The sequence below is a fragment of the Oncorhynchus gorbuscha genome, unplaced genomic scaffold (genome assembly GCF_021184085.1).
Source record: "Oncorhynchus gorbuscha isolate QuinsamMale2020 ecotype Even-year unplaced genomic scaffold, OgorEven_v1.0 Un_scaffold_14:::fragment_8:::debris, whole genome shotgun sequence".
Taxonomy (NCBI): domain Eukaryota; kingdom Metazoa; phylum Chordata; class Actinopteri; order Salmoniformes; family Salmonidae; genus Oncorhynchus; species Oncorhynchus gorbuscha.
The window spans coordinates 188404-250000 of record NW_025744673.1 but is presented as its reverse complement, the minus strand read 5'-3'; the positions used below and the strand labels follow the sequence as shown (position 1 = coordinate 250000).

Sequence of the window (61597 nt, the reverse complement as noted above, 5' to 3'; positions counted from 1 at the left end):
TCTCCTACCTTAGGGCATGCCTTTCTTTTAGGGCTGGGACAATGGAGTGATGTGTTGCTTCATGTGGTGAAGTACTTGTGAGGCTTAGGCCCTCATTGCGGAGCACTGGGGAACAATAAGGGCCGTCTAGCCCTCTGGGCAGGTCTAATGAGAAACCGTTAACTTTTAAAACCCACACCTAAACTCTTTCATCCTAGGATTATCTCACTCTGCTCAGTTCTCTTCAGTTGTCGACCATGTTATTGTATTTGTACCTTTATTATCTGTACATGTTATATTTAAGCAATAAGGCACAAGGGGATGTGGTATATGGCCAATATACCACAGCTAAGAGCTGTTCTAAAGCACGACGCAATGCAGAGTGCCTGGATTACAGCCCTTAGCCGTGTTATATTGACCATATACCACACACTCCCGAGGTGCCTTACTGTTATTACAGCAGTAAAAATAAATGTTTTGTCATACCCGTGGTATACGGTCTGATATACCACGGCTGTCAGCCAATCAGCATTCAGGGCTCGAACCACCCAGTTTTTAATAGTGTACATGTAACACTAATATAGTATAATATAGTACATACAGTATTGCCCGTATTGTATACTTTGGTGTGTACAACATCTGACCTGACAGATGGTCATATTCTGTTGTTGATTACAGGACCACTTAACTGAAATAGTAGCTTTCAGACATTGGTAAATGAAAAGTATGTCGCTATGTACTGTCCCTGTATCTTTTGTACTGTACACAATTCCCGCTCCAGTCTAATTTGTATTGCAGCATGCAGTATGTCTCTGTCTCAGTCTGTCACTTATTGATAGAGCAGATGACAGCTCTGGCTCATAATGCTGGAATGCAGGTAACGAGGGTTTCTATTTGAACTTGGTACATGCTGCATGGCGGGAAAGTGGGTCAAGTAGGTTGAAACCTCTCACCAAGCAGCTTTCAGATTAATGTACAGTTATCAGTTGTAAACACAGTCTATATCAGGTAGGATAGGGGACACAAGACAAGCCTGAAGCAAAGTTAAGTTTTGTTGTTGTCATTTTTCACAGTAGGGAATATGCTGTTATGCGGATATTGCTGTTTTGGCTACATGGCGCTACTAGACTATATACAATATCTCTGACTTAGACTCATTGTGTAGATATTTGTTAGTCTGCTTCACACATAGCATACTCACAGACACACAATGGTTGACACACAAAGAGCTGCTCTCAAAGTGCTGTTGTGAGTCACCTGAAGGAATCCCAGAAGCCTTCGTGTCAGTCTGCACCACTCACCCTCAAAGGTCAAGGGTCGCGGGGAGATTTCTGCTCCCCAGATGCCTGACCTCCCAGCCCCCTCACAGACACAATGGGTCTGTGTAGAGGAGTGTGTGGAGTGGAGTGAGGTTTGAAGAGAAAGGTAACATGCTCCATCCACTATGAAAGCCTTCACTGTTCACACACAGTCACACACAGTAACCTGAAACCCTGTTACGTTTACGATTTACAGTTCTGGGGCCTCATTTCTAAACTATGCGTACGAACAAAATATACAGCGAAAGTTGGCATTTATAAAAAATTCTAACTTGACGTGAGAATGTGCCTACCTCCCCACAAACTCTAGAGACCATCTGCTAGTGGTTGAAATATTGTTCTGCAAGCTGGCAAGGAAGAATTTTGTACAAATGATAAAAAGCTTGTTCTTAAAAAAGTAAAAACAGGAAAACATATTAACAAGACTGAAACCATTTGCCATTGGTGAGAAGAGCAAAAATATATGGGTTATATTTTTAGAATCTAAAATAATTAGACAGCAATCTTTTTCCTGTTTTACTTTCATAACCATTGCAGAATACATTCACCCTTTTCTGGCCGTGATGGGTTCATAGTCCTTTAGGAGCCATACAACAAATCACCATGCGCATCTCTCATTTAATTGGACCTCGTAGCCTGCAAATAGATAGGCTAAATGTATTTCATGGTTTGCGATATCATAGGCAGTGCGGTTTATAACTACCGTTATACAGTCAAATTTCACAGCGGATCTTTTTACATGGAAGTGGGCCTATGTATCAGGATGAAAGTGGCACGTTATTATTGTCATGCTCACAAGTACAGTGAAATGCTTTTCCTGCTTGCTCTTTCTCAACAATGCAGATTCGAATATCAGTAGTACCATCAAAAAAAAGTCAAGTAGAACAAAAACACATGTGAAATAAAAGTGTAACTACTGTAATTGCTTGTTTTTTAGTAGCCCGCCCTACAATGTTTCAGAATTTGAGTGGAGTCCATCATATTTAGGTTGGGGGGGGGGGGTCCAATTGAGACATTGTTTGATTTCAAATGTTCTGCTGGCCGGTCCACGACAACTTGCTAATTGTTTTCTCGTTCAAAAACCAAAAGTCCTCTTCCAGATACAGAATAAATTACTGCTAAAGATTAAAAACATTCTGCCAACACAGTAGCTTATGTAAAAAAATATATATTTGACAGCATGGGGAGGCTACAGTATTGCTGTGCGATAAGAACACAACATTGTTGCCTAATTTAGTCTCAGAGCCTATGCCAAGGCTGGACATATAAACACAACAATCTATTGATAAACACAATGTTGAACAGCAATTTGTCTTTTGCATGCCGTGGCCTAATGCTAATAGTTCCAAACGATACATAAATGGTGAATGGAGGTGTTTCCAGGTGGAGTTCACATTTGTACAGGACTGATTAATACCAGGAAACATGGCATGCTCAAAGTTGATGCATCTCAATATTTGTTGTATATGTGTGCAGACTTTTCAGAAATGGCACATGCAGACATTTTGGGTGAAATTTAAGCAATGGTTATAAATGAGGACCCGGGTGTCTAGGTTCAATACCAGATATACCCTACTTAATCACATACTCAAGTTAGGCTTTGGTAGAGCCTGTAATTGGCATATTGCAGTGCTTTAAAGTGCTGTTTATGAGACTACTGTAATTTCGTTGGTCTGACCTTTTCATTTGGTGCCTCTTTTTCATCACATTACAGTGTCCCAGATAGCATAGAGCAGAAACTGAAGAAAAGCTGTATTCATTAGTATTGAGGCAGAAACAGTAGCTACGCCATGACTTAGCCTGCAGGCTCAATGCTAGCTAACACGCTCCCTGTTATAGTAACACAGTAACAGTTCACTGTTTTTCTCTTCGTGAGTTTGCCTAGCATGTCTAACATGAGACTGTTTGTGCTCACTTTTTGGTGACTGCATGATTTCAGCTTTGAATTTGTCAACCTGCTAGCTAACTAGCATTTAGCTGTGTGCCTGTGCTGCAGCCAGAGTGTACATAGTGGAAGGTAAACAGCCACCAGCAGTCTCCATGGAGACACTATCACAAAGGACTCCAGCTGGTGGCGTGGTGTGTAAGCACGGAGCAAACAGCGCGCTGACTGCGACGCGAGGAGGGAGTGTGGGAGGAAGCTATGGAGGCCCACCCTTCACTCCTCTAGTCTCTTCCCCTCTGTCCTCACCCCCTCACCCCTCTATTTTTCGGCTGTCTGGACCTCTTCTGTCGTCCCTCCCCCAAGCGCCATGCGGCTGTACTCAGCTGTCAGTGTTTCCCTGCCCGCCCGCCCGCCCTCCTGTCTTTGTGTTTGCATGGCGGTGGTGCTGGTGCTATGCCCTTGGCCCCCACGTGGGGGAGCTCAACACTGTTAGCCCAATAGCCCAGCGTTAGCATAGTCCCGCTTCAATGCAGCCTCAGACACTTGAAGGAGAGGTAGTTAGTTCTCTGCTTCTGTTACCGCTCACAGCAATCCACTGCAGGCGTTTGCAGGCGTTTGAAAAATCACAAGTTCCTAAGGACACATTGCACACAATACACACACTCAGAAATCGGTTATAGTCCTCTAATGGGGAAGTGTGATCAACGGAACCAGAGATACTCTTGTGTTTTTGTTTTTTTCTCAGGGCATGAAGAAGTGAATGGAGGCTTTTTTTGTGAAGGGGTGTGTGATGGTTGTGTGTGTGGGGGTGGGGGTGGGGTGTCTGGTAGTATCTAGCTCTGGGGGGAGGGGATTCACCCCATGGAGAACAGCTATTCACACAAGCCTGTCGGCATGGGGTTTTGAAGCATTTGTCAAAGAGGGATTTGGGCAAGTGCCAAGAAGAGTTTTGTCATTCACAAACTCCTCTACCCTCTTATTTGGAATGACAATACACACAGCAGGTTTCAGCTCAAGAAAGAAGTGGGAATAAAACGGCAACCAAAGCACCACTTTAATTAAGAACTTATTGCAGGTCTATCTTACACAGCAGAAGAGCTTCATTTGATTCTGAATTACATGCAAATCAAAGATCAAATTGAAATGAAATCCTAGTTTAAAAGCGTAAGACATTTAATTGGAAAGATAAAAGAAAGAAAGGGAAAGAAAGAAAGAAAGAAAGAAAGAAAGAAAGAAAGAAAGAAAGAAAGAAAGAAAGAAGAGAAGGAAAAAGTTTTCCACATCCATTCCCTTCTAATGGAGGTTTGGCAACCAATGTCTCATTCCTCCCTCACTGTTCCTTCAGACAAACACTGCATCCTTGAGACAATCTGTCTGGTGAGTGTGTGTGTGTGTGTGTGTGTGTGTGTGTGTGTGTGTGTGTGTGTGTGTGTGTGTGTGTGTGTGTGTGTGTGTGTGTGTGTGTGTGTGTGTGTGTGTGTGTGTGTGTGTGTGTGTGTGTGTGTGTGTGTGTGTGTGTGTGTGTGTGTGTGTGTGTGTGTGTGTGTGTGTGTGTGTGTGTGTGTGTGTGTGTGTGTGTGTGTGTGTGTGCGCACGTGTGCGAGCGTGCGGGAGGTCCAGGAGCTATCTGACTGTCATGGCTGGCTTAAACATCAAACTACTCAAACTCCTCCATCTCTCTGGAAACTTGGCAGTAGTCTTATCATGGTGTTTGTTCTGTAATCCCCCTTCCCCCCCATATCACTGTAATGGCATTGTGTCATATGGACAGCCAAATTGGACTGGGACTCTTTGATGTGGAATATTTCTGAGGTTTTGTTGTGTTATGCAAGGGATCAAGTGGCGGGATGCTCAGATCTGGAAGAAGTTAACTGTGTTCATGAAGTTGCTAGGCACATATCAATTCACACATGCACAGAAACACACACACACACACACACACATACACACACACATACACACACACACTGCTGCGCAGGATACCGCTGACAACAGATTCAGATGGATGACAAGCATATCAGTCCCAGGCCAGGAAGTCTGCAGTGTGCTTTGATGTGGTCATGAGAGGTTTAACTTTTTGGCTGCACTGTGTCAACAGTCCTGGGTGTGCGTGTGTGCGTATACGCGTGTGCATGCGTTTGTGTGTGTGTGTATGTGTGTCCACGTGCGTGCGTGCATGTGGGTGTGTGTGGGCATGTTCCAGTTTCTTTAGTGTGTTTACCTAACCTGTCTCAACACACACAGCCCAGTCTTCTCCTCCTTTCTGTCTGACCACAGCAGAGCAGAGCAGTGAAAGATATGTGGGGGAAGGACTCATCTCCAGTTTCATATCCCTATTTGTGGAGAAACACGAAAACGCTCTGTTCTCCAAAGCTTTCTCCTCTGTGTGTGTGTGCGTGTGTGCGTGTGTGCGTGTGTGTGTGTGTGTGTGTGTGTGTGTGTGTGTGTGTGTGTGTGTGTGTGTGTGTGTGTGTGTGTGTGTGTGTGTGTGTGTGTGTGTGTGTGTGTGTGTGTGCGTGCGTGCGTGCGTGCGTGCGTGCGTGCGTGCGTGCGTGCGTGCGTGCGTGTGTGTGTGTGAATTCCCTGAACTTCTGCTCCGTGATCGGCTGGTAGGACCAAGACCTAAGCCTCCCTCTCTATCTATCTGTGTCAGTCCGTATCTGTGTCCCAAATAGCACCCTATTCCCTATGTAGTGCACTACATTTGACCAGAGCCCCAATAGCTGGCCCTACGGGCCATGGTCAAAAGTGGTGCACTGTAACGGGAATAGGAGGCCATTTGTGACGCTGCCAGTGTGTGGGTGGGTGTGTGAGAGGGTGTGTTTGTGGTTCCTTGCTCTGTAGATTGCCTAATGGTCTGCACTCAGTGACCTTTGGCGAGATCAGCAGTGTGTGTCAATCATAGTTCCCCATGCAGACATCTGCAAAGCATCAGAACATGGGGCCCATGTTTAGGTCATGTTTAGGATGCTTTCTCACAGGGTGGCCTGAAGTTAATTCACAATCTATTTTCTTCTATCATGATGATATTAAAGAAGTAATATATGGGTGCTTATAGTCAGCGGCATAGCATAGTATAAGTGCACTATAAGGCATGATAAAGGATTATACATGCTTCATAGAAATTGTTAACAAAAAACATATGTACTTGTCTTTTTCATGAAATGTTATTTTTCTTGAACAAGTAGCACACCATTAGCTAACACCTGGTAATATAGTCCTCAGCAACTCTTCCTGTTAGCTACAATGATCTAATCTCAATACTATCTTTTCTATGTAAGCCTCCCTCTCCGAACTTGTCAAAACTTGACCATACAGACTCTGGGTTGCCTTGGAGGATTCAGTCATTCAATCGTGGTCATGACAAGAGGCTTTAAGGCAACCAGCTAGGCAGGCAGCTCTTTCACCTCCACTGTGGTAAGGCTTTGTAACTGTCAAGAGAGATGGGAGGGCCCATATAAGCTTCTGATCTAATGCTTTTCGACACAACACTCACACACACACACACACACACACACACACACACACACACACACACACACACACACACACACACACACACACACACACACACACACACACACACACACACACACACACACACACACACACACACACACACACACACACACACACACACACACACACACACACACACACACACACAGTCTATGCTCCGTACTGAGGGTGTGGAAGAGAACGGGCCGTGGTATGCCGCTGCCACCGTCCCCTTTAGGACGTTTGTCTTTTTCAGGGATTAAAAGGGATTCAGGAAATTAACTCACTGTCCTAGTTTCTGGGACGGGAGTCAACGGGAATCAGCCCGTGACCCAATTCTGATGGGGATGACACAGAGGGAAGAGGGAAATCAAAAGGCATAACGCCATTACGTTCTGTTTTGTTGTGTTATGTTCTGTGTTTGGGGCTTCGGAAAGGTTGCTTTGGGTCTGATGGCGTGGAACCCAATCCCCATGTGATACTTTTGAAACAGGTGCACGATTTGGACCAGGGCCTGGTAGAAAGTATTGCACTTTATAGGGAACAAGGGTGCAATCTGGTGTGCTCTGTTTGGACTCCTTGCACACCAGGGCTTTCTTACCTGCCGACCTGTCGCTGTAATCGGAAATGGCTGAGAGAGAGAGAGAGAGAGAGAGAGAGAGAGAGAGAGAGAGAGAGAGAGAGAGAGAGAGAGAGAGAGAGAGAGATGGAGACAGAATTGATGTGTGTGTTAGCGTGAGTGAATTGGTGGATCTTGTTTGTTTGAGCATTGATCTTTGCGTTAGGGCTTGTTTGCTGTGACATCCTACCTGATTACACAGTACACTACCCTTGTTCATCTACTCTCTCTCTTAACCACACACACACACACACACACACACACACACACACACACACACACACACACACACACACACACACACACACACACACACACACACACACACACACACACACACACACACACACACACACACACACACACACACACACACACACACACACACACACACACACACACACACACTGCTAATCCACACTCCCATACAGTTGATCTGTTATGATTACGTAAAGGAGGCCTAGCAACAGAGGAGATCTGGACAGCAGCTTTCAGCCACGCTAGACTAGATAGTAGGTCAAGTGAAGTGACCAACGGACAAATCCTTTTAGTGGGTTAGCTGAGCTTTGTTAAAGATGCTCCTAACCTAGATTAATTGAAACTCTCACAGCAAACCTGGCTAATCCTCCTGTGAACGACATTAATGCCGTTTTCTCCTCCATTTCGTGTAGTTTTTTTCTAACCCGTTTTTCCACTTCCTGTCCCACTCTGCAGTGTCGTCATGCATTACCACGTACAAGAAGACGCCTCCGCCGGTGCCGCCGCGCACCACCCCACCCAAACCCGTCATCTCCATCACGGCCCAAAGCAGCACCGAGTCGGCCCAGGACGCATACATGGACGAAGGGTCAGGCCTCCGGACCCGGATCAGCACATCCCAGCCCCACCTGTCCAACTCCACCGAGAGCATCGACAGTATGAAGGTACATCATGGAATAACGTTTATCGTATATTATAAAATATTATATAGGTACAATCTGTTTGGAATTTGTCATTTTGTGCTTATGATGTTAACAGTGTTTTTGTAAAAAAATAAATAATAATAATAATATTTTATTTTAATGTTATTATTATGAAGGCCCTGACTGCAGCTATTGAGGCAGCTAACGCCCAGGTCCACGGCCCGGCCAGCCAGCACGTCACCAACAGCACCATCACCGTCACCGCCACCACCACCGCCTCCAGCGACAGCAAGAGGGACTCGCTCCGGAAGTGCCTCTCCATAGGGATACAGGTGCAGACACGCCGACGGTGTTGACAACACATGTTGCAATGTGATCATACACAGATACATGACAGAGTACAAAACATCATCCATAAACTGTAAGCCTTCTCAGGGAAAGATCATGACTCTTTTGGTGTTCCCTGTCCACCTATCCCTGTGGTCTGCTCTTAATTGACTCATCTCGGGTTTTTTATATTTTTATTTGATTTAACCAGGCAAGTCAGTTAAGAACAAATTCTTATTTTCAATGACGGCCTGGGAACAGTGGGTTAACTGCCTGTTTGGGGGCAGAACAACAGATTTGTACCTTGTCAGCTCAGGGGTTTGAACTCACAACCTTCTGGTTACTAGTCCAATGCTCTAACCACTAGGCCACCCTGCGGGTTGACCAAGAATCTTGTGCCATTTGGTCAGATGCAACCATTTATGTTTGCGTAGTCTGTCCACGAGAGATAATTAGTTGACTTGCCTGTGTAAATAACGTTTAATTAAACATCAAATCTGTTTTCTGTTGCAGGTGGATGGACCAGAGGAGGTTAGGGCGACAGAGGAGCACTCCAAGTTCCAGTCAGTGGGTATCCAGGTGGAAGAGGAGAGATGGTGAGCAGAGAGAGAGAGAGATCAGGATGTGAACGATTCATGTTAGTGTTTTTCTTGTGTCATATTGTAGTCCGCTGGTGTCTCTGCTTGCTGACTGTCCACTCATTGTGCATTCAGTTGGCACCTCTTTTTCTAACACTCCCCTCTCTGGCCTGAGATCAGTATGTATACAAATGTGTGCCTTGGAGTTGGGCCCATTGACCGTAGGCTACCGGATCCCCCCCCCCCCCCCCCCCCCCCCCACATCACCCTACAACAGCTGTCCCCAGCTCTGAGGAGTTTTGACATTAGAGCCCCTCAACCAGGGGGCCCATGGATGCAGTGACAGCTGGGGGAGTAGAGGATGTGTTGCAGGGGGTGAAGAAGGGGAAGGGGGAGAGGGAGAGTGGGCAGTTAGTTGACAGCCATCTGTTGCACCAGTCATTGTGATGTAGCCAGGCCACTTTGGGTGGAGAGGGAAGGGGGGGCGGGGAGATTTCTGTCAATGTTCTGTTCTTTTCAGTACGTGGTCAACCCCCCCAACTCTCTCCTTTGCCTGCCCGACACGTAACAGTTCCTATAGCTTCCCTACCTTCCCTAAAGCTCCCCCTAAAGCCTTCCGCATGGTTTGGTTCGTCTGGTGACTAGCCAAACAATGCTAAGCGAACCGAAAAGAACATCGCTTGGAAAACGAGAAGAAAAAGGCAATAGTACTGCTTGTCTATCTTGAGATGCCGTAGCCAGTATAGACTTCCTCAAAATATTCAGAATTCATTTAAGATATCCCAAGAAATCTGTCATTAATTTTGTGGTTTTTGTACAGTAGCACAATTTTACATCGAACTAAGATGAAAATGATTAGTCACTCGTTGAATGAAGAAAACAAAACACTCAATTGAAGGATCCATAATGTTGACCAATCACAGACGAAGAGGTGTAGACTTCAGCCTGCCGAGAGAGAAAATGTTGTGTGCACGAACAGCCGGAAAAACCCTTGCCGAAGACCAAAACAAATAAAAAGATTGTCATAATATATGCACAAACTGTTTCCGAACTGTTTCGGATGAGGAAGCAAGTGGACAACTTAGGGCTGGCCTATAGCATGCCAATTGGCCACTTCATTGGACAACTGCCCTGACTGATTTACACGGAGCATTTGCATGGGCTGGAAGTTATGGGAACATTCCTGGTTCCTGGAGTTGTGTAAAAATATGTCACGCAGCAGGCAGTTGTGTCAGTGTTTCTGCCTGCGTAACATAACTCCCATTCACTCTACACAGTAACCCCTCTGTTAGTCAGAGCTGAGGGGAGATGAACAATTTAGAGACTGCACTGGATGCAGTAATCTGATTTCATAATGTAAACAGAACATGGTCAGGAATCAAAGAGCCCAGGCTCAACCTACCAAGGTCATTTCCAGGACTGCAGTTTCAGAGTCAGAGACAGGAATCTGTGTTTCATCCCAAATAGCCTCCTATTCCCTATATTGCTACTTTTGACCAGAGCCCTATGGCTAGGCCTATGGGCCCTGTGTCAAATGTAGTGCACTACATAGGGAATAGGGTGCCATTTGGGATTGCAGGAATCTGGAATGGTTTTTCCTTAAAGAGCTTTCCTCAGCTGCCTAGCCAAGTATAGAAAAGGAGGCACACCTCCAAGCAGCCAAGGCAAATATTAACTCCGGTAGACACTTCCACTAGTCCAGTGGCGCAGGGGTTTAATGTCACACATGTGCCTCTTCCCTTGGTGTATTTTTGAGTGTGTGTTTTTGCTTGTGCATGTTTGATTTTGTGCATGTTTATGTGTGTGTGTTCTGTGTGCGCGTGGTATAGTGCATCTTTCTATTTGTGTGTGTGTGTGCGTGCGTGTGTGTGTTGCGTGTGTGTGTGCGCGTGCGTGTGTGTGTATGTGTGTGTGCATGTCCCAGCAAGGCAGGGTTGGTCCTGGGAGGTCTGGATCTGGGCTGATTGCCCCTATACACTAGATTCCCAGACGGTGAGAGTGCATTTCTCCTGTGGCCCTGCCCCACTCACAATAAATCTGTGTGTGTGCGCGCGCGCGTGTGTGTGTGGGGTCATAACCTTACCTCAGTGTTTGAACTGGGCTTAAACCTGTCAAACTGAGAGGGAGTGGAGGGGAGCAGTAAAAGATAAGAACACTACAAACAACCTGGCTGCCTTTTAAAGACATCTGTCAACCGCCTGCGCAGACAAGTTTACGTTGTCTAATGTAAGTTATTATCAATAATCTCACTCTATGATTACATCATTAACATATCCTGTATGAACTGAAAAATGTCCTTAAAAATAATTCTGTAATAACATAATATTGTAAGTGTAGACAATGTTCAGGTTCCTTAACTGTACAAGTGTACCAAGTTTCATACTTTTGTGATAAAGTGAATGATTTGTTTTACATACCGCCTGGACGACAAGTATACCGATTCCAATCCTAATTTTAATGACAGATGCTCTGCGAAGGTGTTCCAATGTATGTCCTGGGCCCGTACATTCCATATGGGGAACTCATTCCAAGATGGCGGCATATGGGTTAGGTGAAGGTTGGAGTTTGTTTCCACAGCTGGCTTTGCAGTAACTGGTAACATGGAATGTGGGTGTGTGTATGGTCTATGGTGGTCTTAAACCATCCGGTCCTCAATCCACATTGACCGTCTTGAAAAGTCAGTCAGAGACGATCAGACCTACTGCTTTATGCTCATGTTAAGGAGGACAAAGGGACAAAGACACAGGCTGAATCCCTAATGGCTCCCTATTCCCTACCAGGGACAAAAAGTAGTGCCCTGTAAAGAGAATAGGGTGCCATTTGGAATAGAGCCATGACATGTAAGCTCCATTAAGATGCCTTGTACCCCTAGTCCTACACTCTTATAAAAAAAGGTGCTAAGTAGAACCATACTGGGTTCTTCAGTTCCTAGAACTCTCTATGAAGGATCCTACCAATAACCCTTTAATCTTTGGATGGTTCTTCCTAGAACCCCCTATTATGAGCAGTTCCACCAGCCTTATATATATATATATATATATATATACGTATATATATATACAGTGCTGTGAAAAAGTATTTGCTTTGCCCCCTCTGGATTTCTTATGGTGGTGGTAGTGTGATGCTCTGGTGCTGCCTTGCAGCTTCAGGACCTGGACAGCTTGCTGTGTGTGATTGACGGAACCATGAATTCTGCTCTCTACCAAATAATCCTGAAGGAGAATGTCCGGCCATTAGTTGGGGACCTCAAACTGAAAGCTCACTTGGGTTCTGCATTTGGATGATGATGATCAATGATCAAAAATACACCAGCAAGTCCACCTCTGAATGGATTAAAAAATAATAATAATAAGGTTTTGGAGTGGCCTAGTCTGTGGCGTGACCTTAGAAAGGCGGTTCATGCTCGAAAAACCTCCAATGTGGCTGAATTAAAACAATTCCGCAATGAAGAGTGGGCCAAAATTCTTCCACAGCGATGTGAAAGACTCATTGCCAGTTATCGCAAATGCTTGATTGCAGTTGTTGCTGCTGAGGGTGGCACAACCAGTTATTAGGTTTAGGAGCCAATTACTTTTTCACATAGGGCCATGAAGGTTCGGATAACTTTTTTCCCTTAATAAATAAAATCACCACTTAAAAACTGTGTTTTGTGTTTACTTGGGTTATCTTTGTGTAATATTAACATTGGTTTGATGATCTGAAACATTTAAGTGTGACAAATGTGCAAAGAAATAAGGAAGGGGGGACAAATACCTTTTCACAGAACTGTAAATATTTTACATTTTACATTTTACATTTAAGTCATTTAGCAGACGCTCTTATCCAGAGCGACTTACAAATTGGTGCATTCACCTTATGACATCCAGTGGAACAACCACTTTACAATAGTGCATCTAAATATTTTAAGGGGGGGGGGTGAGAAGGATTACTTTATCCTATCCTAGGTATTCCTTAAAGAGGTGGGGTTTCAGGTGTCTCCGGAAGGTGGTGATTGACTCCGCTGTCCTGGCGTCATGAGGGAGTTTGTTCCACCATTGGGGAGCCAGAGCAGCGAACAGTTTTGACTGAGCTGAGCGGGAACTGTACTTCCTCAGTGGTAGGGAGGCGAGCAGGCCAGAGGTGGATGAACGCAGTGCCCTTATTTGGGTGTAGGGCCTGATCAGAGCCTGGAGGTAAATACTGTATATGGTTCTATGTAGAACCCTTATTGCCTTCCAAAGAACCCTTCTTGCCTTACAAATACTCATAAAACAGCCAGTTCATAGGATGTTAAAGGTAGAACCCTTTGCCTTGTCTTCCCGAAATGGTTCTTCTGAACAAAATGGTTCTGGGTAGAACCCTATCAATCAGCACATTTTTTTTTTTAAATGGAACCTTTAGTTAACTAGGCAATTCAGTTAAGAAGAAATTCATAGTTACAATGACAGCCTACATCAGCCAAACCTGAACGACACTGGGTCAATTGTGCTCTGCCCTATGATACTCCCAATCACAGCTGGTTGTGATACAGCCTGGACTTGAACCAGGGTGTCTGTAGTGATGCCTCTAGCACTGCAATGTAGTGCCTTAGACCACTCCTCCAGTTGAGAGTCCTAAAAACCCCATTTGGTACCCACGTTTTTCTAAGAGTATAGTGATAACTTTTACTAATAGGTTTTAGCTATTAGCATCGTTCTAGACTTAGGCTTTGAGGAAGATTTCCCAAATTGTGTTATTTCAGCTTTTCCATGTTTAGAGAGGTGGTATGCGCACATCCATAAAAACTTTCCCCAGGTTCTGGACCTGAGTGGATAACGTAGAACAAAAAGTAAATCCCCACACTGCTCCCAAAGTGTTTAATAAAACTGGGACAACTTTGTGACCCAAACTGGGATTCAGCTTATCTAGACTTAGTATATCTTATAATTAAGGAGTTCTACTGTGGCCACAATCCAGACTGACAAAGTCATCCGGTCTTGGAGCAGCTTTTCTCCCAGTTGGAGAGCAGAGCAGGCCTCACTTAATCACAGAAGTGATTTACAAGGACCTGTGAAGGACTCTACCAGATTGCACTGTAACAAGGCCCTGTGAAGGACTCCACCAGACTGCACTGTATAACAAGGCCCCGTGAAAGACTCCACCAGACTGTACTGTAACAAGGCCCTGTGAAGGACTCCACCAGACTGCACTGTAACAAGGCCCCATGAAGGACTCCATCAGACTGCACTGTAACAATGGCCCCGTGAAGGACTCCACCAGACTGCACTGTAACAAGGGCCCCGTGAAGGACTCCACCAGACTGCATTGTAACAAGGGCCCCGTGAAGGACTCCACCAGACTGCACTGTAACAAGGGCCCCGTGAAGGACTGCACCAGACTGCATTGTAACAAGGGCCCCGTGAAGGACTCCACCAGACTGCACTGTAACAAGGGCCCCGTGAAGGACTCCACCAGACTGCATTGTAACAAGGGCCCCGTGAAGGACTCCACCAGACTGCACTGTAACAAGGGCCCCGTGAAGGACTCCACCAGACTGCATTGTAACAAGGGCCCCGTGAAGGACTCCACCAGACTGCACTGTAAGAAGACCCTCTTTTGCTTTGGTCTTTTATCTTCTCCCCCCTATCTCTTTCTCCCCTTCTCCATCTCCCTCTCTCTTGCTATTGCTCTCTCTGTCTCTGTCCCTCCCTCTCTTTCCCTCCTTCACACCCCGCCCCATCTCTCTCTCCCTCTCTCCCTCTCTCAATTCAATTCAATTCAAGGGGCTTCATTGGTATGGGAAACATGTGTTAACATTGCCAAAGCAAGTGTGGTAGATATTATACAAAAGTGAAATAAACAATACAAATTAACAGTAAACATCACACATACAGAAGTTTCAAAAGAATAAAGATGTTACAAATGTCATATTATGTATATATACAGTGTTGTAACAATGTACAAATGGTTAAAGTACACAAGGGAAAATAAAAAAGCATAAATATGGGATGTATTTACAATGGCGTTTGTTCTTCACTTGTTGCCCTTTTCTTGTGGCAACAGGTCACAAGTCTTGCTGCTGTGATGGCACACTGTGGTATTTCACCCAGTAGATATGGGAGTTCATCAAAATGATGGTTGTTTTCTAATTATTTGTGGATCTATGTAAACTGAGGGAAATATGTGTCTCTAATATGGTCATACATTGGGCAGGAGGTTAGTTAGTGCAGCTCAGTTTGCACCTAATTTTGTGGGCAGTGTGCATATAGCCTGTCTTCTCTTGTGAGCCATGTCTGCCTACCGCGGCCTTTCATAATAGCAAGGCTATGCTCACTGAGTCTGTACATAGTCAACGCTTTCCTTAAGTTTACTCTCTGTTTAGGGCCAAATAGCATTCTAGTTTGCTCTGTTTTTTTGTTAATTATTTCCAATGTGTCAAGTAATTATCTTTTTGTTTTCTCATGATTTAGTTGGGTCTAATTTTGCTGCTGTCCTGGGGCTCTGTGGGGTGTATTTGTGTTTGTGAACAGAGCCCCAGGACCAGCTTGCTTAGGGGACTCTTCTCCAAGTGATGGCTTTGTTATGGAAGGTTTGGGAATCACTTCCTTTTAGGTGGTTGTAGAATTTAACAGCTCTTTTCTGGATTTGATAATTAGTGGGTATCGGCTTAATTCCGCTCTGCATGCATTATTTGGTGTTCTATGTTGTAAACAGAGGATATTTTAGCAGAATTCTGCACGCAGAGTCTCAATTTGGTGTTTTTCCCATTTTGTGAATTCTTGGTTGGAGAGCAAGCCCCAGAGCTCACAGCCATAAAGGGCAATAGGATCTATGACTGATTCAAGTATTTTTAGCCAGATCCTAATTGGTATGTTGAATTTTATGTTCCTTTTGATGGCATAGAATGCCCTTCTTGCCTTGTCTCTCAGATCGTTCACAGCTCTGTGGAAGTTACCTGTGGAGCTGATGTTTAGGCCAAGGTATGTATAGTTTTTTGTGTGCTCTAGGGTAACGGTGTCAAGATGGAATTTGTATTTGTGGTCCTGGCGACTGGACCTTTTTGGAACACCATTATTTTGGTCTTACTGAGATTTACTGTCAGGGCCCAGGTCTGGCAGAATCTGTGCAGAATATCTTGGTGTTGCTGTAGGCCCTCCTTGGTTGATGACAGAGGCACCAGATCATCAGCAAACAGTAGACATTTGACTTCAGATTCAAGTAGGGTGAGGTCGGGTGCTGCAGACTGTTCTAGTGCCCTCGCCAATTCGTTGATATATATATTGAAGAGGGTGGGCAGCATCCCTGTCTCACCCAACAGCCCTGTGGAAAAAATGTGTGTGGTTTTTGCCAATTTTAACCAGATTTTAAATTTTTTAATTTTAAGCAGACTTGTTGTTTGTGTACGTGGATTTTATAATGTCGTATGTTTTTCCCCCAACACCACTTTCCATCAATTTGCATAACAGACCCTCATGCCAAATTGATTTTTTTTTTTAAATCAACGATGCATGAGAAGACTTTGCCTTTGTTTTGTTTGTTTGTTTGTAAATTAGGGTGTGCAGGGTGTGGTACGATAATTTGGTAAGAAGCCAATTTGACGTTTTCTCAGTACATTGTTTTCATTGAGGAAATGTACAAGTCTGCTGTTAATGATAATGCAAAGGATTTTCCCAAGGTTGCTGTTGACGCATATCTCTCGGTAGTTATTGGGGTCAAATTTGTCTCCAAATGATGCCAGAGCTAATGATGTTAACGAGTTTAAATATAGCCAATTGAAATTTGTTGTCTGTATATTTTATCATTTCATTGAGGATACCATCAACACCACAGGCCTTTTTGGGTTGGAGGGTTTTCATTTGTCCTGTAGTTCATTCAAGGTAATAGGAGAATCCAGTGGTTTCTGGTAGTCTTGAATAGTTGATTCTAAGATGTGTATTTGATCATGTATACGTTTTTGCAGTTTATTCTTTGTGGTCTAAGACACTGCATGTCAGTGCAAGAGACGTCACTGCAGTACCTGGTTCGAATCCAGGCTGCATCACATCCGGCCGTGATTGGGAGTCCCATAGGGTGGCGCACAATTGGCCCAGCGTCGGGGTAAGCCGTCATTGTAAATAAGAATGTGTTCTTAACCTCTCTGGGATATGTGGGACGGTAGCGTCCCACCTTGCCAACAGCCAGTGAAAGTGCAGGGCGCCAAATTCAAAACAGCAAAAATCTCATAATTAAAATTCCTCAAGCATACAAGTATTTTACACCGTTTTAAAGATACAATTCTCATTAATCCAGCCACAGTGTCTGATTTCAAAAAGGCTTTACAGCGAAAGCACCACAAAGGATTATGTTAGGTCACCACCAACTCACAGAAAAACACAGCCATGTTTCCAGCCAAAGAGAGGAGTCACAAAAAGCACAAACAGAGATAAAATTTATCACTAACCTTTGATGATCTTCATCAGATGACACTCATAGGACGTCATGTTACACAATACATGTATGTTTTGTTCGATAACGTGCATATTTATATAAAGAAAATCTCAATTTACATTGGCGCGTTACGTTCAGTAGTTCTAAAACATACGTGATTTTGCAGAGCAAAATCAATTTAGAGAAATAGTCAATTTAGAGAAATAGTCATCATAAATGTTGATGAAAATAAAACTGTTATACATGGAATTAGGGATATACTTCTCCTTAATGCAACCGCTGTGTCAGATTTCAAAAAACTTTATGGAAAAAGCAAACCATGCAATAATCTGAGTACAGCGTTCAGACAACAAAGCAGCCAAAAAGATATCCGTCATATTGTGTAGTCAACATTAGTCAGAAATAACATTATAAATATTCACTTACCTTTGATGATCTTCATCAGAATGCACTCCCAGGAATCCCAGTTCCACAATAAATGTTTGTTTTATTCGATACAGTTCATCATTTAAGTCCAAATAGCTTCTTTTGTTAGGGTGTTTGGTAAACAAATCCAAAAGCACGCGTTCAAGTCCAGCCGAATGTCGGACGAAAAGTTAAAAAAGTTCCGTTACAGCCCGTAGAAACTTGTCAAACTAAGTATAGAATCAATCTTTAGGATGTTTTTATCATAAATCTTCAATAATGTTCCAACCGGAGAATTCCTATAACTGTAGAAAAGCAATGGAATGAGAGCTAACTCTCTCGTGATCGCACGTCACGAGACGGTGGCACTCTGCCAGACACCTGGCTCAATCCCCTCTCATTCAGCCCCCCTTCATAGTAGAAGCCTCAAACAAAGTTCTAAAGACTGTTGACATTTAGTGGAAGCTTTAGGAAGTGCAATATGACCCCATTTACACTGTATATTGGAATGGCAAAGAGTTGAAAAACTACAAATCTCAGATTTCCCACTTCCTGTTTGAAATTTTCTCAGGTTTTTCGCCTGCCATATGAGTTCTGTTATACTCACAAACATCATTCAAACTGTTTTAGAAACTTCAGATTGTGTTTTATCCAATACTACTAATAATATGCATATATTAGCATCTGTGACAGGGTAGCAGGCAGTTTACTCTGGGCACCTTATTCATCTAAGATACTCAATACTGCCCCCCTGTTACCAAGAAGTTAACTGTCTTACGTAGTTAAATAAAGGTTAAATAAATAAAAATATAGAGCCAAAAATATTGGAGAAGGTGGTTTACCCATACACCCATACATCTCCGTTTTGGATAGATAACTCTTCATTTGATGTTTGCTTAGAGTCTATTGATTCTTCAATTACATTGAGCTGATTTCTTATGTGCTGTTCCTTCTTTTTCCATAGTGTATTTATATATTGTTTTAGTGATTCACCATAGTGAAGTCGTAGGCTGAGGTTTTCTGGGTCTCTATGTCTTTGGTTGGACAGGTTTCTCAATTTCTTTCTTAGGTTTTTGCATTCTTCATCAAACCATTGACATTGTTGTTAATTTTCTGCGGTTTTCTGTTTGACATTTTTAGATTTGATAGGGAAGCTGAGAGGTCAAATATACCTTTTAGATTTTCTACTGCCAAGTTTAGACCTTCACTATTACAGTGGAAGGTTTTGTTCAGGAAGTTGTCTAAAAGGGATTGAATTTGTTGTTGCCTAAACCTTTTTTTGGTAGGTTTCCACACTACATTCCTTCCATCTATAGCGTTTCTAAATATTACTCAGTTCCTTTGGCTTTGATGCCTCATGATTGAGTATTGCTCTGTTCAAGTAGACTGTGATATTGTTGTGATCTGATAGGGGTGTCAGTGGGCTGACTGTGAACACTACATCTCTCGCTCCCTCCCTCTCCTCAGTCAGTCAATATGGGTTGTGTTTGGCCTTACCCCTCACTGCCCTGACACAGACAGGAAGTTGTTAGGAGGGAGCTGCTATAAAGCAGGCTGAGATCATTATGACTGCACACCTGCTCAGAGGACAGCTACTCTTTAACTGCTGCAAGCACATACACACACACACACACACACACACACACACACACACACACACACACACACACACACACACACACACACACACACACACACACACACACACACACACACACACACACACACACACACACACACACACACACACACACACACACACACACACACACACACACACACACACACACACACATCCAGGGCTGGTACAACTCCACTGTGAGTGTCTTTGATCTCTCCGGGGTCCCCTCCCCCTCTTGTTCTCTGTTCGCGGAAGAGTGTGATGAATGGTGCAGAGGTGGAATAGATGAATGGGTGAAGGAACAGAGACTGACCGGAGATGTGAGGCAGATGGATGCAGCGACTTCTGGGTCTGTATGTGTGTCACCCTGTGGGCAGGTCATTTCGGTGTGTCCGTGCTGTACTGTGTGTGTGTGTGTGTGTGTGAGTGTGGGTGTGGGTGTGGGTGTGTGTGTCCTGCTGTAGTCCGCTGGTGTCTCTGCTTGCTGACTGTCCACTCATTGTGCATTCAGTTGGCACATCTCTCTCTATCACTCACCATGCCTCTGGCCTCTCATTCATCACTCTGATGGTGGTGGGATGCTGTATAGAACCAGCCAAGTGTGTGTGTGTGTGTGTGTGTGTGTGTGTGTGTGTGTGTGTGTGTGTGTGTGTGTGTGTGTGTGTGTGTGTGTGTGTGTGTGTGTGTGTGTGTGTGTGTGTGTGTGTGTGTGTGTGTGTGTGTGTGTGTGTGTGTGTGTGTGTTTTGAAAATATGTTATTTGCGTACAAGTGTGTGACTTTGTGCTAGTGTGTTGGCACGTTGCTCCGAGAGACTTGGCAATGGGAGTGTTACAGGGGCACAAAGCCTCCCGAACCAATTCAAAAGCTTCACCCCAAGCTGTACAGTGTGGCCCTGAGGGTGAGTATGTGTGTTATCTCTGAGACTCAGCCCTGCAGCAGGACAGGGGGACTGATGAGACCACACTCCATTGCCTCTGAATCAGCCAAGTGACCAAACGCTCCCATGACATTCCTCCCAAACACCCCACACTTGGCTGATCTGATCTGGGATCTGTGTTGATATGCTACGCCTGCATGTCTTCTACTAGCCCCACATTTTCTAACATCTGACCTCAGATCTGTGGTTCTCTCTCCAGTTACCGCAGGATGACCAGGTCCAACAGTGTGACCACAGCGGTCCAGGCCGACCTAGACGACCCTGACTACTATCCCGTCGACGCTCCAGAGATGGCGATGCGCCACTCGGCCACCATGCCCCGCCAGTACTCCCGGGACTCCGCCACCTCCACCGTCTCCATCCAGGGCTCGGGCAACCACTACCACGCCCTGACTGTGGAGGAGTATGGCGAGGTGGGTGTCGACCCATCCATCCTGCCCCCACCCGACCCCTGGATGGACCAAGTGGAGGGCCCAATGGAGGTGGTGGACGGGAGGGGGTCGTTGTGTCCCAGGGACGGGCGCTGGTTCCTCAAGCTGCTGCAGGCCGAGATGGAGCGCATGGAGGGCTGGTGCAGACAGATGGAGCAGGAAGAAATGGAGAACGAGCTGCCGGACGAGAGTGAGTGGTGGCTCCACACCTGCACGTACAGATGTACATACAAAACAACTTCAACTCGAGTATATTCCGCTGAATATGTGGAAACTGGTGCAGAAGTTGGGTTGGGGTTCAGTAGAATCACTAACACTTCTCTGCATTTGTGCTTTTTAGTGGTGTTCGTGCATGGTGTGTGAAGGTTATATCCAGTGGTGTAAAGTACTTAAGTAAAAATACTTTAAAGTACTACTTAAGTTGTTTTTTGTGGTATCTGTACTTTACTTTACTATTTATATTCTTTCCAACTTTTACTTTTACCTCACTACATTTCTAATGAAAATAATGTACTTTTTACTCCATACATTTCCCTGACACCCAAAATGACTTGTTACATTTGGACAGGAAAATGGTCCAATTCACACACTTATCAAGAGAACATCCCTGGTCATCTCTTCTGCCTCTGATCTGATGGACTCACTAAACACAAATGCTTAGTTTAGAAATATGTCTATGTGTTGGAGCGTGCCCCTGACTATCCGTCAAAAAAAGAAGAAAATTGTGCCTTCTCCTTTGCTTAATGTAAGGAATTTGAAATGGTTTATGCTTTTACTTTTGATACTCATGTACATTTCTGTAATTCCATTTAATTTTTATACTTAAGTATATTTAAAACCAAATACTTTTAGACTTTTACTCAAGCAGTATTTTACTGGGTGACTTTCACTTTTACTTGAGTCATTTTGTATTAAGGTATCTTTACTTTTACTCAAGTATGATAATTGAGTATTTTTTCCACCACTGGTTATATCCATTGTTTTCCCTCTCTCTGTATCCCTACATTTTTTCCCCTCCTTCCTTCTCTATGTCTGTGTCCTCCAAATGACCTAACAGACTTAGTAGACGGAGTGAAATTGTCTGAGTACCAAATGGAACCCTATTCCCAAGATAATGCACTACTTTTGACCGAGGCCCGATAGGGCTCAGTTCAAACGTAATGCACTACATAGGGAATAGGGTGCCATTTGGGACACGCTGGGTATTCATGGCAGCTGGCCACACTACCTGCTTGTTGCCTGCTATCTCCTCTGCCGACTTACCAGGCATTAGTTATCAATAGGGAGCCAGCTGGGTCCCGCCACACATCTGTGCTGTACAGTAAAATGGCCTTTCACAGCCACGCTCAATAGGGGTTTTCATTCTCAAACTCACTTAATGACATCGTTCAAGGCTACTGCCAGCACCATAGCTCCAGATTGACAGCCCTGCACTGACACTGTCTGCATCAAAACATAACACCATGTTTACTTTCTTTTGACCAGGGGGAATAGGGTACTGTAGGGTTCTGGTCAAAAGTAATACTCTATGGGGAATAGGGTGCCATTTGGGGTGCATTCTCAGAATAGCCCAATGTTGTATGTAGCCTTTGTACAACTAGAATACTACTCCTTAGATTTGTCCCTAGTGACATAAATGTTGTCTTCATTTCGACTTGTACTGCATTGGGCTAAATCAGGGTCACACACAGTGTTTCTTGGTAGTCTTAAACAAATCTACTTTGAAACAAAAGCAAGTACAGACTACACACATAGTTATGGACTTTTTTTAAAAATGAGACACTTTGAACCATTTCAGATATAGAGTTGAAATGCATTACATTTTGAGTTTGCATCCCAATAGTATATGTATATACTGAACAAAAATGTAAACGCAACATGTAAGGTGTTGATACCATGTTGCGTTTATGAGTTGAAATAAAAGATCCCAGAAATGAGGCAGTTTTCAAAAATTTTGTGCACAAATTTCGAGTGAGCATTTCTCCTTTGACAATATAATCCATCCACCTGACAGGTGTGTCATGTCAAGAGCTGATTAAACAGCATGATAATTACACAATCGCACCTTGTGCTGGGGCAATAAACCACACAGATCGCACTGCAACTGCCTCTGCAATACAATTCTACAAGCCACATCCAGCTTCTTCACCTGCGGGATTGTCTGAGACCAGCCACCAGACAGCTGATGAAACTGTGGGTTTGCACAACCGAAGAATTTCTGCACAAACTGCCAGAAACCATCTAAGGAAAGCTCATCTGTATTTATCGTCCTCACCAGGGTCTTGACCTTGACGTAACCGACTTCAGTGGGCAAATGTTCACCTTCGATGGCCATTGGCAAACTGGAGAATTGTGATCATCACAGATGAATCCCGGGTTTCAACTTTACCGGGCAGATAGCAGATAGCGTGTATTTCGTCAACGTTGTGAACAGAGTGCCCCATGGTGGCGGTGGGGTTAGGGTATGGACAGGCATAAGCTAAGCATAACAAACACAATTGCATTTTATCAATGGCAATTTGAATGCACAGAGATACAGTGACGAGATCCTGAGGCCCATTGTCGTGCCATTCATCTTCCGCCATCAACTCATGTTTCAGCATGATAATGCACAGCCCCGTTTTGCAAGAATCTGTACACAATTCCTGGAAACTGAAAATGTCCCAGTTCTGGCCTGCATACTCACCAGACATGTCACCCACTGAGCATGTTTGGGATGCTCTGGATCAACGTGTAAGACAATGTTTTCCACTTCCCACCAATATCCAGCAACTTTGCACATCCATTGAAGAGGAGTGGGACAACATTCCACAGGCTAACATCAACAGCCTGATCAACTCTATGTGAAGGAGATGGTGTCATGCCGCCTAGAAGCGTATAGTGGTCACACCAGATACTGACTTTTTTCAGATTTTTCTGATCCATGCCCCTGTAACAGTATAACTTTAGACCGTCCCCTCCCCCATACACAGGCGCGAACCTGGGACCCTCTGCACACATCAACAAGTCAGGCCTCACGGGCGCAGTGGTTAAGGGCGCTGTACTGCAGCGCCAGCTGTGCCATCAGAGACTCTGGGTTCACGCCCAGGCTCTGTCACAACTGGCCGTGACCGGGAGGTCCATGGGGCTACGCACAATTGGCCTAGCGTCGTCCGGGTTAGGGAGGGCTTGGTCAGTAGGTATGTCCTTGTCTCATCGTGCACCAGTGACTCCTGTGGCGGGCCGGGCGCAGTGCACGCTAACCAAGGTTGCCAGGTGCACGGCGTTTCCTCTGACACATTGGTGCGGCTGGCTTCCGGGTTGGATGCGCGCTGGGTTAAGAAGCAGTGCGGCTAGGTTGGGTTGTGTATCGGAGGATGCATGACGTTCAACCTTCGTCTCTCCCGAGCCCGTACGGGAGTTGTAGCAATGAGACAAGATAGTAGCTACTACAACAATTGGATACAATGAAATTGGGGAGAAAAAGGGGTTAAAAAAAAAAACGTCACCCACGAAGTATCGTTACCCATCACTCCACAAAAGCCACGGCCATTGCAGAGCAAGGGGAACAACTACTTCAAGGTCTCAGAGCAAGGTCTTATTTAGCGCGCATCACCGCTAACTAAGCTAGCTGTTTCACATCCGTTACACCACTACCTTTTTTTGTAAGATATCTGTGACCAACAGATGGATATCTGTATTCCCAGTCATGTGGAATCCATAGATTAGGACGTAACAAATGTATTTAAATTGACTGATTTCCTTATATCTGTAACTCAGCAAAATCTTTGAAATTGTTGCATGTTGCGTTTATATTTTTGTTCAGTGTGCACCACAGAAGACTGAAATATAACAAAAAAGTACAGAAAATAATGAAAGATGTTGATTAATTACGAAATTATGAGAAATAATAATAACATTCCACCCACGAGGCCATTAGAGGGCGCTTTGGTCATTTGACTGCAGGAAAGGCTAATGCATTATTTCTGATGGGGAGAAATGTGAGGGTGGTGAACTTTGGCACGTCTGCTGATCAGCCCTTGTGTAGGGATTCTGCAGTGAATTTCCTCCCTCTGACATGTAAGTCGAGGTTGTGTATTGAGACGGTAGGATGGTTCAGAAGTCCCCCACTCTCAAAGCATGGTGGGGGCGTTGTTTATTTGATGTGTAGGATAAATACTCACCCTTTCATCTAAACTCACAGCTTAGGTTCCCAGTTCCCACTCTCCACATATTTATAGCCTTGCACTCATCAAAGGCAAAGTCTGTGTGACTCCAAGGTTATTTAACTTAAGATTGATGTCTGACTGTCTGTGTGACGTGTGTGACGTGTGTGTGACGTGTGTGTGTGTGTGTGTGTGTGTGTGTGTGTGTGTGTGTGTGTGTGTGTGTGTGTGTGTGTGTGTGTGTGTGTGTGTGTGTGTGTGTGTGTGTGTGTGTGTGTGTGTGTGTGTGTGTGTGTGTGTGTGTGTGTGTGTGTGTGTGACTTTCCGCAGTCCTGGGGAAGATCCGCAGTGCAGTAGGCAGCGCCCAGCTGCTCATGTCTCAGAAGTTCCAGCAGTTTCGGGAGCTGTGTGAGGAGAACCTGGTATGTAATACAGATACACACCAATCTTAAATCACTCTACTGCGTCAGCAGGCCCTTCATTGCCACCAGTCACATAATGAGATGATCTACACAAGCTTATAATTGACCCTCAGTGTCAAACAAAACACCGCTATGGTTGCAAATTCTAAATAGGATTCTAGTCGAGCACCACTCAAAGCATACTGACCTTGAAGTGTGGAGATACAAGGTGAAATAGTCCCAGACCAGTATGCTGATGACATACGGATGGGGAAATGAGAGTGGTTACAACCCTGTCCTGACTGAGTGTGTGTGTGTGTGTGTGTGTGTGTGTGTGTGTGTGTGTGTGTGTGTGTGTGTGTGTGTGTGTGTGTGTGTGTGTGTGTGTGTGTGTGTGTGTGTGTGTGTGTGTGTGTGTGTGTGTGTGTGTGTGTGTGTGGGGTGTGGGGGGTGCGTACATGCGTGTGTGTGTGTCCGTGTGGGTGCGCACGCATGCTTGCATGTGTGTGCGTGTGTGTGTGTGTGTGTGTGTGTGGTGCGTACATGCGCGTGTGTGTGTTTGTGTCTGTGTGGGTGTGCGTGCGTGTGTGTGTGTCTGTCAGAACCCCAATGCCAACCCCAGGCCCATCTCCCAGGATCTGGCTGGTTTCTGGGACATGCTGCAGCTGTCCATCGAGAACATCAGCCTAAAGTTTGATGAGCTGCACCAACTCAAAGCCAACAACTGGAGACCCCTGGACCCCCCGTGATAAAGGTACCACTCAATGTAGTAGACCCTATAGGCCAGATCCACCTTAAAGGGATAGTTCCCCCAAATTACAAAATGCCATATTGTTTATAATGTATGCAATGTTGTAATTGGGTGACCTATCCCTTTAAGTCTGGACGTAATCCAATACAATGGAATGGTGTTTTTGTCCTGGATGCTTCTACTTTCATTGTTGCTGAATATGATTAACGTTCGTTCATTTTAGTTCAATTTCAGCATAAGGTGTTGTAATGCATGTTAAAAGGATTGTTGTAATGTTGTGTGATAACCTGCCTGACGTGACTGCATGTCTGCTGTGTTTTTTTATTATTATTATTTTTTGTTTTGTTGTTGACAGTGAGCTGGATTGTTGAGAAGTCACTCTTCCTGCCATGCACCGTCGGGCCTCGCTGACCTTGCTGGCCACTCTTACCCCACGCACACCCCACGCCTACCTTCTGCCTGCGTACTCTCACAAAATGGCCACAGCCATCACCGCCCACATGAAAAAATACAACAGTTTACTATAGAATACCACAGTACTTACTGTAGAAATCTGTAGTAAACTGTAGTATACTGTAGAATACTATATTACACACTGTATTCCTTGTACTTACTATAGAATGTTGTAGTATACTGTAGAATACTAGAGTAAATACTACAGTATTATCCACACAAAAAAAAAACACTGTAGTAAATACTTCCGTAATATACGCAAAAACTCTACATTCCTCAAAAACTGTAAACTTTTTAATATATAGTAAATACTACGGTATTTAATTTACATATACACTGCCCATTCGCCTCCCCTAATATTGCAATTTATGCCACTCACAAGTGAGAAACATACATACCAAGAAAATACCAAATATTGTATTCCCTACAAGTTATAGAAAAGAGCAGAGGTTCTGAATTATCCATTCAGATCCCAGTCCTACCTACCTAGAGGTTATGGGAATTTGCTCTTTTTGTAATTCTCAAGGAGATTTCCTGAAGGAGAAAGTCTCCACTTCTATATTAAAGAAAACTATACTAAATACTACAGTAAAAACACTACAGTAAATACTACAGTATACTACAGTCTGCAAAAACGCTACATGAATTACTCTTTTATTTTCCTGCTGTAGTACAGTATACTACAGTAAAGTCAGCAAAAACACTACAGCAAATACAATGGTATTTATAGTATGCTATAGTATTTTTTCATGTGGGCACCAACCGTAACCTCACTCTCGTGAACCCTGTTGCATGCTCTCACACCATGCAAGCTACAACAAACTGCTAATGTCATGTCAGTCATGCATTCTTTAACCTCCACACAAAATGGCTGCCGTTGTGCCCCTACTGCAAGAGGCACAGAAGATGGCCTCTAACTGTAGTTGTTTGTCCTCCACCGTCCATCCAGGAGAGACAGTTCGCCCCTCCAGTGCCAAAGAAGCCCCACAGGGGCCACCCTCCCCTGGCCAGGGACCGTTCTCTGGAGAGCTCCGTTAGACAGCGGCTGGAGGCTCGCAAACGTCTGCTGGCCGCCAAGCGGGCCCTCGCGGTCCGACAGAGCTCTGTCACCGAGAGCACAGCAGACAGTATTGAGATCTACATCCCCGAGGCCCAGACCAGACTATGAGACACACACAGATAGAGACAGAGACCCTCCCACACACACACACACACACACACACACACACACACACACACACACACACACACACACACACACACACACACACACACACACACACACACACACACACACACACACACACACACACACACACACACACACACACCTACAATGGTGCACACAAACACCCACACAGGCACACACAGCACTGAATGGTGAGGGTAGGGTGCTTGTAATATGATCACATCTTTATTTACTTCAACAAAAGAGGGGGGACGGTCACAGCTCTATAGTTGAGTGAGAATACTGTATATTTATTAATTTTTATCCTCTCCATTTGATCCTCTCCGTTGAACTTTCAGCTTTGACGTAGCTCCCCCCACTCCTCACTCCCAGCGATGTTTCTTCTTGTGATGTCAACTCTTCTTACAGATATTCCACCAACCAAGTGACCTGTTGTCACCCAAACAACAGGTATACCAGTACCACAGCATTGAGGCATAATGTATAATGTTTCTGATTCATTGGAACTGAAGGAAAGTTACGGAGGGAGGGGTAGTGTACTAGTGGGTCTAGACGGAGTGCTGTCAGGGCACACTAGCTAATCCTGTTGGGTGTCAGAAAGCCTGAGACAGCAACTGTGTCCCACATGACACCCTACTTCTTAAATAGAGCACTGTTTTTGTGCACTACCTAGTGCACAAAAACAATAACTACCTAGGGAGTTATTTGAGACACAGCCAGCCTCTCTACTCTGGTGACCCTGGGTGAGGCTGCTACTGTGACTCACAGCACAATAACAGCAGACAATAGGGAAACTCAGTCTCTTTCCCCCTGTGGGATACTACTGTCACGGGGTTCACAACACACACGCACACGCACACACACACACACATACGCATGGACGTACACTCATTTGAGGTAACTTACCTAAACCTTTTTGAATTGTTAGGGAGAACACCTGAGACATGTCTAAAACCTTCTGGAGGCATACGAGACAACTGTTTTAAATGTTTCAATTAGGATTCAACCCTAACTTCGATTTAAGTAATATTTTCATTTAGTCATGCATTGATGTCAATGGAAGACTAAGTAAACTTAAGTATAACTTAGGATTCACCCCTTATTATTGAAATCCAGGGAACAGCAGCTCTACATGACTTGGCAATGAAATCACACACACAAGCATTTTAGTGAGTCACCATATTTGAAAAACAATGAAATGCAAAGAAAAAGGGTATACACTAATGGTTTGATACAATGACTTTTAGTCCAACACCTATGAACACCTAGATGTTCTATTAGAGCAACGTACATTTATCACACACTATTTTGTTACTGTACTTTCAGAGTACTCTGAGAGACTTTGCGCAGTAGCTGAATCAACACAGTCCGAAGGTGTTCAACGTAGACAATAATATCAATGTGCAAAAATGACTTTCATTTGTAAAATCCAAACCTTTTATGAAATGGGATTTGGATGAGAGTTGTAGCTTGGGATTCATAGTATTTACCAATAATCAATAAAGGGTCTTTGTAGAGGAAAAAAAATCAAATAAATAAATCAACTCTGTGTCGGACAATGACACTATTCGTCCTTTGCTCCAAATGCAGTCTTTCCAGTTACAGGAGCAGTGGCATGATTCTGCTGTACTCTCCTATGTCTGAACTTTAGGGGTTATAGGTCACAGGGTCACGTCCGTCTGTCTACCCTCAGATGTGGTAGGATTCTAGGGTTGACAACGCTAATCCTGCCTGGCAGTCAGGTATGGAGTTAGGTGGGCTCATGGCAAGCTCTCAGAGAGAGGTCAGTGCAATGAAATCAGGGTCTGCCAGAATAAAAATGGTGATTGACAGTTTAGCAGACTCTCTTATCCAGAGCGACTTACAGTAGGGTTAGGTGCCTTGCTCAAGGGCAGATAAACAGATTTTCCACGTAGTCAGCTTGGGGATTCAAACCAGCAACCATTCGGTTACTGGCCAAGCGTTATTAACCGCTAGGCTACCTGCTGCCCCGTTTAGTGTGCGAGTGTGTGCGTGCGTGTGAGTGTGCGTGCCTGTGTCTTTGAGTGCAGGTGTATGTGTGTATCTAATGTGTATGTGAGTATATGGGGTTTACCTGCTTGTTTCTGAAGTGCTTCCTATTTTTCAAGGTCCAAACGGGCCTTTCTTTTCACTGTGGATGTGTCCTAAATGGTACCCCATTCCCCATATAATGCAATACTTTTGACCCTTGGCCCACAGAGCTCTGGTCAAAAGTAGTGCACTATGTAGGGAATGGGGTACCATTTGGGACGGAGCCTCTGATTAACGTAGCAGAATCGACATACTGTTAGTCCGTACCTAAACAAGCCCTGCCTATCATTTTCAACGGAACGATATATGCCTGCACGTATGAAGAACATACAACTGACTACATAATACGCATGCCGACATGAGCTAATTGAAATGTCTTCATGTCATTCTTTTCGTTTTGAACTTATTTCATTCTGGTTATCATATTGTGCTGATAATACAATTTGTCCTTAAGTTTAAAAAAGAGTCGCCTACTGCCGATGTTCCTTTACTTTACGGGTATCTTTAAATGTAAATTGTTACCAATGTTCTACATGACAAGATATTTTGTTATTCTATCAAACGACAGTGGGAATTATTTTCTCCGCATCCAAACTGACACGCAATCACTTGAAAGTAATATAAAAATAATACAAAGTGTTTAATGGTGTTTTATGTCCACTGTGTATTTATTAATCCCCAGAAAAAAAAGGATTCACGTTTGTTATCATTATTATTATGCACTGACAAGGCCCTTATGCTGTGTTTCTGATTCTCCTTATATGGTTTTCTCTTTGGGATAAAAGACACCTTTTATTCTGTGTCAGTAGTCAGCCTTAATTTATATTGTGATAGTCAAGCACAAATCAGCCTCAGGGGAAGAAGAATAAAGCACGTGTGATTGTCTCTGTGTGTGTGTGTGTGTGTGTGTGTGTGTGTGTGTGTGTGTGTGTGTGTGTGTGTGTGTGTGTGTGTGTGTGTGTGTGTGTGTGTGTGTGTGTGTGTGTGTGTGTGTGTGTGTGTGTGTGTGTGTGTGTGTGTGTGTGTGTGTGTGTGTGTGTGTGCGTGCGTGCGTGGGATTGCGTGGGATTAACCCATGAAAAGGCTTTGTCTCATACTGTAAATAATCCCAGTCAACAGGGATACGTCCCAAATGGCACCCTATTCCCAATATAGTACATTAAGTGCACTACTTTTGACCACGGCCCATAAGGCTCTGGTCAAAAGTAGTGCACTTAATAGGGAATAGGGTGCCTTTTGGGAAACAATCCCTTGAACATTACAAGAGTTCTGTGGTTTAATGGTTTAGATCAACTACTCTTGTCAAAATACACCATTACAAAATCTCTGCAAACCCAATCACTTTGCAATTTCTTTATATGAAGTATTTTTTTTATCACTTACTTGTATGAGTGAGACAATCTTGAACACATTTGATTTCATAGACTGTTTGTGGGTGTTTGTAAACTCTATTGAAACTGCTTTGACATGAGGGAAAATCCCTGCTAGCCATATACACTCACCGGAACAGTTTATTAGGTACACCCATCTACTAGTGGGTCGGAACCCCCCTTTGCCTCCAGACCAGCCTACATTCTTCAGGGCATCGGAAACGTTCCACAGGGATGTTGGTCCCTGCTGATGCGATGGCATCACGGCGATATATTCATGCCGCGAACAGTCCATTCCATCTCTTCCCAAAGATGCTTTATTGGGTTGAGGTCTGGGGACTGCGCAGGCCACTCAAGTAAACTGAACTCCCTGTATTGTTCCAGGCAAAGTTTTTCCACTCCTCAATTGTCCAGTGTTGGTGATCACGTGCTCACTAGAGCCACCTCTTCTTGTTTTTAGCTGATAGGAGTGGAACCCGGTGAAATAACTCTGCTGCAATAGCCCATCCGTGACAAGGATTGACGAGTTGTCCACACCACTGTTGTATTGTGTCGTTATTTGTCTGTTTGTGGCACGCCTTTAAGCCTGCTCGATTCTTGGCATTCTCCCTCCATCTCTCTCATCAACCACCTGTTCGCCCACAGGACTGCCACCGACTGGAGGTTTTCGGTGTGTTGCACCATTCTCAGTGAACCATATACACTGTCATGCGTGAAAAGCCCAGGAGAGTGGCAATTTTGAGTGTGGTGTGATCGTCGGCGCCGACGATCACACCACACTCAAAATTGCTGAGGTCACTCGATTTGCCCATTCTAACGTTCAATCCAACTGTAACGGAATGCCTCAATGGCTGTCTGCCTGGATTATTTAACAAGCCACGGCCACGTTTCTCCCTGTCTGTAGGAGCGGTCTATTTTCGTGAACGGGGTGGTGTACCTAATAAACTGGTGAATGTATAAGAGAAACATGTTCATGACTGAAAAGTCTCATATGTTTGTGATGGAAATCGTGGTGAATTAACTGTTCGGTATGATTTCTCAATTAATTAGACAATATTCAAAAGGTTACAATACGTTTATACAGTGGGGCAAAAAAGTATTTAGTCAGCCACCAATTGTGCAAGTTCTTCCACTTAAAAAGATGAGAGGCCTGTAATGTTCATCATAGGTTCACTTCAACTATGACAGACAAAATGAGAAAAAAAAATCCAGAAAATCACATTGTAGGATTTTTAATGAATTTATTTGCAAATTATGGTGGAAAATAAGTATTTGGTCACCTACAAACAAGCAAGATTTCTGGCTCTCAGAGACTTGTAACTTCTTCTTTAAGAGGCTCCTCTGTCCTCCACTCGTTACCTGTATTAATGGCACCTGTTTGAACTTGTTATCAGTATGAAAGACACCTGTCCACAACCTCAAACACTCACACTCCAAACTCCACTATGGCCAAGACCAAATAGTCATCAAAAGAACACCAGAAACAAAATTGTAGACCTGCACCAGGCTGGGAAGACTGAATCTGCAATAGGTAAGCAGCTTGGTTTGAAGAAATCAACTGTGGGATCAATTATTAGGAAATGGAAGACATACAAGACCACTTATAATCTCCCTCGATCTGGGGCTCCACGCAAGATCTCACCCCGTGGGGTCAAAATGATCACAAGAGCGGTGAGCAAAAATCGCAGAACCACACGGGGGACCTAGTGAATGACCTGCAGAGAGTTGGGACCAAAGTAACAAGGCCTACCATCAGTAACACACTACGCCGCCAGGGACTCAAATCCTGCAGTGCCAGATGTGTCCCCCTGCTTAAGCCAGTACATGTCCAGGCCCGTCTTAAGTTTGCTAAAGAGCATTTGGATGATCCAGAAGAAGATTGGGAGAATGTCATATGGTCAGATGAAACCAAAATATAACTTTTTGGTAAAAACTCAACTCGTCGTGTTTGGAGGACAAAGAATGCTGAGTTGCATCCAAAGAACACCATACCTACTGTGAAGCATGGGGGTGGAAACATCATGGTTTGGGGCTGTTTTTCTGCAAAGGGACCAGGACGACTGATCCGTGTAAAGGAAAGAATGAATGGGGCCATGTATCGTGAGATTTTGAGTGAAAACCTCCTTCCATCAGCAAGGGCATTGAAGATGAAACATGGCTGGGTCTTTCAGCAGGACAATGATCCCAAACACACCACCCGGGCAACAAAGGACTGGCTTTGTAAGATGCATTTCAAGGTCCTGGAGTGGCCTAGCCAGTCTCCAGATCTCAACCCCATAGAAAATCTTTAGAGGGAGTTGAAAGTCTGTGTTGCCCAGCAACAGCCCCAAAACATCACTGCTCTAGAGGAGATCTGCATGGAGGAATGGGCCAGCAACAGTGTGTGAAAGCCTTGTGAAGACTTACAGAAGATGTTTTACCTCTGTCATTGCCAACAAAGGGTATTTTACATTGAGTATTGAGATAAACTTTTGTTATTGACCAAATACTTATTTTCCATCATAATTTGCAAATAAATTCATTTAAAATCCTACAATGTCATTTTCTGGAGGGAAAAAAAATTGGTATTTTGTCTGTCATAGTTGAAGTGTACCTATGATAAAAATTACAGGCCTCTCTCATCCTTTTAAGTGGGAGAACTTGCACAATTGGTAGCTTACTAAATACTTTTTTTGCCCCACTGTAACTTTTTTGCCCATTATGTTTTAAGCTAATTTAATATGAGCTGTGTTGCTCTTTATATTTTATTTCACCTTTTTATTAGAATTCATTCAAATATCGGTCAAATTATTTCGTTATTTATGATCATTATATTAACATATCAAAACCCTGACATTACAGGGGGATTACGGGAAGTGGTAAAGAATGTTGGATTGTGGGTAATTGCCAAACTAAAGACTTTCAACCAATCATGGCAATTCTGAGAGGTGGAGGCTTGTGATGTACGCCGTGTTCACGTGCTAGTCGGAACTAGACGACTATAATATTTCTGACATGCTAACTGGTTGAACACGACAAGTGTATAGCTACAATCGGTTAACAATTCAGAGTTTCCGAGTTCCGACTAGCACGTGATCGCAGCAATAGTCCATATATAAGTATAAAACAATTCAAATGAACATCTGTACATAAATGAATGTTTCCCTATGTAAATGTAATAACAATCAAATAACATATTAAGCAGATATACATTTTGTAATTAATATTATTGCACTGTTGATGTTATGTCACGTGTACGGAAATGTATCAGCATTAAAAACCTTAATGCCACCTATCCTATATGTGTTTATTGAAATGCAGGCTGCACATATTTTTGTTTATAATATAATGAGGCAGATTTACAAATACTGAACAAAAATATAAATGTAATATGCAACAATTGCAAAGATTCTGCTGAGTTACAGTTCATATAAGGAAATCAGTCAAAGGCCCCAATCTATGGATTTCACATGACTGGGCAGGGGCGCTGCCATGGGTGTGCCTGGGAGGGCATAGGCCGACCCACTGGGCAGCCAGTCAATCAGTATCAGAAATACTTCTCAGCACCCCCTGCATGTAAAGAAGCCGGATTTGGAGATCCTGGTCTGGCGTGGTTACACGTGGTCTGTGGTTGTGAGGCCGGTTGGACGTACTGCAAAATTCTCTAATACAACGTTTGGAGGCGGCTTATGGCAGAGAAATAACATTCATTCTCTGGCAACAGCTCTGGTGCACATTCCTGCAGTCAGCATGCCAATTGCACGCTCCCTCAAATCTGTGTCATTGAGTTGTGTGGCAAAAAATGCACATATTAGAGTAGCCTTTTATTGCCCCCAGCACAAGGTGCACCTGTGTAACGATCATGCTGTTTAATCAGAAGGGTCAGTAGGAGTCACCCTTTTCTCTGGTCTAAAAAAAATATCCCAATGCCCCAGGGCAGTGATTAGGGACATTGCCCTGTGTAGGTTGCCGTCTTTCGGATGCGATGTTAAACGGGTGACCTGTCTCTCTCTGGCCACTAAAGATTCCATGGCACTTATTATAAGATTAGGGATGTTTAGCCCTGTGTCCTGGCTAAATTCCCAATCTGGCCTTTACAATTTACAATTGGCTCATTCATCTCCTCACCCCTGTAACTATTCCTCGGGTTGTTGCTGTAAATGAGAATGTGTTCTCAGTCAACTTACCTGGTAAAATACCATGTCTTACATTTACATTACATTTAAGTCATTTAGCAGACGCTCTTATCCAGAGCGCCTTACAAATTGGTGCATTCACCTTATGACATCCAGTGGAACAGTCACTTTACAATAGTGCATCTAAATCTTAAAGGGGGGGGGGGAATACTTATCCTATCCTAGGTATTCCTTAAAGAGGTGGGGTTTCAGGTGGGTTTCAGGTGTCTTGTTTTGATTGATGTCATTTCTATGCTAATATCACTCAAATTCAGTAGCTAGCAAAACAACAACTGTAACGATGTATTTCAGAGACAGGTGGTCAGTGTGTATTGTGTTTTCAGTAAACATTTGGAGACTAAATATAGTTTACATACGGTCAACAGTTTAAGCCAACCCTGTCTGTTTCACCCCATAGTTGTGCACACGTCCGTTGTTGCTAAACAACCAACCCATCTATACTATAAAAGGCTGGTGCAGCATTTCCAAACCACCAGAACAAAGGTATGCATGCAATGGTGATCGGTTCACTACTTTGACAAAGTCAATCTTGGAAGGGTAATTTGATTCCATGCCTTTTGGATTGTGCTGGCAACACATTTTTTTATTTTACCTTTCTTTAACTAGGCAAGTCAGTTTAAGAAAAAATTCTTATTTTCAATGACTGCCTAGGAACAGTGGGTTAACTGCCTGTCCAGGGGCAGAACCCCAGATTTGTACCTTGTCAGTTTAGAGATATGAACTTGAAACCTTTCAGTTACTAGTCCAACACTCTAACCACTAGGTTACCCTGCCTAGTGGTTAAAGATGTTTCTCGTATGCATGTATCCTCGAAAGAACACAAATACCCAGGATCCACATGGTCTTACTTTGGGTCATATTGACTAACCACCAAAACAAAAGAGAATGGACTACCTGAATTTATCCAATAAGAAACCTTGGTAAAGCTTTACCCTGACACCTAGCATCATAACCATGTGAAAATATGGTCATAACACTGTCATGACAGATATTTAGACATGTTGTGACATATATTGTGTTATTTTATGGCTGGTTGTGACAGCTACATAAGATTGTCAAAAAGGCTAAACATTCCATTACACCAGGCCTGGGCAAAGGCAGGCCCGGGGGCCGTAATGCGGCCCTCGACCTGATTCAATACGGCCCACGGAATCATGCTCAGATCACATAAAGAATTTGCAATAATAAAGTTTTGAAAAACGTATTTGTTATTCAAATGATAAGCCCAATGAATACTCACCATTGTGTAATGATTTAACTACCGCCGCTTGTGGGACATTTATTTTGAAGTCACGTATAAATGACAACTGCACGAGAACAGACAGTGACTGACAGGCTGACACACACGTCACAGTTACAAATAGTAGCTAGATAGAAATGGAGTTATCCAAAGATTTCAAAGAAACGGAAAGTAGAAAATGAATGTAGGGTGTTCTAGAAAGAGTGGACATCGAAATATTTCTTTATTGATGTTTCAGGGAAAGCTGTGTGCTTAGTGTGCAAAGTGAGCATCGCTGTCTTGAAAGACTACAACTTGTCCCGACACTTCCAGACGTAGCATGCAAAAGAAATATAGGAATATGTCTTCTGAGCAGAGGGCAAGTGCATCGAAAGAGTTGCTTTCTCAGTTGCAAAAGCAGCTAGGAGTTTTCACAAAACTGCATTCAGCAAACGACGGAATTGTAAGAGCTAGCTATGTACTGTCCCACAAAAAATAGCTAACCATAGTAAGCCATTCGCTGAGGGCTAATTCATTAAGTAATGTTTAATTGACTCTGCAGCAATACTTTGCCTCGACAAGAAAGACCTGTTTGAAAATGTTTCCCTGTCAAGATGAACAGTTAACATGGCGTGTTGAGGGCATCGCAGAGAATATGGAACAACAGTTGAAAGACAAGGTAAAGGATTTCATTTGTCCTTGGCCCTGGATGAGAGCAGTGATGCACGTGGCACAGCGCAGTTGTTGATATTCTTACGAGGCGTAACCCCAGACTTTGAAATGACAGAGGAGCTCGCTTCAGTGCAGTCAATGAAGAGCACAACCACAGGGAAATATTTATTGGAGGAAGATCATAAGTGTGTGGCAAAGCTGGGACTGAGATTTGAAAAGTTATCCAGTCTGATCACTGACGGGTGCCCAAACTTGACAGGAAAAAACGTTGCCTTTTTGAAAAGGATGCAAGATGAAGTAGCTGAGCTGAACCCAGATCAGACAATTATTCTCCTGCATTGCATTATTCATCTGGAGGTGCTCTGTAAATGTGTTCTGAAAATGAGCCACATTGTGGATACAGTCACTAAAGTGGTAAACTTCATAAGAGAAAAATCTTTAAACCACAGGCAGTTTGTGTCACTGTTGGAAGAGACGATCAGATCTCCCCTCTCACACAAACGTGAGATGGCTGAGTTTGGGGAAGGTGCTTAAAAGGGTGTGAAAATGACATCCTGTTGGTTTCTTCTCCTTTCACCTGCAATGTGGATAACGCTCCCACTGACCTGCAACTTGAGCTTATAAATCTTCAGTCTGATGCTGTGATTGGAGAACTATTCAAAACAATGTCACTGACGAGGTTCTATGCATCTCTCGATGAACAAAACGTTTCAAAGATTATGAGTCACGCTCAGGAGATGTTTGCACCAACCTATGTATGTGAACAGACATTTTCAGTAATGAAATATAACAAGTCAAGGCACAGATCATCTCTCACCGACTATCACCTCTCAGCAATCCTCAGCATAGCGACCAGTCTGATGGTCATAATACTTCATGACAGGGTCGTAAAGTGTATTTTCTTGTTTTGACCCCTTTTTCTCCCCAATTTGGTGATATCCAATTGGTAGTTACGGTCTTGTCCCATCGCTGCAACACCCGTATTGACTCGGGAGAGGCAAAGGTCGAGAGCCATGCGTCCTCCAAAACACGATCCCGCCAAGCCGCAGTGCTTCTTGACACAATGCTCGCTTAAACCTGCAAGCCAAGCAGGACCAAGTCGGAGGAAACACTGTACAGCTGCCGACCGAAGTCAGTGTGCATGAGCTCGGCCCCCACAAGGAGTCGCTAGATTGCGATGGGACAAGGACAAAAAGCCGGCCAAACCCTCCCCTAACCTGGACGACGCTGGGCAAATTGTGCACCGCCTCATGGGTCTCCCGTACGCGGCCGGCTGCGACACAGTCCGGGATCAAATCCGGATCTGTAGTGATGCCTCTAGCACTGCGACGCAGTACCTTAGAACTTCTTACTGGTTGGTAGGTGATCAAATACTTATTTAATGCAATAAAATGCTAATTAATTACTTACAAATCATACAATGTGATTTTCTGGATTTTTGTTTTAGATTCTGTCTCTCACAGTTGAAGTGTATAAAAATGACAGACCTCTACGTGCTTTGTAAGTAGGAAAACCTGCAAAATCAGCAGTGTATCAAATACTTGGTTCTCCCCACTGTATCTCAAAGTGCTGTACAGAAACCCAGCCTAAAACCCAAAACAGCAAGCAATGCAGGTGTAGAAGCACGGTGGCTAGGAAAAAATACCTAGAAAGGCCAAAACCTAGGAAGAAACAGGCTATGAGGGGTGGCCTGTCCTCTTCTGGCTGTGCCGGGTGGAGATTATAACAGAACATGGCCAAGATGTTCTAATGTTTATAAAATGACCAGCATGGTCAAATAATAATTATCACATTAGCTGCCGAGGGTGCAGCAATGTCAGCACCTCAGGAGTAAATGTCATTTGGATATTCATAGCCGATCACTAAGAGTATCTCTACCACTCCTGCTGTCTCTAGAGAGTTGAAAACAGCAGGTCTGGGACCGGTAGCACGTCCGGTGAAGAGGTCAGGATTCCATAGCCGCAGGCAGAACAGTTGAAACTGGAGCAGCAGCATGGCCAGGTGGACTGGAGACAGCAAGGAGTCATCATGCCAGGTAGTCCTGAGGCATGGTCCTAGGGCTCAGGTCCTCCGAGAGAAAGGGATAATTAGTGAGAGCATACTTAAATTCACACAGGACACCGGATAAGACAGGAGAAGTACTCCAGATATAACAAACTGACCCTAGCCCCCCGACACATAAACTACTACAGCATAAATACTGGAGGCTGAGACAGGAGGGGTCAGGAGACACTGTGGCCCCATCCGATGATGCCCCCGGACAGGGCCAAACAGGAAGGATATAACCCCACCCACTTTGCCAAAGCACAGCCCCCACACAACTAGAGGGATATCTTCAACCACCAACTTACCATCCTGAGACAAGGCAGAGTATAGCCCACAAAGATCTCCGCCACGGCACAACCCAAGGGGGGGCGCCAACCTAGACAGGAAGATCATGTCAGTGACTCAACCCTCCTAGGGATTTCATGAAAGAGCACCAGTAAGCCAGTGCCTCAGCCCCTGTAATAGGGTTAGAGGCAGAGAATCCCAGTGGAGAGAGGGGAACCGGGCAGGCGGAGACAGCAAGGGTGCTCCAGAGCCTTTCCGTTCACCTTCACACTCCTGGGCCAGACTACACTCAATCATATGACCCACTGAAGAGAGATGTCTTCAGTAAAGACTTAAAAGGTTGAGACCGACCGAGTCTGCGTCTTTCACATAAAAATAGAGCGCTTATAAGAGAAAGCCCTGCCGCCAGCTGTTTGCCAAGAAATTCTAGGGACAATTAGGAGGCTTGCGTCTTGTGACCGTAGCATACGTGTAGGTATGTACGGCAGGACTAAATCAGAGAGATAGGTAGGAGCAAGCCCATGTAATGCTTTGTACATTAGCAGTAAAACCTTGAAATCAGCCCTTTCCTTAACAGGAACCATGTTTAGAGAGGCTAGCACTGGAGTAATATGATCAAATGTTGGGGTTCTAGTCAGGATTCTAGCAGCCATATTTAGCACTAACTGAAGATTATTTAGTGCTTTATCCGGGTAGCCGGAAAGTAGAGCATTGCAGTAGTCTAACCTAGAAGTAACAAGTAAGCATGGATGAATTTTTCTGCATAATTTTTGGACAGAAAGTTTCTGATTTTTGCAATGTTACGTAGATGGAAAAAAGCGGTCCTTGAAACAGTCTTGATATGTTCGTCAAAAGAGAGATCAGGGTCCAGAGTAACGCCGAGGTCCTTCACGGTTTGATTTGAGACGATTGTAACAACCATCAAGATTAATTGTCAGATTAAACGTCTGCTGTCATCTCGTACTAATTTATACAGGATTATGCTAATGACTTAGGCTCACCAGAGCTCCACACACGTAGGAATGTCTCAGGATAGAATGACTCATGAGACCGAGAGCATGTAGAAACACAGGCACATGCACACACATCAAAGTGCTATTTCTGTCCCCTCCCTGCCTTTTTTCTTCATGTAGCAGTAATGTATGATTGATGGAACTCATATCGCTCTACATTCTGTGCTACTGCTGTTACGTGATTCTAGTGGGCAATCGCCTGAGAAGATTCTTGATCCTTAGATGTAGTCAATGTGATCGAGTGTTCCAACAGTGAAACGGCAAGCGTAGTAGAAAACAACTATTTATTTATATCCCATATGTGACCCCTTATTTGCCACAAACATTGCACAGTATGAAAGGAAATCACATCATTGGGCGTCATGTCACAATCGCTGTACACAAACATGGTCCTTTTTTTGTACATAAAATGCTTTTTGGTGATTTAGAAAATGTTATATTTTTTTTCCGCTGCTGGTGACTTCACAAATGAAAAAAAATCTTATTTTAGTGTTGTTCTTCCAGTTAACTGGCCATCGCTACACAGGTTTGTGTCCCAAATTGGCACCCTATTCCCTACATAGTACACTACTTTTGAGCACTAAATAGGGAATAGGGTGCCAATTTGGCTGCAGACACTATGTGAGGAGGGGAGGAAGGCTCAGACTAGGAACTTGCTACATAGTTCATCTGAATGATCCCTTCGTATAGGAAAACGCTTAATCAAAACAAAGACGAGAGGTTTACTTTCTTATAAAATATCAAAAGGTATAAAAACAAAAGTCAAAAGAAAACAAAAAACTATACTCTTGTGAAAATAAAAAACCACAGAACCCTTTCTACAGTAGTGATAAAGTTCATCATAGATCCCAAGAGCAAAGTATGTTTTAAGACACTGAGATGAGAGATGGGGACCCTAACTCGGCCCTATTGTGCGAAAGGCCGAGTGGAAACCATCGCAAACTGATCTCTGAAATGTAAAACGTGAAACACATCTGGAAACTACATATCCCATAATGGAGGAGAGGAGAACCACCCTCCCTCACCTGCAGAACACTTGTATGACCTCATGCCTTGCTCTAGTAAAATACATAGGAAATGTTTTAAGACAGGCAGCGCTTTTTTTGTCCGTAAATCTTTTTGGTCCTGTGTGCAAAAAAGATGCACATAGATACATACATACACGCATATGACAAAATAAAAAAAGAACTAACAGCCAAGGCACCTTGATATAGTTTTGTACACCAATGTATACCAAAAATATAAGTTATCAGGCTTGTTGAGTTGTGTTTGTTCTTTGTTGCACAGTCACTGAACTCATGTGAGGAGTTCATTTAGAGACAACAACAACAACTGGGTTGTCATCTCTTTCCCTCCCCTTTAAGAAACCAGTTGTTTAGCCTGCAGCTCCATCTCTGCCGCCCGCTTGAGGGCCACATCCACTAGGAGCTGGAAGCCACTGAAGTCCTGTGTGATGTCTGGGGGGTTGGGGGGAGGGGTGTTGAAGAGCCCACTCTGGGGGCTTAGGTTACACTCCATGGTGGTGTGGGTGGTGGTCACTGGCGGGGCGCCCAGGCCCAACCCTTCCTCCCGGCATCTGAAGAGCCCCAGAGCCTCTGTGGTGGAATGCAGCAGCTCTGCGGCCCTACTGCCATCTGTGTTAATGCTAGAGAGGAAGCAGGAGAGGTAGGAGGGGGGACTCGAGCCCTGTTTCTGCATGGCCATGGTGGTAACAGTGGTGTGACAGATGACAGAGGGCCGGGGAGCCACGGTGGTGTCGGGCCCCAGGGAGGAGGAGGGGGACATCTTAGGGGACGATACGGCCTTCAGCAGGATGCCGGGGCTGGGGAGACCTGCCTCGAAGCTGGAGGGGTGCAGCGCCCGCTGGTCGTAGCGGTCCTCGGGGCCCGTGGCGTGCTTTGGTGACTGAGAGCTGGAATCAGAGAAGCCCCCGTCTCCTCCCTTGCTGCCTTTCCGGGAGAAGGTGAACCGGTTAGGGTCTTTACCGTCTTTACGCAGCATCTCCGGGAGGAGCCGCCGACGTGCGTTGATGAACCAGTTGCAAACCTGAAGGAGAGCAAATTGCAACATTTATTTCAGTATATAGTATAGTTTCAAGTTAAAACTTTTTTTAAAGTCAAGGGGAAAAAGGGGGAGCACAAAAGTATACTTTATATCACACGATGACATAAAAACAGGTTACATACGGTTTACATATTTGCATGACATTGTGAGATGGCTGCGTTTCTGTTGTATGCAAAACATGCATCATATCTGAAACATCTGCGAGCATATGTGATATGCACAACTTGCTCTTGATCGTATATATTCTGGCATACCTATAGACAATGTTTAAAAGCTCTTGTTATGACAACCTAATTGCACATCAACTAATGTTATTTTGTTATTGCGTTAATGTCTTATAAAGCATAGTACGAAAGGCAAGAAAATATAAGGTTCTACTTCTGTGCTCATCAAGAAACTCAAACTAGGCCTTTGAAAAGCCATCATGGCAGGTAACACAAGTATGCTGTAATGTCTTGTTGCCCTCCCCAATTCTATTGCCCACCCCCTCTGTCCCAGCCAATTATCAGCCACGGATGGCTCAAAGCCTAGAGCTCTCAGTATGTAAAGGACTCTGTATTGTTCCCAGACAGCTGGGCTTGAAGAGGGCTGGGGGGGAGGGAAATTCCTGTGTGATCGTTACAGCCAAGCCCACGCCAACCACCCAGCAGAGTGAGTGAGCCGAGTCAGAGTTCTTGGTTCCTCCTAGTCGCTGTGTCCCCCAAATGGCACCCTATTATTACCTACAATGTGCAATACTTTTGACCAGAACCCTAAGGGAAAAACCATTTGGGCACTTGTCAAAAGTAGTGCACGACATAGGGAATCAGGGAGCCATTTGGGACACAGGACAAAGTCGTTTCACTTCAGATGTGTCGACTGACAAAACGTTGCAATATCAAGCTTCCTTGAAAGGTTGCTAGGTGTTCATTTTCCATGTGTCAATCATGCTCTCTTTGTTTACGTACGTGTCATAAAACTGCGATAGGACTTTACAACACAAGGTCCTTGTACATTGCGTTTCCGGCCAATCATTTGTTTTGCATGCCACAGACCTACTAGTCATCTGGTGGTAAACCTATAAACACCGAGGCCTGTCACTCTGGCCCTCTGATTCTATCCTTCCTTCCTCATTTCCTTGAGATCTGTAAGTGATAAGATAAGTGAAAGCAAGCAATTCAAGGAATTCAAGGAAGGTAAGAAGGAAGGATGCATTGCTGAAGTATTTGAACAGGGCCCCTTATGTAATCGATGAGGATCATTAGAGAGTTCAGCGTAGCCGGCAGGTAGCCTAGTGTTTAAAGCGTTGGCCTAGTAACTGAAAGGTTGCTGGATTGAATCTCCGAGCTGACAAGGTAAAAATCTGTCATTCTGCCCCTTGAACAAGGCAGTTAACCCACTGTTCCCCAGTAGGCTGTCATTGTAAATAAGAATTTGTTCATAACTGACTTGTCTAGTTAAAAAAATAAAATAAAAGTGTTAGTATACCTGTAGTGTGGAGAGCTGTGTCTGCTTGGAGAGCAGGGATTTCTCCTGTTCAGAGGGGTAGGCATTGTAGCGATGCTCATATAGCCAGTCCCTGAGGATCTGCACTGACTCCTTGGGTAGGTTCCCGCGCCGCTTCCTTTTCCCACTGCTCCCTCCTGTACTGGATGACAGGTCCAAGGGGGCGTCCATGCTGTCCTCCTCGTCCGTCTCACTGGCCGACAACGTCATCATGCCTGTGTGTGGAGAGGAGAAGAACGGATGTGTGAAAGAATGTCAGTCAGAATTCCCCCAGAATTCCCCCCCAACACACCCTTGTCTGTATGTCTGTCTGGTCTGGTCTGTCAGCCACCCACCTTCCGACAGCCCAGTGCCAAAAGCTAGCTCTCTAGCGGAGGCAGCTGATGTGTCAGAAGCAAGCTGTCATGTTCAGCCATGTGATTCGTGGAACAGAGAGGGAGGAAGGGGGGGGGTGAAGAGGAGGGACATCACAAAGGCAGGCTGCTCCAATGCTGTGTCAGTTATAAAACCTGCCTCGACAAATACTGCAGGCCTACTGTACTGAGCAAACACATCTTCATGTTGACACTGACACAGTGCAGGAAGCTACAGCAGGGCCCAAGACAACTGAAATAGTTATTCCAGGGGGACAATTCCCAAGGCTGTAAAAACATCTGTAGTCCATTTGTTTGTTTCTTTCTTATTCTTTTTTAAAAATCGCCTAATCAAACAGTTAATACAAAATAGTTTTTTTACCACAAGCCTTGACAAAAACCTGAAAGTCAGGACAATATATATATTATCTTGAAAATAACACATTCAAAAATCTAACTTTTTTTGTTGCAACTTTAATAATTTAGATGGTCTTATTTAAGTTTTAAATTGTAAAAACTAAAAAACATGGCATCATCTGTTGTCCATCATTCCATGTCAACAAAATACTGTACCGGATATCACTAGATCTGTCCTTGGCATAGGGGTGGGAAATCGATTTTTTTTAAACTAAAAAACATTGAAGTTGGAATGAGGTAATTATGTAGGATTGTATGAGGAAGGGGGAGGGGTACTTGTTGCAAGTCAACGTATCAAGACTAAACAAAAGAATCTTGTTCGTCGAACCATTATTTCACTACAATTTGAACATTTTTGAAAGAGTTACTCATTTCTTTCTTAAAATGAAGTCTATTACTCATCCGAGGGGGATTGGGTGTTTTATAAGCTCTACTATTAAGGAATTTCTAAGTTTAAAACAATGTGTAGAAGTTCGTGTAGTCTAACACGAGGTCGAAGAATGCGAGAGCAGCGTCGCAGAATGAAAGCCAACAGCAACTTCACAAAGGAGGTCAGGATTTGAACGCTGTGCCAATCGAAAAAAAAAAATCAGGGCTCTGGAAGTCTGCTACAAATTTCGCACAATCTAATTTAATTCAACAGTCTGGCACATAATACAACGTATACCGAGATAATGAAACCATGTTGCAGCTAAACTAGCAGAGAGAACTTACTCTGCATCGTCGGGGCTACACATTTGATACATTTTAATGAACTAAATGCGCGGTGACGTAAGGGTTTAGAGATGCCCTCTAATTTAGCCAATCCACCCAGATGTACCCTAAAGGAATTAGCTAGGAATTGGAAACTTGTTCATCATGAACTAAGTTTTCAGAGTAAGCTATTCAGTTAAAGGATCTAACACTATTGTATAACAAAATGGTTATGATTATTTACTCGATGCCTTTAACTAGTCAACCTTGAAAGATAACAATTCCTTGCATTTGAAACGGTTTAAATCAAAAGGCATATACGCAAAACAATTTTGACAGCCCGCCTGCACACAGGGGGGACCCTGTTTTGACTGGAGCAAACAATAGGCTGCGTTGCTTGCATTGAGAAATGCCTTATGCGCGATCTCCCTCAATATATCTTTGGATACACGCGTGTTATCGAAATCGGCACGCCGATGGAAAAAGGCGACCTACCCTTTTTTGTCTTCATATCCGTTAGAAATCCCCTTTTCACGTTGGTCACGAGAGGAGCGCAGTAATTTTTTTCTTCTTCTTCTCGAATTGTATTCGTTTAATTGGCAGATCCTTTTTCTCGGGATATTCCACACCTATACTCCAAATGGTTAAACGGCTTCGTTCATTGAAAATAAATCAAGTCATAGAACCGTTCCTCGGCTTCTTCAATTGTTTGAGGCGCAATGAGCTACTTATGCCAGGGGTAGGCTACCTGAAGTCCGCTGCTCGACTTGGCGAAGCCTTTCTCATTCAATGTGTGTTTGATCATGAAACTGGGTGACAGCTATCTTTGACAGCTGCGTGACTCGAACGCACAAAGATCCTCCCACTTTAGAAGGGAAGAGCTAAAAAAAAAAAATATATCTTGACATCAGCATGGCTTTTGCAATGGCATATACACAATTTGACCGAACAACCGCTCGAATATATTCTACTATTTATGTTAACATACGTAGGGCTATACTTGAAATGCGTAGCTGTAGGTGTGGAAGCTAAGGGCATTGGAGATCTTGCAGCGGTTTTCGTGCACAATGTTGAAAACAAACAACCGCAGCATGGCAGGGCTACTTCTCATAAGTATTTCGGACTGATTTGCTAGTCTATTCCTTGTATCAATTTCTATGCCCATGTTTATATAAATAGCAGAGCCTTATTAGCATATTCATTATTTCATTAGCTAATGCATTATGCAACAAATGGGATGGTTGTCAATTTGTCAACGGGGATAGGCTAATATCCAATGTCAGCCGTAAGGACTGTCAGCGATTTTATGCTTGCATTGATCAATTCAAATAGCATTTGGGAATGGTTGCATAAATCTACTTCTGCATTGACGTGAACACAATCTCGCCGAACATCCGCTAGAATATATTCTACTTTTATGTTACAAATGTAGGTCTATAATTGAAATGCGTAGCTGTAGGTATGGAAGCTAAGGGCATTGAAGATCTTGCAGCAGTTTTAGGGCATAATGTTGAACACAACCACCGCAGCATGGCAGGGCTACTTCTCATCAGTATTTCATACACGGCTTCTCTAATTGGCTAGTCTATTCCTGTATCAATTTCTTGTCCATGTTTTCATAAATAGCCGAGCCTCATTTGCATATTCATTATTTCATTAGCTAATGCATTATGAAACAAATGTGATAGTTGTCAATTTGTCAACAGGGATAGGCTAATATCCAATGTCAGCCGTAAGGATTGATCTATTCAATACCATTTGAGAGTGATTGCCGAAATAAATCAATACATGTTATGCTGCATTTCCAAACTGGGTTCCAAACTGGTTGAATCAACGTTGTTTCAACGTAATTTGTCAACATATTTTGTGTGACATGGAATTTATGTGGAAAATAGTCTGGATTTTTAAAAAGACATCAACTACAACTGTTTTGAGGGGGAGAGTTCAACCACAGGTTTATGTCATCATGGTAACCAATTTTTAACATAGACAAACCTAAAATATGTTGAATTTGTACCTTTTAAACAACGTTTCAACATTATATCCACTATCAGAAAAAAAACTATAGGCTGGGCATCACCTCCTACAGGAGAGTTGATATATCTACAGCTCTCCCTTTGGTCTCCTATCCAGGGTTTAAAAAAAATATACATTTACATTTACATTTTTGTCATTTAGCAGACAAATCAATACATAAAGCACATGAGGGAACACAAGCATACATTGATTACAAACAATGGGCAATCGAGTTGGGGGATACAATATCACATTACAATTACACAAGGACCTTAAGGGACATACATATACTTACAATTCTAACAGCTTTTTTGTTAGTAGAGCATTTAACCGTCTTAAAATACAGTTCAATTTCTTTTTGTAGGATACGAAAATGTGTCCTATCCAGGGTTTTGACCAAGCTTCGACATTTGTCACTGACGACTATCAATGCGCTATCGCGAGAATGATTATTGAGAGATCTCCACATAAAAATGAAATAAATTCACTGTTGCGTTTGAAGTCATTCCAAAAGGTTGATTTAAGAAAGCAAATGAAATGTAACCATTCTTTATAAGTCATACAGTTATTAATTATACTATTTTGGCCTATTATAGCATTTGCAAAGTCATCAACAGCCATTGTTTCAATTCAATCCAGGGTTCAACTAAAACTAGACAGTACATATAGGACTACGGTTTCAAGCTTTGGTTGATTTCAAATTTAATCTACAACTAAATCATTAATATGTTGGGTTCACGTCTCCATCTCAACCATCTCAAAACCAAGTTAAAGAATAGGACTAAATCAACTGTATTTAAAGTGCATTTAAAAGTTAGATTTGATTTAATCCTATTCTTTAACTATGATTTTTGGTTGAGATGCAGACGTGAATCCAACTTCTCAATTATTAATTTGTAGGCCAACTGGATATTGAATTATGTTTGGTTGTCAACGCAACCAAATGTAAATAGTTGAAGGTGCTGTATCAATGTATCCATGGCCACATTTTGAGGTTACTGTAACTATAAATATCTTCTTATGTAATCATAGAAAGCCTGCATGTTCAAGATAGCATGCAAGGTCGCAGGCCTGTGGAGATCTTCACAAATGCTGTAATAATCTGCACAGATTCTCAAACAGGATTGATCACTTTCACTATGTACTTTTAATGTAATCTCAACTGCAATCCTGGTGATTTGGTTGTGCTACTAGATAAAACACAGTGATAACACATAAATGTGCAATATGCAGATATCACCCCTATTCCTATTCAACACAATCTGTTACTTTGTTGCTTTTCTTTCTGTAACTAGGGGTCAGATAGTGCTATGTCGTGTCCACAGGCCATGTGAGGACGGCACAATGATTAAAGGGCCCGTGCCGCCTCCCCATGGTATGACGTCATCGTGAAAAGCACAGACAAAGTACAGGGCTGCTCTCTGCTGGCGATAACTACACATTGCACGTTTCGAAAGAATACTATTAGAAATTAAGAGGCGAAGGGAGAGGGTCCACTCCGGTCAAAATCTGTCCACGCGGGAATATCGGTCTGCTTACGGCCTTCCCTCTGGGATAACTACTCACATTGTTAATGTGGAGACAAGACCATATCGTCATTATATCCAGTATCTGATAATATTAAAAGTGACAATTTCATTTGGTATAATGTTAATTTCGAAAAACGTAACTCTGAATATGATTACATCTCAGTGAATTAATAATATGAAGTGTTTTTCTGAATGAACAACATACCAAATGCTAAATTCGATGCAATTTGATGCATGCTTAATGAGCTTTTCTGCCCCATAGACAAAAAGGCCTACAGAAAATACATTCATATTGTGTAGTTTGCATAGCTCTGCTTTAGATGTTTAAAACAATTGTACATTGTAATTTAAAAAAAATACTGATAGTATGTTTGCGCTATCATGTCAACTCCTTGTTATGCCCCCCAAAAATGTTCACTTGACAACGACAACAATGGCGCAGGAAAGAGCATAAAAACAGGTAGCCTCAGAACTATACCTGCCATTTTCCATTTACCTAACAGGAACGTTTAGGGGTAACAGTTTGATTAACCTATTTATACATATCAAATAGCTCGTTCACAAGCTTTCCCTTGAGTTGACATGCAATGACACATGTTTGCTGGTTGAAATGGAGATCTACCAATACGATCTCCGTGTGATGAGTAATGTCTATTTCAAGACCATGTGTAACGTGGTTTATTAATTCAGGTTATACAATACAGGTCAGGTAGGCCTAATAGGGATCTATAACATATTGATGAAAGATTGTTGCACAACAATTTTTATTAAATTTTTTATTTAACTAGGCAAATCAATTAAGAAAAAAATATTATTTACAATGACGACCTAGGAACAGTGGGTTAACTACCTTGTTCAGGGGCAGAACGACATATTTTCACCTTGTCAGCTCAGGGATTCAATCTAGCAACCTTTCAGTTCCTAGCCCAATGCACGAACCACTAAGCTACCTGCCGCCCCCAATAATAGTGTAATAACTGATTGTCTAACATATATTTTCCCATACTGTTTTTCCGTACTGTAAACGGACAAAAACAAATAATGACTGAAGTTTTTAAGCACAGTAGTCTACATTGGCAAATAACCACTTAAAAGCTAATGAATATAAAATGTATTAGGCTGTATTGAATAGAATTACAATCGGGATACAAAACAAAAATGGCATTTTTACAATCCTTTCAAGGACGGGACCTCGCTTCACTCTCAGGAAGTAATGAGGGTTGTGAGTCATTTTTCCGCATATCCGTGCGCTTAATAGTGATGTAGCTTTTGGCACGCATTGCGCATTCCAGAGTGGCGACGCCGCCCTGACTCGGCCGACTGGAACTAGAGAACTTCCGAGAGTGTACTGTGACACATCAAAACATTTTAATTCCCTCGCTGTGGTCATTACTGCTCTACGTACAACTACTTCAACAGTTGGCTATGAGGGGAGACGAAGCGGAGAGTGTCCGGTTACACTTTTCAGGTCTAAATTTAGGGAGACTACGCTGACGCAAGATGGCTAAAATCGGTCCTATGAGTGACAACGGGTACAAGACACTGGATCCATGGGAACGTATCCTACAACTTAGCTGTTATTGATGACAGGGTGTATTTTGGGCCTTTGTTGTCATCTTTCCGTAACACTTGGGGCTCTAGCGTTTTGTATAAAGGCGAGTCTTCCAAAATGCAGTTGTACAGCAGTGCGTTGACACACTATCCCGGATCCTCTCGCAAAGTTCCGATAACTATCACAAGTGGTACCATTACTGACCATTTGCCCAGGACAACAACGAACTCTGCAAATAATAAACCGAGTGGGCTTACTCCAACAGTGACTAACGGGAATCCGGTAGGAGAGACTCAATCTACCGCAAACATGCCCGCTGCTTTTTCATGTTACGAGGCTGCTTCCATGAAGCCAGTCTACTACACTTCTACCGCAGAAATAATCATTCGTCGGCCTGACGGAGTTGAGAGATACGTACCAGTGCACATCATAAAGGAGACCCAGACAAAACGGGCTCCGTCGGACTCATATTCGCAAGATGTTGTGATTCAGGCGCGTGACCGAGATGATCATTTGGACACAGACTTGATTGTGGACTTCATTGATCACTTGAGAGGTAGAGGGGATCTACTCAATGATAGTCAAAACGTGGAAGGTGAAAATAACCTGATAAACGTCGACAAAAACGATGGACCAAGTTACAGAAAGTGTGGAGAGAGAATGAACATGGCAAATGGGAAGGGAAAAACCGCTACAAGTGACATTGTGAACCCAAAACGCCATCGGAACTTAGAGGCGCAGTCGACCCATTTAGGCCAGAACATCGTGGACTCCCATGAAAGTAAAAATGACAGTGAATACTCAGACCTGGACTCTCCATCAGGCGAGGCGCAGCTCTTTGAGCTCCGTGTCCTACATGAGCCGTCTCCGCAGAGAGATGCAAAAAGGTGTGAAATCAACGACAAGGTGACGTGCTACATAGCGGAGGTGGAGAAACAAAACAAGTACCTTCAGGAGAGGGCACACAAGTACAGATTCCACATCATCCCTGACGGCAACTGTCTGTACAGGGCGGTGTGCAAAGCCGCCTACGGAGAGCAGTCTATGCACAGCGAGCTGAGAGAGCAGACAATGCACCATATCGCCGACCACCTGGATGAGTTTAACCCCATCATTGAGGGAGATGTCGGGGAGTTCTTGATCAATGCAGCTCAGGACGGCGCCTGGGCGGGCTATCCGGAGCTTCTGGCGATGAGTCAGATGTTGAATGTGAACATTTACCTAACCACAGGAGGTAGCTTGGAGAGTCCCACGGTTTCAACCATGGTGCACTACCTGGGGGAAGATGATTCGTCCAAACCCGCTGTCTGGTTGAGTTGGCTCAGCAATGGACACTATGATGTCTTGCTGGACAGGTGTGTGGCCAACCCAGAGTATGACGAGTGGTTTCATCACTCTCAGATGCAAAGGAAACGGGACGAAGAGCTGGCCAAGTCGATGGCAGCATCACTGTCTAAAATGTACATTGAGCAAAACGGTCACATTTGAAACCAATAGTTATTCAACTGCTGCATTCAAATGTTAATCAGCCTCTCTCTCTTTCTCGCTCGCTCTCTCTCTCTCTCTTTAAACCGATTGCACTTTGATTCTGTGTGTTTGTGACTTCAACATTGCCTTAATGACATTTTCTAAGTTTTGTATTGTACCCGAATTGAAGTGCAGTGCACGCACATGTTATATTTCAAAATGTTGTGTTGTAAATAGACTAAACAACAAAATGTTAGTTCCAAGTGATGCTTGAAGGAGCTTGTATTATTTCCCATACATTGATGTATTTTGTTTGAAGTGAATGGGTTGGAATTACTCTGTATCAAACTAAAAAAAATGGTGTCAACTGGTTAAATAGACATTTGTTGATACTAAATCTATACTGAACACAATTATAAAAGCGACATATAAAGTGTTGGTCCCATGTCTCATGAGCTGAAATAAAAGATCCCAGAAATGTTCCATACGGACAAAAAGCTTATTTCTCTCCAGTTTTGTGCAAAAATGTGTTTACATCCTTTGCCAAAATAATATATCCACCTGACCGATATGGCATATCAAGAAGCTGATTAAACAGCATGATCATTACACAGGTGCACTTTGTGCTGGGGACAATAACGCCTTGATCACACCGACAGCGTCATTCCGCAAAATGTTACTCAACATCACCTGGATAGGTGTGTAACAAAAGTTCAACATTCACCTTCTGCTACCGTTTCTGTCAGGCCATCTACGCATACAGTTTGATGCATACGTTCGATAAATCCAACGTATCCCCCACACAGAACACACTGCAACTGATTCTGCAACGCAATGCTGCAATGCAAATGCATTTCTGTCTGCCCTTTCATGTGGAAAAACTCTTTCTGATTGGCTGGGCTTGGCTCCCCAGTGGGTGGACCTGGCTCCCAAGTGGGTGGGCCTATGCCGTCCCAGGCCCACCCATGGATGCCCGCCTGCCCAGTCATGTGAGATCCATAGATTAGGGCCTAATTAATTCATTTAAATTGACTGATTTCCTTCTATGAACTGTAACTCAGTAAAAAATCTTTGAAATTGTTGCATGTTGCGTTAATATTTTTGTTCAGTTTATGATTCAATGCCAACAGTTTTATTTGATTATTAACAACAATATTTCAAGTTGTAACCTATTTCATTCAACACTCAACTTACTTTTCCCCTTTAGTTAAACCTAATAAATACCATTAATTCAAACTAAACTCAGCAAAAAATAAATGTCCCTTTTTCAGGACCCTGTCTTTTAAAGATATTTCGTAAATATCCAAATAACTTCACAGATCATTGTAAAGGGTTGTTTCCCATGCTTGTTCAATGAACCATAAACAATTAATGAACATGCATCTGTTGAACGGTCGTTAAGGCACGAACAGCTTACAAACGGTAGCCAATTAAGGTCACATTTATGAAAACTTAGGACACTAAAGAGGCCTTTCCACTGACTCTGAAAAACACCAAAAGAAAGATGCCCAGGGTCCCTGCTCATCTGCATGAACATGCCTTAGGCATGCTGCAAGGAGGCATGAGGACTGCAGATGTAGCCAGGGCAATAAATGACAATGTCCGTACTGTGAGACGCCTAAGACAGAGCTACAGGGAGACGGGACGGACAGCTGATCATCCTCGCCGTGGCACACTACGTGTAACAACACCTGCACAGGATCGGTACAACCGAACATCACATGGCAACAACAACTGCCCAAGTTACAACAGGAATTGCCAATCCCTCCATCAGTGCTCAGACTCTCCGCAATAGGCTGAGAGACGCTGGACTGAGGGCTTGTAGGCCTGTTATAAGGCAGGTCCTCACCAGACATCTCTGTCAACAACGTCACCTATGGGCACAAACCCACCGTCGCTGGACCAGACAGGTCTGGAAAAAAGCGCTCTTCACTGACGTGTCGCGGTTTTGTCTCACCAGGGTGTTGGTCGGATTTGCATTTATCTTTGAAGGAATGAGCGTTACACAGACCTGTACTCTGGAGCGGGATCGATTTGGAGGTCGAGGGTCCGTCATGGTCTGGGGCGGTATGTCACAGCATCACCGGACTGAGCTTGTTGTCATTGCAGGCAATCTCAACACTGCGTTACAGGGAAGACATCTTCCTCCCTCATGTGGTACCCTTCCTGCAGGCTCATCCTGACATGACCTTCCAGCATGACACTGCCACCAGCCATACTGCTCGTTCTGTGCATGAGTTCCTGCAAGACAGGAATGTCCGTGTTCTGCCATGGCCAGCGAAGAGCCCAGATCTCAATCCCATTGAGCATGTCTGGGACCTTTTGGATCGGAGGGTGAGGGCTAGGGCCATTCCCCCCAGAAATGTCCGGGAACTTTACGTTTTTTGGGTGGAAGAGTGGGGTAACATCTCACAGCAAGAACTGGCAAATCTGGTGCAGTCCATGAGGAGGAGATGCACTGCAGTAGTTAATGCAGCTGGTGGCCACACCAGATACTGACTATTCCTTTTGATTTTGACCCCCCTTTGTTCAGGGACACATTATTCCATTTCTCTTAGTCACATGTCTGTGGAACTTGTTCAGTTTACTGTATGTCTCAGTTGTTGAATCTTGTTATGGTCATACAAATATTTACACATGTTAAGTTTGCTGGAAATAAACACAGTTGACAGTTAGAGGACACTTTTTTTCAGAGTTTATATACAACCCATTTTTAATGTTGTACCAAGTTTAATTTTCACATTGGGATTAGCTATCCAAATTTCTTCAATTGGATACAAACAATTAAATAAATGTCCTCTTAACCAAGCTGGACTCCAAACACTTTATTTTCAGAAGACTTTCACATGTACTGTTTACAATATTGTAACCAAGTGGTGACCATCTCGTCAATGGAAACCTTGCCAGCCCCTTTAATATCATAGTTCTTACGCAAAATATCATTTAAGATTCAGTGCTGGCAGTGAACATATAATTGTAACGGTGTGCGCTGAGAGGTGCGGGAAGCAAGTTCAGAGTGTGAGTGTTTCAATGAATAAACAACATAATACAAAATAAGAAACACGACCAATAATGACAATAATGATATGTAAAAAAATCAACACATTACCTAGAATGACATTAACTCTCACAGGTGGCCCAAAAAAAACAACTGAAAGCACACGCACCCAAATACGCCACGACTCCAACTCTTCTGCGACCACTAAATTACACCCACTGCCATGCAAAGCAAATTCACATGAGGTGGAGAAAGCAATTTAGAAGCTTTCATTCAATTTTAAAAAAACATCTCATTGATCTGTCGAATTCGTTATTTGATTTCGGACAAATTTAATAGAACAGGTTGAACGAACCAAAGCCTAAATTTGGATCATAACGATTAGAAAAGGCACTTTCAGATGAATAACAGTGCCGTCCCACTTTTTACAGTGTGCACTTAGGTCTCCTCTTCTGGGGATGGTTTATTGGGTTTTAAGATATAAGTGTTAAAGTTACTGTGTTGTTCAGCTTTAGGCCTTTGTAAGGTGTTGGAGCGCAAACTGAAAAATTGAAAAAAACACATTTGGTGTTCAATTTACACATTTTACTCTGTTTTACTGACGTTATTTTAATCCCCGTGCAAGTTCACACACACACTAGACATGGAATCGGGGTGACCTCGGCTTTTTCTATCTCCAGAAGTGACAATAAAAGCGGCTGGTTTTATAGTTTGCTTTATTCCCGTGCATAACCATTAGATGGCGATATAGACCCCTCAATTGACTTGTTTCACAGGGTTGATTGAAACGTTGCACAGTATAGAATCAAATTATCTTTAGATACTTTTGCCTTCACGTAGCATCAATACATAAACAGTAGGCCTAACTGTTATTTCCAAAGGAATGTCCGCTTTAGGTAGCCTTAACCCCAAAGTTAGGACACCCCGACACATAACGGTCACAGTCGTCCCCTTTAGGCACGCCTTGGTTAATTTACCTTGTGTCTACTTTTTCCCACATCGCTTGTAGGCTTCTTTTGCTATTGTAATACTTTTATATATATATATATATATATTCATATACACGTTCATATATATATTTATATATATATATACACGTTTTTTTAACATGTACAGTCTGGTTTGACTTTGTGTATCTTTGGCTATTTTATGGCCACATGTTTTATTTCCCCTGACTACAAAATAATAAGAACAGCGGCTGTAAACTGTTATGATGTAATTCTGCAGTCATGTGGATACCAATGTTTTTTAAAGCTTTTCCTCTCTCTATATATACCAGCAGGTATCTTTTCCTCTCTTCCTATCTTTGAGCCGGTGCATTTTCCTCTTTTCCTATATACCAGCAGGTATCTTTTCCTCGCTTTCTATCTTCCAGCCGGTGCATTTTCCTCACTGCCTATGTACCAGCCAGTGCCTTTTCCTATCTCCCTATATACCAGCAGGTATGTTTTCTTCTCTGCGTATATACCAGCCGGTGCCTTTTCCTCACTGCCTATATACCAGAAGGTATCTTTTCCTCACTGCCTATATACCAGCCGGTGCCTTTTCCTCACTGCCTATATACCAGCCGGTGCCTTTTCCTCACTGCCTATATACCAGAAGGTATCTTTTCCTCACTGCCTATATACCAGCCGGTGCCTTTTCCTCACTGCCTATATACCAGCCGGTGCCTTTTCCTCACTGCATATATACCAGCCCGTGCCTTTTCCTATCTGCGTATATACCAGAAGGTATCTTTTCCTCACTGCCTATATACCAGAAGGTATCTTTTCCTCACTGCCTATATACCAGAAGGTATCTTTTCCTCACTGCCTATATACCAGCCGGTGCCTTTTCCTCACTGCCTATATACCAGAAGGTATCTTTTCCTCACTGCCTATATACCAGCCGGTGCCTTTTCCTCACTGCCTATATACCAGCCGGTGCCTTTTCCTCACTGCCTATATACCAGAAGGTATCTTTTCCTCACTGCCTATATACCAGCCGGTGCCTTTTCCTCACTGCCTATATACCAGCCGGTGCCTTTTCCTCACTGCATATATACCAGCCCGTGCCTTTTCCTATCTGCGTATATACCAGCCTGTGCCTTTTCCTCACTGCCTATATACCAGCCGGTGCCTTTTCCCTCACTGCCTATATACCAGCCTGTGCCTTTTCCTCTCTGCGTATATACCAGCCCGTGCCTTTTCCTCTCTGCGTATATACCAGCCTGTGCCTTTTCCTCACTGCCTATATACCAGCCGGTGCCTTTTCCTCACTGCCTATATACCAGCCTGTCCCTTTTCCTCACTGCCTATATACCAACCTGTGCCTTTTCCTCACTGCGTATATACCAGCCTGTGCCTTTTCCTCACTGCCTATATACCAGCCTGTCCCTTTTCCTCACTGCCTAAATACCAGCAGGTGCCTTTTCCTCACTGCCTATATACGAGCCGGTGCCTTTTCCTCACTGCCTATATACCAGCCTGTGCCTTTTCCTCACTACCTATATACCAGCCGGTGCCTTTTCCTCACTGCCTATATACCAGCCGGTGCCTTTTCCTCACTGCCTATATACCAGCCGGTGCCTTTTCCTCACTGCCTATATACCAGCCTGTGCCTTTTCCTCTCTGCGTATATACCAGCCTGTGCCTTTTCCTCTCTGCGCATATACCAGCCGGTGCCTTTTCCTCACTGCCTATATACCAGCCGGTGGCTTTTCCTCTCTGCGTATATACCAGCCTGTGCCTTTTCCTTACTGCCTATATACCAGCCGGTGCCTTTTCCTCACTGCCTATATACCAGCCGGTGCCTTTTCCTCACTGCCTATATACCAGCCTGTGCCTTTTCCTCACTGCCTATATACCAGCCTGTGCCTTTTCCTCACTGCGTATATACCAGCTTGTGCCTTTTCCTCACTGCCTATATACCAGCCTGTGCCTTTTCCTCGCTGCCTAAATACCAGCCGGTGCCTTTTCCTCACTGCCTATATACCAGAAGGTATCTTTTCCTCACTGCCTATATACCAGCCTGTGCCTTTTCCTCACTGCGTATATACCAGCCTGTGCCTTTTCCTCACTGCCTATATACCAGCCTGTGCCTTTTCCTCACTGCCTATATACCAGCCGGTGCCTTTTCCTCACTGCCTATATACCAGCCTGTGCCTTTTCCTCTCTGCGTATATACCAGCCTGTGCCTTTTCCTCTCTGCGTATATACCAGCCTGTGCCTTTTCCTCACTGCGTATATACCAGCCTGTGCCTTTTCCTCACTGCCTATATACCAGCCTGTGCCTTTTCCTCGCTGCCTAAATACCAGCAGGTGCCTTTTCCTCACTGCCTATATACCAGCCGGTGCCTTTTCCTCACTGCCTATATACCAGCCTGTGCCTTTTCCTCTCTGCGTATATACCAGCCTGTGCCTTTTCCTCTCTGCGTATATACCAGCCTGTCCCTTTTCCTCACTGCGTATATACCAGCCTGTGCCTTTTCCTCTCTGCGTATATACCAGCCTGTGCCTTTTCCTCTCTGCTTATATACCAGCCGGTGCCTTTCCTCACTGCCTATATACCAGAAGGTGCCTCTTCCTCTCTGCGTATATACCAGCCTGTGGCTTTTCCTCACTGCCTATATACCAGCCTGTGCCTTTTCCTCACTGCCTATATACCAGCCGGTGCCTCTTCCTCTCTGCTTATATACCAGCCGGTGCCTTTCCTCACTGCCTATATACCAGCCGGTGCCTCTTCCTCACTGCCTATATACCAGCCGGTGCCTCTTCCTCTCTGCTTATATACCAGCCGGTGCCTTTCCTCACTGCCTATATACCAGCCGGTGCCTCTTCCTCTCTGCGTATATACCAGCCTGTGGCTTTTCCTCACTGCCTATATACCAGCCTGTGCCTTTTCCTCACTGCCTATATACCAGCCGGTGCCTCTTCCTCTCTGCGTATATACCAGCCGGTGCCTTTTCCTCTCTGCGTAAATACCAGCCTGTGCCTTTTCCTCTCTGCGTATATACCAGCCTGTGCCTTTTCCTCTCTGCTTATATACCAGCCGGTGCCTTTCCTCACTGCCTATATACCAGCCCGTGCCTTTTCCTCTCTGCGTATATACCAGCCTGTGCCTTTTCCTCACTGCCTATATACCAGCCGGTGCCTCTTCCTCACTGCCTATATACCAGCCGGTGCCTTTTCCTCTCTGCGTATATACCAGCCTGTCCCTTTTCCTCCCTGCATATATACCAGCCTGTGCCTTTTCCTCACTGCCTATATACCAGCCTGTGCCTTTTCCTCACTTCCTATATACCAGCCTGTGCCTTTTCCTCCCTGCATATATACCAGCCTGTGCCTTTTCCTCACTGCCTATATACCAGCCGGTGCCTTTTCCTCACTGCCTATATACCAGCCTGTGCCTTTTCCTCACTGCCTATATACCAGCCTGTGCCTTTTCCTCTCTGCGTATATACCAGCCAGTGCCTTTCTGCTCTGCCTATATACTAGCCTTTGCCTCTCCCTCTCCCGCTCTATTTGCTATAATGAACCAGTGCTCCACACACAACCAGCTGTCAGTTAGTAAGTCAGGTGAGCGCGGTAGTAAAAGCAGATCCGAATCACAAGCTACCTCGACCGCTTCTGCTGCAGTATTGGCATCTGTTGCCAGCAAATGGCATAGAGAGACGAAAGGCGAAACTGAATGACAATCTGAACAATATTTTATATTTGAGCTGTATGCACATCCAAGGAGCAAGAGTTGCAAGATACGGTCACCCATGCGACATAACCATATCGGTGGAAGTTGTTGGATACTTTGAAACAAGCTGCGACGGTGGTGGTGCAACGTGCCCCTTGACTTGAGAGATAGCCTATCGAACATGTCGGGACATCGGGTGCAGTTCGCGGACCAGCTTCCTCCCAGTGACCGCAAAGCCAGCCCCAAATTACACAGTAAGCACTACTCTTGATTGCTTCTTGGTTTGTTGCTTTCAAGTTTCGAGCTTGTGTCCACACTGACCTTGGCTTGGATAATTCATATTTGGGAAAATAATGCTGATATAGCAGTCTATATATTTGGTAAATGACTGGCTTCTAATGATCTTGTTTAGACGTATTTGATGATACAATAAGGCTAGAGCTACATTTATACATTTACAATATGTTTTTAGTAGTCATATTTCCCACATGTGCATATTAATTTGGCCAAGCTCCAAACCTCCTCAATAGCATTTCTACCTATCTAACCCTCTATTTTGGGATTGTAATATTATATTTTCCTTTACATACCGCTATGTTATGTTATAAAGGCATTACAAGCAGTTAGGATATTCATGCATTCAGTCATGGATTCAAAGTCATTAAATCCATAAAATCATGTCAAGGACCATTAATTGCTTATGATTTTATAGGATTCCCATGAGAGTGTGGTTTAGTTGCTGTGTGTCACCGCAAGTAGCATCATCTGTCATAATGCTCATTTGTCACCTGGAGTCAATGATAGGGCCACTGGCAGGGGCCCCTGACAGTGATAAGGGCCACACTGATGCCTTTTGGCACTTAACCTGGCAGGGTGCCTGGTCTCTGGGTTGGTATCAAGGCTGGCTACACACCAAAACATGAGGGTGGGAAGGGCGATGATGGTTCTATGTAGAACCATACTGACCCAAAGAACCTTTCTCAACCCCAAAGGTTCTTTGTAGAACCATACAGGGTTTTTTAATCTGGTTTAATTGCCATATTATGTTTCTACAATTCCATTGGTTGTAATTTTTGTATTTTTTTATTGACAAATTGAATCAGGTGTGCTAGCTCTGCAACATCTGAGGATCATATATACATCACAAAACAATTTCACTGCTCAACCATTCTCCATAAAGGTTCTATTAATAACCATTAAAAGGGTCTTATGTAGCCTTCCGAGTGGCACAGAAGTCTAAGGCACAGCATCGCAGTGCTAGAGGTGTCACTACAGATCCGGGTTCCATCCCAGGCTGTGTCGCGCCCGGGAGACCCATGAGGCGGCACACTATTGGTTCAGTGTCGTCCGGGTTATGGAGGTTTTCGCCGGCTGGGATTTCCTATTCCCACCGCGCTTTAGTGACTCCTTGTGGTGTATGGGCGACTTCGGTCGCCAGCGGTACGGTGTTTACTCCAACACATTGGTGCGGCTGGCTTCCAGGTTAAGCGAGCAGTGAGTCAAGAAGCAGTGCGGCTTGGCGAAGTCGTGTTTCAGAGGATGCATGCTCTCAACCTTTGCCTCTCCTGAGTATGTACAGGAGTTGCAGCGATGGGACAAGACTATAACTACCAATTGGGGAGAAAAAGGGGTAAAGAGGATCCTATGGAGCCCCAAAAAGGGTTGTAACCATAGCGGAACCCTTTTTTTGGTGCTGTAGA

General features: G+C 43.8%; 3 protein-coding genes across 3 annotated transcripts; 2 read left to right on the top strand and 1 right to left on the bottom strand.

Moving 5' to 3' along the window:
• Window positions 1-8014: 8014 nt before the first annotated feature.
• Window positions 8015-32396, top strand: LOC124016990 (disks large-associated protein 1-like; the record flags this gene model as incomplete). Its single annotated transcript, XM_046332321.1, has 8 exons — window positions 8015-8223; window positions 8379-8534; window positions 9043-9125; window positions 20656-21077; window positions 25363-25454; window positions 26036-26178; window positions 27324-27327; window positions 27587-32396. Coding segments are annotated over 8 exons (1328 nt in total), but the record flags the coding sequence as incomplete, so codon positions are not given.
• An 8532-nt stretch (window positions 32397-40928) lies between these two features.
• LOC124016991 (homeobox protein AKR-like) lies at window positions 40929-46759 on the bottom strand. The gene is made up of 3 exons (XM_046332322.1): window positions 46166-46759; window positions 44190-44422; window positions 40929-42704 (listed from the first exon to the last, which is right to left on the bottom strand). The coding sequence occupies exons 1-3, from the start codon at window positions 46179-46181 to the stop codon at window positions 42018-42020; spliced, it is 936 nt and encodes a 311-aa protein (XP_046188278.1). The 5' UTR covers window positions 46182-46759; the 3' UTR covers window positions 40929-42017.
• Window positions 46760-50518: 3759 nt separating this feature from the next.
• On the top strand, window positions 50519-52725 carry LOC124016992 (OTU domain-containing protein 1-like). The gene has a single exon (XM_046332323.1). It carries the CDS (start codon window positions 50885-50887, stop codon window positions 52253-52255), a length of 1371 nt encoding a protein of 456 aa, XP_046188279.1. The 5' UTR covers window positions 50519-50884; the 3' UTR covers window positions 52256-52725.
• Window positions 52726-61597: the final 8872 nt, after the last annotated feature.

What these genes read in the sequence shown, in the direction of transcription:
- LOC124016991 (XM_046332322.1), bottom strand. An exon ending in CACAGCTCTCCACACTACAG is followed by an intron (nt 42,705 to 44,189) that starts GTATACTAACAC and finishes GCTCTCCTTCAG; the next exon opens with GTTTGCAACTGGTTCATCAA.
- LOC124016992 (XM_046332323.1), top strand. Translation starts at nt 50,885, where the DNA reads ATGCAGTTGTACAGCAGTGCGTTGACACACTATCCCGGATCCTCTCGC.